This window comes from Falco peregrinus, chromosome 7 (genome assembly GCF_023634155.1).
Source record: "Falco peregrinus isolate bFalPer1 chromosome 7, bFalPer1.pri, whole genome shotgun sequence".
Lineage (NCBI taxonomy): Eukaryota > Metazoa > Chordata > Aves > Falconiformes > Falconidae > Falco > Falco peregrinus.
In genome coordinates this window covers 86314147-86386235 of record NC_073727.1, presented here as the reverse complement: position 1 = coordinate 86386235, position 72089 = coordinate 86314147, and the positions used below count along the sequence as shown (strand labels likewise).

Sequence of the window (72089 nt, the reverse complement as noted above, 5' to 3'; positions counted from 1 at the left end):
GTGTGTCTTTCTCTCAGGTGATGAGAAGAAAACCCACTAGGATTATGCATTCACTGGACAGGCTCCAGAGCCTGCAGTTCTTTTTTCATTTTTATTTTGCTTATAGGCCACCTTTACTTTTCACCACCTTAAGGAGGGTATTTAGAATAGGTCACACAATAGCAAATACCTTGATCTCCTATGGACTCAATCAGAAAGGGCAGAGCATAACTGGGTGGGTAGGTGGGGGGTAATATCTCACAGCACTTCTAGGCTAGAGAGGGAAGCAAGGGAACATGTCTGATTTTTCTTCCTTTTTCACTGTTTTCTGCTTGTTTTATAACAAAAGGAAACGTAAAGTGTGCCAATGCGATATCTCGTATGTAATGCCTGCTGTTTTTCCTCACACCAGTTCCTCGCTGGGGGATGAGCCATTAACAGCAGAGCCCCTCCAGCTGCTATTGTTGATGGCTGTGCAAAAGCAGCTGCCACATGCAGGTTTGTTGCAGCTGGAACATAGATCCTATAACATCTGGGATTGTGTCACTTCCCTCCAGGGCTTCTGCAGACCTTTCGTACTCCGTTTTTTTGATGAAATGGAGAGTGGAGGCTGGAGAGATCCATGTTTGATTTGTGCACTAAGCAAGCACAAGAGGGACTGAGAACGCTCGATGCCAAAACCCAACAGAAATGCAGAATACGCATAAGGAAGATCATGTTTATTCCACTAGTGTTCCTAGTTCAGCATTTGAAGAATTAACTTTCTGTAATGCTTTGTATTGTCATGTTATAGCTTGAGAAATCGGCTTATTTTCAGGCAGCATAAGAAAAAAAAAGATGCCAAAGTTCAGCTTCCCTTGGGGCTCTCAGTTTTGATGGGCCAATGGATTAGCCCAAACCCTTTCCCACTTCCATAGGTGCATGGGATCAGATTGCAGCTTGCAGCACATCTTAACAGAGTGCAGTGAGGCTGGTCATCCCTGAATGCAACAGGACACCAATACAGCAGCAGAAAGAACAAATAGCCAGAACATAGGCCATGTTAGCTGAGCAGGTACGGGTTCAGACTCCTATTCTGTGACAACCTTTCTGTGGGCAAGTCTATTAGTTTCTCCATGCCTCATTTACATCTTCATAAATGCAAAATGAAACTGGTTTCCTGTCTCACAGGACCACTATGAGAGGTAAATTATATTAAATATTGTAGCCTACTCTGGTACTGTGATACCAGAGGCTATTTAAGCACCAAAGAGAAAAGGAGGGAAACTTTATGCACAGTTTCCCTTTGTGGCAGAAGACGAGCAGATGGTGATGTCAGCCTTCAAAAGACCAACGTGACACTGCAAAAAAACATATGTGCTTTCCCCCAAAATACACAGAGCTCTCAAGAAGTGGGAATCCACTGAGGGCCCAACTGGAACAAACAAATCACTGGGACATCACTACCCAACTGCTTGCCGCTTGCATATATTGTGGAAATACATTTCCAGGCAGTGTGGGTGATGGTGCTGTGTGACTCCCTGTGGCAGGGGAGGCAGTTGACTCTTTACTCATTAAACCACACAGGATACTGCATCCAGTTTTGAGCTCCCTGAGACACGGGAAAGGCATTGGTAAATGGGAAAAAATTCAGCAGAGGGTCAGCAAGATGCCTGGGGGCACTTGCCCCATGAGGACGTGCTGAGGGAGCTGGGCTTGTTCACCCTGGAGAAAAGGTGACTTTGGGGGCACCTAACTGCTGCCTGTCACCTGTGAGGAGGCCATCATGGTGCGTCCTGAGGTCCCTCTCCACCCGAATAACTTCACTAGTCAAAATATCTCTGTTAACAGTAGAGAGAAGGAGTGGCACAGTCATCTTCTGTGGAAAGGTATTTCTTTATGTTTAAAGAGGTAGCATATATAGATACAACACCTGGTAAAAGCCCTGCCAGTACACTGTATTCCGTAAATATCTGAGGATATGGAACAAGACCTGTTCGGTGCCTGGGTCATATTTCTCACCGGATGTTATCTCTTAATTTCTTTTACATGGCAGACGAGGTGTTTCCCCTTCATTAACACATTTTAACAGACATCACAGGTGCTACTGAGAAATAGGTTTCCTGCCTTGTTTTATCTTTTCCTGTCTTGAACAATACATAGACTGTCCTACTGAAGACAGAAAAAGGGTTCAGAGTTAAAAATGCCCCTATTTACAGCAGTGCCTCAATACTGCTGATATTACAAAGTTATCATTCATGCAAGCAATGGTACTAAGAAATCAAGATGATGATGCTTCCGCTAATGAAAAGAAAAATACAGGTACCACAGCAAGTCCCCGGCTGCCCCTCCTGTCTCCCCACCAGCTGTGTGCAGATGTTTCTGCTGGGCTGAGGAAGGGGCACAGTGATAGAGGAGCCTGCCTTTTCACATGGGAAAGGGAAAGGGCAGTGTGTGCATCCACCCCGGGGTGACCAGCGCGTACAGACCTGCCTGAGCTCAGTAGGGAGGCAGCAGCGCGTGGCTCCCTACAATGCACTCCCCTCTGCTGCCAGCTCCACTAGCCCCACCAGGGGCATTAGCATCGTTATGGCACACAAAGATACAGCTCTGGCTTCTTTATGGCTCATACAGAATGTTAATTCCAACATTCCTTCCCCACTTCACAGGCACAGTGCCCACCGTATACAACTAACGCCAACTCTGGGTAAATCCCTTATCCTTTGGGGGTTTCTCATGTATCCTCCTGTGTATCTAAGACTTGCCCATGCCACAGACATCTGGGGAGGATTCACCCATGAATCTCCAGGCAGAGACACATAAAGGGGTTTTATTTATCACTTCTTTTCATGTGAAAATGGCTGTGCGGCAGTGCGGACAAAGTCCCAGCTCAGCACTTGAAGGATAGCTGATGCTGTCCTGCATCTGTATCAACTGCAAATGCTTTAGTATCCTGCGGGATAAAAACATACAAGGAGTTTGGTTACAGTGTTCATTGCACAGGCTAGATGTGGCTAAGCAGTATATCATCCTTCCAGAAAACAGCCAGGAGAGTAGCTCTGCGACAGGCTATCTCCATGTTAAGCAGCACTCATTATTATAGCAGCTGCAGCTCAGCCAGTTGCTGCCCGAAGAGCAAAGCATGGCAGATGCCTTCACCATTGTGACCTGTCACTTGAAGATTTATAAGCCATGAGGATGCACACAATTCAGCTCTCCCACTTGGCCAACAAAATAAAATAATACTTGCTATTTGTTGGGAAAGTAGAGGCATAGCTCTGGACTGGTACAGCCATCACGTCTGCTCAGAGAAACAGAGCCCGTCACCCCACTTCTCTGCTGGCACCGCAATGCCAGCAACGCTCTCCTCCCATGAGCAAGTACGTGAGGAGGGTCATGGGCTGCAAGGAGTGCCTGGTGCCTGGCAGCTGAATCACAGCAGTTGGTACAGGGAAGATTGATGGGAGGGCAGAGGGAGGTAAATTCACCAGGAAACATGACTGGATCTCTTCAGGAGGGAGACTTTTGCTATGGAAGAGAAAATTACAGCAAGAACAATGAGTAAAGTGGGTCCTGGATAAACTGTAGCTGCAATAAGGCACACCTCTGAATAAGAAATGGAAAAACAGATCAGGAACAGAGCAGAGCAGGAAGGAATAAAGTTTAGGGAAGATGTGAGGGTTTGCTTAAGGTGGGTAAGAAAAGATGGGACATATAAAGGGGAATGGAGAATTTGGCTAGCAGCAAGCAGGCAAGCAGGAAGACTGTGGTGGGGCGGGGGGCAGTGGGAATAAAGTTAAGAAGACGTAGCAAAATAGAGGGCAGGAAGAAACAGGAGCAAAGATGTTGCTGCATGAAGTTCGCACAGGCTCTTGTGATGATGGTTACCCGGGTGCCTGTGTGCCGTGCTCCCCACCTCCCCCAGGCTGGAAGCACGGTACGGGTGCTTGCGTCGGCCCTGCATGAAGCCAGCACAGCCCCGCAAGACTCACAGGCTGTGCAGCACATCTTCCTTGCCTCAGATTTGTACCTCACCAATAAGGCCTGCTTACAGACTGGTAGCCACATGCTGTAGAGTCCAGGACCCAATACCTGAAAGACAACTATTTATTTAAGGTTCATAAATTAATATCCAGCTCCTGGAGTCATCTGGCTCTTCAGTCTTTGGTAAGCTGCTGCCTCTCTCTTTTCTTTTTTTTTTTTTTTTTTCCCCCCCCAGTGCATGCAAGATAGTGTGTAGCTGTTGATGCGTTTAGTACAGGTTTATCTTGAAGACATCTGCTTCTGCCAAGGGAATAGTATGAACTCCCAGTGACCTGTAGAGCCTGCATTCCTAATTAGCGGAAAAATATTCCATAATCAGGGTATTGCCATTTCAATGGAGCCTAAAGATAGAAAGGTTATGTGCTTGTCTGGGGTCACAAATAATCACTTCTGACTATATAGATTCACTCTGACCTAGAGTTAACCAGGTGCAAAGCTGGTAAGCAGTGGGACCAGATTATGCTGTCTCGCAGAGTACATCTACCCTGAGGGCTTGCCTTATGTTTTTACTCAGATTTTTGCTTCCAACATCTAACAAACATGTACAAACCCTTTAAGCATGACTGGGTAAGTGCTTTGAAACAATGCCCACTTTTACGGCTGCTTTGCTGCAGGCCATCAGCCCTGAGAAGGTGCAACAAGCACAAAGAGCTGAACGTGTGCCCTCCAGCATCCTCACACCACCCCCAGCACCTGCCAGCCCTCCTTGCCACTTGTTTGCCATTTGCCTCCTACCCACCTGCCTTTTTGTATTCTCCGAGGCAGCATTCCGTCCCTGGAGCCACCCAGTCTCCTCCATCCACTGCACCACCTCACCACAGCGAGGGGTCAGAAACTGCTTTCTCCCAGGGTGTCCCACCATGTGGACCCTCTCCACCACAGGGTTTGGGCTGGAGCAGCCCTGCCTGTGGCAAGCACAGGGAGCCATTCCCAGGGCCATTCAAATTACCAACTGTGGTGCAGCGTTTGTTTCGGTTTGGAGTTTGGCGATGTTGGTAGTAGCTTCCCAGAGGAAGGGCTTGGCTACCGATGGCTTAAATACCCTGCGAGTGTCTTCTGTGGTGCAAACATAGCCACAAACGTACTCAGAGGGGTGAGGGGAAGGGCAAAGGTGATATACCACAATACACCAGTGGGATATACCATAGCTGGATGGATAGTATGCATAGGAGAAAAAACAAAGATGGCCATAGACATTAACATTGCAGATCATCCAGGATGCAAGCTGATCTGGAGATGCTAACACTCTGCCTCATCTTCCCTTCTCTCCCAGCCTTCTCCCTGACTGGTAAATCCATCACTACATCTTTACACAGGAGAACATAAAAAACTGTAAACCTCCGTAACTATGTCTTGTTTCTTCCGCCAACTGTGTTGTTTCAGGCACAAATGTAGGTTAGAAAATTTCTCATATGGCTAAGCATAAGTTTGTCGCTGGGAAAAGACACTCCACTGATTTTATGCTATTGCTAGAGGGTGTCTCCCCACCTTCAGAACATGTATTTCACAGCAGGGACTGAGAATAAGATTGAGTTTATGTGACAGATCTATATGGCTTCTTTATAGAGCAGGCACGTAAACCTGAAAGCAGTGCATCATTTGCTCGGTGGTAAGGGTGACCTCCCAGACTGGAAAGCAGTAGCGCAAAAGCCACCAGGAAGAGTCCTCCCAACACTAGAATAGTTTCCAGGAAACTGTGCGTTGTTGCTGTGGAAATGATAATTACAGTTCAGTTAACAAGTGAAAATCAAGTTTCTTCTCCTTCCCAGCGGTCAGGCTCCTTGATGTCACCTGCATGAATTCTGCTGTGGATTAATACACAGGATGACATGATCTCTGATAGGTATGCCTCTGCCCATCCTCCTCCTCTCAGCTACATGCAGTCAAAACTGTGAAATCCTACCAGGAGCCCTTGAGAAATGTTCTTGCTTACTTCCAGAAAATACAAAATCTATTCTGAAACAAACAAAAAAACAGATGACTTTGTTGGTCAAGTAAGTTACATTGTAAAAACTACCATTTGCCACCTCCAGGAAATCCACAGTGACTATTCCTTTGTCCAGGGTTTGTGTCTTTTGGGCATGTTCCCTTACAGAGCACGTCCATTCGTGGACGCTCGCAGTTATCTCTTTTGTTTTATTTGAGCAGGGGAACAGTGTCAATATTCCATGGTTCAGGTTGTCTAAAGGACAGGGAAGCAGTGATGGCAGATTTAGTTCTTTCAGGAGTGGTGCCCAAATAGTCATTATTAGAGCTGACTAATCCAGAAAGTTTTCAGATAATCTTAGCTTAGGCCCTGATCTTCCAAGACAATGCTCATACTTCATTTTTTGCTTGCACAGTCACACTGAATTCAATGGGAGCAGGGCAGCACATTTAAAGCCAAGCCTATCATAAATCACCTTTCTGCATGAGGGCCTCAATCACAGTCTGTTCACAGATATTACATGGAAAAAAAAAAGAGTAAATTTGCTTTGGCCCCACTTAAATTCCTTTTGTGTTCATTTTCTGTGACAGTTGGGGAAACAGACCTTTGGTAACAATAAAAAAAAAAGTATGAGGAAACAGTTTTTAAATCTACATATGTAAGTTCTTGTGAAAACCCAGTTGTATCTTTGCATAAACAAGGATTCAGCCTAGGTATCTGCACAGTGTTCCTGTCAGGAAACAGAAACAATGCACATGATTTATCAGAGCACCAGCAACTACAGCAACTACGTACTGTGGATATTTGCTTTCAGTCCACAGAGTTAAAGATTAGGAAAGGTATCTGTTGAATTCATTTGAATAACAAATAGACCGGGGAATCACAATCTGTTCTCCGCTATTCAATGGATAACAAATAGTAATTCATTGAATATATTAGTCTTTCAATTCTAGTAATTATTAGAGCAGAGTTAGAGATCTGAAAACAGTAATTTCAGGAGCTATACATTATTTCTACGAGCAACTGAGAAGTGATGTTAGTGTATGTACTTCTTGCCTTCTGGCTCAGTCACCGGTAGCTTGTAACAAATCCTCCCCACTCGCCGTTCGGTGCCTGGCTGACGCTGTACTCAGCCAAGCACAGGTACAAGGATTACTAAGATCAAAGCAAGGGATAGCTACATTATTCACATGGTATTAGATTTTTGACCCCTGCTTGTAACTCACAAATTACAGTTACAAAACTTAGTCACCTACAACGTTTGCAAAGGGATTTCAGCAGCAATCGTTCGAAGAGTTGAGCCAATCTGTACGTAAGTACACAGGGAAGGAAATCTTGGACATTTTCATTTTGCATGAAAACATGAATGAAAGGATTTCAAGAGCAACTGGTAGAAAACAGCAACAGCACCTTTGGGAGAGGAGAGACAACACTGGAGATCTGTCAGCATCCAGTATTTCCAGGACCAGTGTTCAATTTTTGCAGAATCTGGTCAGAAATTAAGGCAGGTTTTGCAACCCTCCTATCAGGCAGCTGTTCCCCAGAGTGTCCATCCCTTTGGCAGCCCCTGTGGAGAGGTGCTGGGAACCCTTAGCTGCTGGAGGGGTCCCAGGAGCCCTGGGGTCCTGCAGCCCCACCAAGGGCACCGAGCTCCCGGAGGCTCCCAGCAGGGACCCCGGGGCTGTGGCCTCCCCCATCCGCAGCCTCATAATTTGGCAAACCGGGTGACAATTCTGCGCCTCCGTCTCACAGACAGGATTTAGGAAACAGTTGTTCTTCCCTCAGAAGCCATTTCATCAACTCAAGTCAGAAGCAGCTGGATGCCTACAAAAAAATCTGGAAAACCAGCATTACATGTGGAAAGAAGAGGACAGAGCACTAAGAGGGATGGCGGATTGCCATTTCGTACTCACCCAATTAATACGCTCCTTCCTCCATTTGCTCACTTTGTCTCTCCAGGCTTCATAATCTCTGGTGAACAGATCAAGGGGTGGAGCTGAACTGGCAATTGTCACCTTATAACATTGCTCCTATAAACACATAGTACTAGCACAGGCAGACGGCACCGTCGTGCTGATCATCATCCTCTGAGTCAGCCATTTGCAAACACCTTCTCCAGGCTGTCATCTTGCCACTATGAATTCAAAATCTGAGTCAGAACCCAATTTAAACTGCTATAATTAACAGTCCCGATTTAACCAAACCTAGCAGTTTGTCATGTTGCATTCTCTGCATACATCTGAGCATCTTGCGATCGGGCTCCTTTGTGGTCCTCTGCTCGGCCCTTTGAGCTGCGATGCACCCCATGCCCAAAGAACATCGGCAATTTTAGGCTCCCATTAGGGCAGAGTCCCAACAGCAGCCGAACAACAAAATTCATCCGTGCCAGATTTGCTTCCTTGTTAGATAGCAAAGTACCAAATGTGATGGACTAGATGCTGCTGTGTGCTAATCTATAAATACTGATGAGCAAAAAGGGGGTGAAGCTTTGCGAGTCCTTTGCCAGTGTAACAGAGGCATTGTATAACAGAGCGGCCGGCTGCAAGGAGGGAGCTCCCGGGCAGAACCCCGGCTGGTGAGGGAAAAGCCTGGGTGCTGCACAGGGCAAAAAGTGGGGTGGAAGCACCTTGCTTGCTAGGGAGCCCCAGGAAACGTAAATCAGCTGAGATTCCTGTGCGGAAGATAACCGCATATCAAACAAGCTAAACATGACCAGTCTTTCTCCCTTATCGTTTCTAAATGTTTTTGTTACTAATGAATGCTTCTCTCTGAGGGATGTCTCCAGTCACTGTGGATAGCTTAGGAGTGTCCCTGCATTTAGTTTTAGGGAGTTCCTTGCATTTATTTTTAGGAAATTGCAAACAGGTGACTTACGGACTAACTCATGTTTTTGCAGCCACAGGTAATGGCATGCCAAAACCATGGGTGGAAACATATTTTTGAAAAAAGTGCCTTTTTAAGATTTAGGGAGGATTATTTTTCCTTCATTTTCTTCCCTTTCCTTTCTCTCACCAACGAGTCTGAACAATGACTTTTGGTCTTTCGTGTTTTGCCATTATTTACTTTTACAGTGCTGCCTTGAGGCTGCCACCAAGACCTCGTGTCTCTTGATCCAAGTGCTGAGCAAGTGCAACTGGAGAACCACCCACCACCCAGAAGCGCTTACAGTCTCCATGGATTGGGAGCATGTGAACAGATTAACTCAAATCCATAGGGCAAATCAGCAGGCAGGTTGGGATAAACTCCATGTCTCCAAATCTTATTTAGGTAGCCTATGCCCTAAACTGCACCCATTCTGCCGTCTCAACATTTTGCTGTGATTCCACTCCATCCCACAGCCTCCTATGAACACCCACTGTGTGTATTCTTCTGTCAACACATCCAGCTGAGCCCATTGCAGTGGATTCTTTTTTATGATACTTACACATTGCTCTACTTTCTTACAGAAATACCTACATGTCAAAAACTATGGAAAATTTTTAAGAAGTCACTGAGAAACCCACGACTCCCGTGCTAGCTGTGTCAAAATTCATATTTAAGTGTTAATCAACTTGTAGTCTTCTTATTATGTTCTCTTTATTATTCTACCATCAGTTTTACATATCACTGTGTAAATGATTATTACATTTCTTTGGAGAGAAAGAGTAATATATTTTTGACAATATATTTTTAAATGTCTGCAACTGTACGTTTCCACACACATGTACATGGCACTCTTCAAACCAAACTCTTGTTCTTCACTAGCTATTATAAAATGTGTGCATACACACAATAGACATATAGTATTATATATCTGCATATAAACTTACATCTGCAGAAAAAAACCCATGGAGTTCTCATTTATACTCTCATTGACCAAGATGAGAAATAAAAAAATCTTGCCTCATCATACATCTTTCTACTTCAGTGAATTATTTTTTATTGATGTTGCAAGTCTTAATTTTAAATTCAGTTTTGATGAAAAAAGTAGCTGATCATCTGCCCTGTTATTATACAAAATATATTTCTATCAAGTGGAAGGAAATATAATTTGTAAAATGATCAATTACATAATGATTATAGTGGAGAAATATATTCTCTAACATAATTTGTTAAATGGAGGAATTTAATATGAAATAGTAGATTTCCAAATTTATACAAATAACACCAGATGGTGAGTAGCTAGTTTTAATTAAATTAGGTTTGATAATTATAGCTGTTTAATTTTTAGGTTTGACTCAGATTAGAAAGAATGTATTATTTCCCTGTAAATTTATTTTTAGTTTCCTTCCAAGGTTGCAAATGTTGCATGATTCGCCGCAGTCTGGAGCAGCAGAGAGCTGCGGTCAGCTTTCTGGTGGTTCATTTCAGCCTCCCTCGGTCCTGCTTCGGCAATCCGGAGGATGCAGCGTGCCGTGCTCGGTCTGGGACCCCCCTGACAGGAGTCAGAGGGAGTTTTGCCAATGGAAGTGGGAACAAGTTTCTGCCATGGCACTGAAATATGTTTTCACAGCCCAGTCTGTTGGCTCCAGCACTGCATTTCAGCTGCTTTTGAGCAAAGGACGATGCCTAATGAGAACAATGTCTTTGCAGTTGCGCAAGGCCAGATGACCTGTGCTTGGCCACTTGTGTTTCTGTGCCACGCCTGCAGTGACCTATTTACACGGGCACCCACTTGCACTCGCTGCAGCTTGTGTCCTGTGACATTTTCTCAGGGAGGACGGTGCAAGGGCCAAAGCCTGCCGAGCCGCACGCAGCCAGGGAGCGATGAGCCCCAGTGCCGGTACCCCGCTCCGGCACACCCCTTCTCGTCACTGCTGCTTGCCAGAAGTTCACCTGGTCTGGTTCCAGCTTGGAGCTCACTGAGTCCCAGTGACTCCACTGAGCCATGGAGATATGCTTAATGCTACAAATGTGTCCAAGCCCTTTTTAGACCGTGGACGGAGTCCAAAGCCTATCTTGCAGGACCAACTCCCTGATAATCAATGCTCACATTCCCATGGGAATCATCTGCCTTTGAATCGAGCCAAGTGCCATCGGGACACACATAATTGAGTCCGTTCCCTTTTACAGATTTTGCAGTTTCAGCTACAAGCCCAAATGGATGTTTTCATCAACTTTTTAGGTCACGTCTGCAAAACGTGTGTTGGCTGCGGTGATGTCTGGGACTGCTCAGCTTCTCCCCAGCAACGAGATGTTGCAGGTAAAAATATCCATATGAGAATAACTGTGAGACATTGGCTCCTTCAGGCCTGTCTGATGCTCAGGGGACTGAGCTTGTGGCATACTTCTCAGTTGCTAGAGTTGTTAACCCATCTCCTGGAGCCTGTACACCATAAAAAGAGGTGGGGTGGGGAGCAAAGAGGTTTGATTCATTGGATCATCACAATTTAAAGTCATTTGGAATATTGTAATTATTATTTAATATTATAATTGAACATTATCACTTGGGATTTTACTACTGCAATTAAAAGGTATGTTCAGCATCTGCCTGTAACTCCTGGAAATCATCAGATGCTTGTGGCTTCCAGCAAAGAACATTTTAGACTGCAAGAAGCCAGTCCAAGGGCTTACTTTTCATTTCAGATGACATTATGAAACTTAAAAGATGCCTTAAATCACCTCCCCCACTGCAGCTTTCTTGGAGCCGGCACTTGGGCTGGCACATGGGCAAGGTGGTGCTGTCCTGCCTCCTCTCTCCAACGTCCTTTTTCTTTTATCTCATTTTTTTCTCGGCAGGGTTCTTCTTCCATTATCTGCCTAGTGCAAATCCCGTCTCCTGCTCTGCTTTCTTTTTTTGTGTGTGCTGCAAAGTGGCCTCCCTGAATTTGTATTATATTGATTATGTAAATCAACACTTCTCCTCTAGATTGCTTTTTCTTTGTGAACTGGGAGTATAATTTGCCGTCTTCTACCTGATAATTGTGAGGATAATTTGAGCTGTCTCTTTGTGGAGTCATCAGTGACTGTTTTAATTTCCATACGTGAGCAGCGCTCTTTTTTTTTTAAAAACTTTTTCCCTATTCCTGCTTCCTGAACTATGGGATTGATTCTGCTGTTCATAATAGCATCACCTGAAGTGTATTTTGGAATTTCCACTGCTAGTGAGATTGAAATTTATCTACAATGTGACAGGTTTTTCAACATTTCCAGAAAAGACATAATCTCACAGCTATCAGCCTGACAATAAAATTGTCTATCTGTAATGGAAAATTGAGGACTCAAATATGGTCATTTTTTTGACTGTGAGAATGTTTCAAAATGAAGTAAAACAATACCATTTTGTTGTCCATAGTACATGTCTTTCATCAACTTGAAATGCCAGCTATAGATATCAAAATTAAAATAATGAGAGGTTCATGACACACTGTTCTTTTATTCAGCACCAAATGTAACTCACTTACATAGTGCCATGTAGCACATTTAACAGAAAATGAGATTTAATAAATCTATTCACAAGGTTTCTAAAGGATAAAGGGAAAAAATATAATAGCCTCTTACTGGCAAGTGTCTCAGAAAAGAAGACCATTGCTTTATTATGCTATTTTCAAAAAAGCACTGCAAGCAGTTTCTCGCTCCCTTGTTGATATGATGTTGTTATTGGTTAAGCACTGAAAATACGCTGAAGGTTTTATAAAATACAGGTGGACAGGAACTCTAGGCCAATATGTTTAGGTGTGAGACCCTAAGCCAGGTCCCTTTGCTGTCACTGGTCCTCTGGAGAGAGCTCCCAGAACATCCAGAAGCTACACAGAGCGTAAAGCTAGGATGTCTCTACAGTGCCCTGGGCAGGACTAATGACAACGTGACCATGGCTCTCTCTTCAGCTTTCCACTTCAGATCAGATGTTTCAAGCCTGCCTCCGTAGAAAATCCACATAAGATGTGTTTGTGATTGAACTAGTTTCTTTGGGACCGAGTTTTACTAGGAACTGCACCATTAAAAAAAGAAAAATCTCATCAGCTGCAGTAAAATCTAAAAAACTCTCTCAAATTTCTCACAAACACATTTCTCCACCAAAAAAACCCCCGTATGTTGACTAAGGAGTTTTATTTTTATAAACTCATATTTCCTTCTGCTATTTTAATTAATAAAAGATACATCAAATGCTACATAAACCTTCCTAAATGCAAAATAGTTTGAAAAAAGTATCAGGACGTTCCATACCAAATATGTCCAAAATGGGTGACATCTTGACCCAATCAATATGCTTTTTTTATTTCTGTCTGCAAGAGAAATGTCATTGCAATTAGTACATTTTCATGAAATATTTCCCTTTGGACAAACTGGCATTTTCTAACAGGAAAATATTCTGCTAGATCAATGCTACTGTTAACGCACTACTCACTTGCACCTGCAAATAAACACACACATCTGGGCTCTGTTGAAATCAGTGGCAATTCTGTCAGAGGCTTCAAAGAGTCCAGAATTACAAATTTGTAGGTACGTGTGTATGAATATACGTATCTGTATCATTTATGTGTGTCATCTATCTTTTACATATCTATACCTAGATAATTATAGCTCTTGCTATATACACACCAGGAAAATGACTGGTCTAACAGATGGGAGTCCTGCAGGAAACCCTAAGAAGAGCCAGGGTTGGGGGAGAAGCAAGGCAAAGGCATATGTTTTGCTGTAGCTTGAATTACCAGAGAGATAATCCCTAGGAAGGGGGTACATTTGACCTTCTGCAGCACGGGGAAGGTTAACCTTTAATATTTCTCAATCAACGCATTCTAGGGGAAACTTTCTGTTTCACTGCAGTATTAAAAAAGCATCAAGATACTTGCATTTTTAGCAAGATGGAGATTGTAGAGGATTTTTTTTCAGCACTAGTCATGCAATTTGTCAACACTGTACTAGCTGAACAGTAAGTCAAATTCTTGAAATGTGGCCAGTTTCCCAAATTTAAACAAAGTGGCCCAAAATGTTTATTTTCATTCTTGGTTAGCTGGTTAATGGTTTGAATGTGATATTAAGCATCATTATCAACTAGTGAAAGGTGAAATGATTGAAATGAATAAGAAAAGCTACATTTCAAAATGTATGGGGCAGTATTGCTCCCATGAGAACTCCGTGACAGATTTAGGGTACAGCAAGTCAATTCCTTACCATCATGCCTGTCCTGTTCTTAAATATTCTGACATCCAACTGAACACTAAAGTATAACACTGGAACATACCATGTTACTAATAATTTAGTTGTAGAAACTCATATCCTCAAAGGAAAAATTTCAGAAGTAGGCGAAGTTGTTTGAATGGTAGGACTGAGGGAAAAAGCCTGTGAATGACCATTAAGAACACATTTTCAGTGCATGCATAGTAGCACTAAAAACTACAGATATAAATAAAATAGGCTAAAAAACAGTCTAAGAAATTTTCAATGCATGCACCATAGTACTAAAAAATACAGATATATGTTGTCTGTTAGCAGTGTGCAAGCACATGTGTGTCTCTGTGTGCGTGAGTGCACGTCCGTGCACATATGCATGGAGCCATGAAGCAAGGGCATCTCTTTGATATCTACATAAAAATATTTTTCCCTGCTAGTTCTGCTTCTGAAAAGTCAGTAATATTCTGTCTTAACCCCAGCACAAAAATCCTCTGAGATTCATCTTCTGTTCTGACCTTATTCTGTTAGTCATGTCTAGATACTGTAGCAATCTTTAGGTTAAAGTATATGACACACATTCAAAGAACAGAAGCTTTAGCTTCCAATTTTTCTGCTTTTGTGTATTTATGTCAGAGCTCTAACATTGTTCTTTCAGTGGGGAAAGAGGGAGATTATAGGCTTGTTCTGTGGCCAGGAGTTTCTGTACTTCAAAAAATATAGGTCTTGACAAGCTGTCTCTCCCAGCAAGGAAATTAATATCCCTGTTGTGTTTCTCAGCATAGTAGGTTCTGCATATGCCAAGTATCTATCTGTCCCTCAGCATTCACTGTAAGAAATGTACACATCTGTGTAAATATGTGTGTGCATAAATGTGTACAAATATATATGTGAATTTTTGTAATTATATAATATGATAATTAAAGAGAATACCCCCATACATGGGCTGAAATGATGTTTGTCCTGGTTGCCACGTTCTGCAGATTCATATTGGAAGCCCTTAGATTTACTTCATCAACCTGTCACACAGAGTTGGCAAATGAGGCTTCAAAATGCTGGGTAATTACAAAAGCAGAAGCAGAAAGGTTAAAAAATGTTAATGTGCATCATTGGGGCAGCACAACCTATTGAGCACCAACGGATGAGAACTTATTGTGGGAGTTAGGACAGGCACATACCACGAGTGTAAGAGGAATTAAAGTGCACCAGAGTGCTCTTTTATATCCAGTACTCCTGATAATGTTCTGACATGCTCACAGTAATAACTCTGCATTTGATTTTAATTGTTTAGCTGGCTGGACGGTGATCTCTATCTATCAAGCACTTACGCTATTTAAACTCCCCACCAAGGTATCTGGGAACTCACAGCAGGCATCCACCGATACCTCAGCAGTATGGTTTACAGTCCCTGAAATGTTTACCGTAATTTTATTTTTCTGATTCCCAAGACCATGCTCTGGGATCACAGGCAAGGTGGGGTTTCTGTTTGATCTGTACAGGGAGTCATATGAAAGAGCAAACCTTGCTAATGCACCTGCACTGTCTGGCTAAGGGAACGAGCACGATTTTTCTGTTATAAAAGACTTCACCGCTTGCATTAGAGATGGTAGTGAAGTAGCCTGAGGGACACGCTTGCGTGTCGTGCTAACAATATATGTTAGATCTATGTCAACATCCTCCTCGCTCTCCCAGGTGCCTTAACTACAGCTGAGACACAAAGACTGGTGGTACCTGTTCCAAGGGGAGAAGAGCTGGGACCAAAGGTAAACGCTGGAGACAGCTTTCAGGAATGTAGAACACGAGTTGTGTGGCATGCATTTGCTTGGTCTCAGAGCCAGCGGTAAATCCAGACCCCTGGTAGGGCCTAATTACCTCCCATCTGAACACTAACTCAGAAGCTAAATGCTGTCGGGAGATGGGACTCATTTCCAAGAACACAGGCACAAACACATTTTTATTGGCCGTAGAGAACGGTACTATGTGTGCCAATATAGCATGGATGTCTGACTCAGAACATAAAGTACAGGTGCCAGCAGCAAGAAGATGCTGCTAAGAAATACCAGCTTTCTGCAAAGTATCAGCTGTCTGGGGAGACCAGAACTGGGAACAGAGAGAGCAGCTGATGACTGAAGACATGTTTTCTGTGCCGTCTCATCAGGTCCCCTTGCACTCTTCACCTTGGAGTCAGAGCACAGAGCTGTGGCAGCGGGAGTGATGGAGCTGCCCCTTCTGAGACTGATCAGAAACCTCTGACTCCCTCTTCCTCAGGGAAACTGGCAACTTCAGAGACTCTTCATCCACATGGGAGAGGAGTGAGAGGACAGCGTTAGGTAAATGCAGCTATTCCTCTCCTCCTCACGGGATGCTCCTGGCAGCGGATAAGACCTCATGGCTTGCCCTCATCCCTGAAGTCTGCTCTAAAAGGTAATCTTTGGAGAAAAGAAAATCAACAGCATTACTATATTTTGTACAGTGCCTTGCGCAGTGTATCCCTGATCTGACTGGGCCTTTGGGCACACCAGACCTACAGGTAATAACAACAAACAGTGGCTGTCTCTGAGGATAAGAGTGGGAAATGAAATTGTCTTTGGATAAAAATAATTCCTTTTGATTGTGTATTTTCTGCTGGCTCTTTGCCTTCAGGCAACATATGACAGCTTGAGGAGCACGGGTTTTTTATCCCATAGGCAATGTTTTATTGCTCTCTGCCTTAAAGTCAGTCAATATTTGTAATTATCTGTCCATCCCACAGGTAACTGCAGGACTTGTTGGGAAAAAAAAAAGAATGAAGATGGCAGCACAATTTCTGACAAGAGCTGGAGAATTAAGATGACAAAAAGCAGGCTGGTGGGCTTAAACCTCCTGCACCGATCCGAGAGACTTTCTTGTTTTATACATCCTTCTGGTCCTTTATACTTTAATGCTATTCTTACTATGCAAAACCCATGTAGATGCAAGTGTATGTCTTTCTGTGTGTATGCACTCGCATATGACTATATTTGCTTACTTGCACATGTGTATGAATACATGCAGCATGTGTGGGTGGCAAGAAGCTAAAGGAACACTTTTGAGGTTGACAAGACCAAAATTTGATCCTTCTTCAACTGGCTGGGTTTTTCTAAGTGTGTGTTGAGGCAGCAGGAGAAAGAATCCCCTTTTGGGCTGAAGGATGCAGCAAAACCCAGGCTGCAGGAGGATAAAAATACCTCAGCTCATCAGCTTGGTGCTGAAGAGTTAACTCAGCACATGGGGTTTTCTGCTAGCACCGTTATGCTGCTGGCAAGCCTCGATAGCACTGTTATCCTCTCCTCCCTGGTACCCAGTGTGAGCCAGCAGAAGCTTGCCTGGAGATGAGTCTCTTGCACTCTGCACACAGGATCCTAACAGCCCACGTCCCTTGCCAGCTATCGGTGACAGAGCTGACACAGAGAGGCAAGAGAGGGCACAGCTGGCATGCAAACCCCTGCCATCAGCATGCCTGCATCTGCTGAATCTGTGAGCGGTTCACCCAGCTGGGATTTTAATACGGCTACATCCCTCCTTTTGGAAAGTGGTATTTTTCCCCCTTAATAACAGAGATCTGAAAAAAAAAGAACCAACATCAATTTAAATGTTTTTAGGGTAGCACATGTGCGTGAAATTTTAGGCCTGTTGACCTTGGCAGGGTCCCCGTAAGATATTAGTACAAAATTAGTGGAGTGGCATTTGCTGTTCTGGAAGGCCATCAGCCACGAAGGCGAAGGCAGGCAGAGGGAGAGGCATCCTGCTGATGCAGGGCCCCATCCTGGAGGTCCCGCCTGCGACCCTGCAGCGCTCCGCAGGTTTGGGTGCAGGGCGCCTGGTGGGTGGTGGTGAAAAGGGGGGGTGGATGTGTGGCACAGTCCGTCCTACGCTTCACAGTTCCTCAATTGCAGCTGCCATCAGTGGGAGTTTATGGCACCAGGCACCCTACACCCAAACCTGCGAAGCGCTGTGGGACTCACAGGTGCTGACAGCTCTTGTCACCTCCTGGGAAGCGCTCAGACCCACATAGGACTGGGCCACACACACCGCTCCCACCTGGCACCTCGCCTGTCGGCTACTGACACCGCCTGAGGACTCGAACAGATACTTTTTTATTCCATGGATGGACAGACAGCTCTCGACTTGACCCAGCAGATTCCCTTCCGTTTATCCACGGCCTTCGTATTTTAGTGAAATGCCTTGAACAGCATTTCTTTAAAAGCATAATCATGCTTTTCTGCTGACCCATATTCTTAGCGCAGGTTCAAACCCTGCCAGCAGCTGTTCCAGGTTCAGCTTGTTAAATCCTCCCTGGGTAGCTGGGGAAGCAGAATCAGTTATCCAGGAGGAGAACCAGGTGCTAGGAGCAGGGGAGGGAAATGTAAGGGACAGCCCAGTTCCTGGAAAAGCTAGGGCTGAGCCTCCTGTTCGGTTTCTCTCCTGCTGTGACTCTTGCAAGCCAAAGACACTTGCAGGCATGAACCTGGGTGCTGATTTAAAGGCTGTGTGCTCTGCTAGAGATAAGGTACGGATTTAGGGCTGGAAATGATTTATAAATCTTGATGCTGGATTTTGAGGTGCCTGGTCGTTAGGGTGGATGGAATCCAATGCCAGAGACAAGGTGCTGAGCTCCCTGCACCTCTAAATAAAGCCCAGAGGAGCCAGTGGGCTGAGTATACAGCTCAGTGTAGGTTACCCTATATGAAATGCTGACACTGGCTGTATAACATTAACGGCACCACTTCCTCCGCCTCGTAGGATGCAGATGCATGCACTCTGCAAGAAAGAGCTGATTTCCAATTGATCCTCACAGAGCTGAATGCATTTGGGGTTCCCTTCTTCCTAACGCCTCCCCTTTTGCACAGTATCCTCATGACAAGGACTTGGGATGGTGGAGATCCCTAGCAAAAATCTTTTTTCTCTGAATCTCCACTCGCCCCTCTTAAAGCTGGTCATTCTTCAGAACCAGATAAGAAATTTGTTTGGGTTTGGGTTTGGGTTTTTTTTTTCTGCTAGCATGGGCACATGTGGGTGCCAGCCCTTGCTCCAAAAGGCTCCTTTTTTAGGCAAGACTCAAAAGCAGAGTAATCCCCAGGAAGGTGGGAAAATGTGGATTTGAATGTCTGCAAGCAGGAGAGGAAACTGAACCTGTATTTGCCACAGTTAGGGTCAGCCTTCACCACACTGCTAGGAGGTAAATAATACATCCCTGTTTTCTCTAACCCCACTTTATGCTAAGAATCCATTTTCCAGTCTGGACCACCTGGAAAATAGTTAGCGAATGTCACTGAGCTTGAGCACTTGGTAAGAGCTGAGCTGCTAAGCTGTGATAAGGTAATCAGGTACTTATGGATCCTAGAGAATATAGCTGTCAGAAATATAGCTAAAGATTTCAGGCATCCACAGGAGCAAGCACAGGTTTTTAGGGTCTTACTCCTGTACTGGGTTACCAGAATTTGTCCATGTCCTTGTCCAGACTTGAGCCTTGCTCTATTTGTAGCATAGTAATAGGCTTCCACCACAAATCAGTTTTATTAAGTCTCATCCTTTGTTGAATTAAAATTTGCCTGCAAAGCCACTAGGGTATAATGAATGCTTATAAGCTGGTAAGCCCACACTGTATGGTCCTTCCAAGAGCAAAATATTTTCTTTTCAGTCTGGTAACTCATCTGGAAGTCTATAAATATAGAGGGCAATCCCAATTTCCCCAAACAAGAGATGGGCAAGGGGAGTTTTTTCAGTTCTCTGATGAAAAAAGATGCTTAATTACAGACTGCAGAAAGAACTGAGGCAGCACTGTAGTTGCAAATATGACAAAGAAGATCAGTCTTTCAGAGATGTGGTAACAACAAGCGGACCAGAACGGACCCATTAGCAGCATGAACCCATTACACTTGCCTAAACATTTCTAAAAGAACTGAAAATGGAAGCAGACCAATAGGCATCGAAAAATCCCGTGGAATGACTTTGTTGAGCTGGCCAACTGCTCTGTAGGTCCCAAATCCACGTTTTCATAAACTGAAGAGGAAATAATAGAGCACTGCAAACACCTGTATTAATTGACAATGCTTTGATATTGCAAAGGTAAAGTATGGTGATTTATCCCTCGATTTAAGGAGTCCAGGGAAAGTCCTTTCTGGTTTAGCTCTGTTGAAGAGATATTGCAGAGGGATACATTTTAATCTTTAATGAGAATTCAGACCAGACAGTTAATCTCTGTCTTTAATGATGAAGATGTGGATAATATTGCCAGCTTACTACTATAAATTGTCAGTATTGGATGAAAGCTACTATAGGAGAAAAAATGATGGTATTTTTCTCCCTGGTCAAGTGCTTACAGGAAAATCCTCTGCTGGCTTGCTGGTCACAAATAGAACTTGCACAGGGAAAACCAAAGTTCTGCTGGACCTCAGGAGTCCCAGCACTTAGTCTTAAACTTCAGATTTTGTAGGAGGAAATGCAAAAAGAGAACACTTGCATTTGTGGAAAGAGACAAAGATCATTTAAACCCTGTCTGGGAAAGAGATTAAGTACTTGTTGGGAAGCCAGAACTGCATTAGAACATTCATAGTTTTCTTTTTTCCTTTGTTTGTTTGTTGGGGTTTTTTTGTGCCACACATTCACTCCTAATCCAAATCAATATTTCCCTTCTCAGATACTTTTCTCTCAGGGGTTACTGAACATTGCAACACTTTAAGGAAAGGTGCCTGCTCTGCTCCTGCCCTTCCCCACTTTTTTTAGAGAGGTGCTACAGGGCTCCAGAAGTCCCTTACCCTCCTCATGGAGCAGTCCCCAGGTTCAAGCGCTGCTGAGACCACCACGCACTGAAGTCCTCTGCTGAGATGCTGTGGGCGTTCAGGGTAGGGCTGAGGCCACAGCAGAGCCTGGAAGAGATGCCACATTGCACCCCAGGAGTGCTAAAACACTGCCAAGGAGCTCAGTGCTCCCCAGAGCAGCCAAGGACCCAGAGGGCACAAGCGTAATCCATAACCATATCGGTCCCTTCCTTCCCAGGTCACCCGCCCACCTCCCACACACCCCCTGCTGGGATCTGTGTTCATGCAAAGTGACATTATGCTCAGCCACTTTTTGAATACCTGAATCCCCGAGTCAGACAGACAGACCTGTCTGTAGTTTCCTAAGCTTTGCCATGGATGGTTATAATTGTCAGTTGACAGAAGCCCCCTGTGACAGGCACCAACAGACTTTTGCCAGGGCTTATGTTCTGTACTGAATAACCCACGGGAGCAGCTTGGCTATGGGAAAAAACCCACTAGTCTGCAATATTTTGGATTTCTCAGAGAAGCTTCCAACATGCTGACTGGTACCTAGGTGCAGTTACATGCCCCAACAAGTCAAATGCATGTAATTATAAAGTAACTGCAAGGGTGAATAATGTATCACACATCATCATTCGAACATATGGACTCACAGATTCTACATAATGAGCAGTAGTCTGCGTATTGCTGGGAACTCATACAGCTTGGGGAGTAGGTTATATATTCATCTTTAGCTTATATGTCCCCACAGTGCTGCTGCTGGATGTGAGACTGGTCAGAAATGGACATCTGAAGGAAACCACCAGGTTTAGGTCTATGTGCATCAAGTCCCTGAGCCCATTCTAGAAATGGCAGCACTAAACCCTGGCTCCACAATGTCCCTAACCAAAACCCAGCATAGGTTATGTCTCCTCTAGTGAAACAGGCCCAGGGCAGAGGCACAAGGAGTTGTATGCTCTTCTCGGCTCTGTCAAATGGCTAGTATGGGCTCGGGGTAGGTTTTGGTGTGGACTGAATAGAGCTCTTGCAGACAGTGACTGCCACAGGCTGGAGTGCTCTCACGGCTGGGCTCTGTGAGGGAAAAAGAATTTCATTACTCCTCTTTACGCACCTGGCACTCGACACACGTGGGGCCAAGGCTGGGAGCATCAGCTCAGCCCTGGAGCCCTTCTATCCCTACCCGTGCCTTCCTGCTGAGCCCCCCTGCCCCAGGCCAGGCTGCTCCACCAGCACAACTGAAGGCACTGCTTCACCTCGCTAACATCCCAGTGGCCACAAAATTCCCCTGGAACTGCGGGTTTCTGGGCTCAAACACATGCACCACCAGCTAAATCTGGGTCTGGAGCCCCATCTCAGTACAGAAAAGCAGGGACAGTGAGCAGCAATGTCTTGCATCAGCTGTTTTGCTAGAAGGGGAGTGTTTCTCTGCAGGTTGCGTATGCTGAGGACAAGATGCACACCTCTATGTTACACACAAACAGGGTGGCAGCTGTGACAGCTGTGACCCAACCGTCCGGATCTCCCATGGACTGTGAGTACTACCTGGTTCCTGCCCCAGGGACTGAGGACTAGGACGGCCAAGGTCCGATGCCGTAGCACCTAGGAGCAGCTGGGCTTTCCAACAGATCCAGAGCTTGCTGTTACAAACCGCAACCTCGAATTTCTGCTCTCTGTGGGGGATTCCAACATCTTTCATTCATCGTTGGCGTAAAAAGACCCCAGGTTTAAATTTCCCATACTGCACATTTTTGTGAGGAAATAACTGCCGTCAGCTGAAAGGTTTTGATGTGGAGAGCTTTTCCAATTCTGTAATCTAATTTTTCTATATGAACAAAGCATAATAATTATCTTAATTATAAACAATATCAGGTACGGTAATGCAATAATTCATTAGTATTCTAATTGTTAAGTGTTACTGTAACTGGTATTTGCTTTGGTAATTGGCATTTTAATTGGCAATTGCTGTTCCAAATGGCCATTGGGGTAATTCTTACTAGTGACTGGTAATTACAATGGAAATTGTTAATTGGTACTCTAATTGGTTTGGTAATTCATATTTGGTTTTCTCATTGGTAACAGAGCAAAGTGGTCATTTATAATAGATAATTGGTTTGGTAATTGATTTAGCACTTGGCATTGTAGACACTACAAAATAAGTGATCAAAACACACTCATTTATTGATAATGTTAAATATATAACATTTTGAAATGAAAGCTGGTTTAGGAAAATGACAATCAAATGTTTCCAAACGTTTCCAAACTCTTGCTAAAATGTCTAATTTTAAGACAAATGCCTAATTTTAAGGACTTATTTTAAAAATTTGAATTTGTGGGCATCAACGAGATCTTTTCAATGTTTCAATTTCAGCAAATAGTTACTTTCTATTAAAGCAGTATTCTCCTGGAGAGTTTTTGACTGGCTTAACTGTACCAACCTGTGGCATCCACACCCAAACCTGCTACAGAGCTGGTCTGTCACCCGCCTGCTACCCCTGTGCAATAACAATGAGCTGAAGCATCTCTGCAGGTACACAGGCAGTTTTGTAGCCACTTAGGTCACTCACATCCCCATGGCATCAGCATAGCTGCCCCTAAAGAAAGTCCTCAATGTTAGTGAACCAAGGGTGAGTTTACAGGGACAATGGGTGAGGACTCTCCTCTCCTCTTATGAAGATGACTTGGTATGTGCAGGATCACTTGGTAGGGGATCAGCCCCACGGCTGAGCTGGTCCTGCTGAAACCCAGCCCCAGGAGCACCCACTTGAACACCTCCTGGGCATGGTCCCCGGAGGCTCATTTCCTCGTTATGCAGCTTTGAAGCATCTCCTCCTGAACTATCGTCTGACCATTACATCTCCCTGCGGATGTGGAAGCATTTTCCCCAAGATTGCTCTTCAGCCGGGGTATTTAATGCTGTATGAAGTCAGACAGGGTAAAAGAAGCTGGATCATCAAATAGATTGTTCCTCATTTCCTATATACACGTGATGATTGTTTCCAGTATTGGGGGTCCTTTGCTTGACGTTCTGCAATACAGGGAATTCATAGTGCAATCCACTGGGTGGGAAATCATGTGGCTTTAAAAAAAAAAAAAAGACTTTGGAATGCTGATATGCTAATGACATCCATATAAAGACAGCAAGACTAAGATCTGAAGGGAAGAGTAACTAAAATTGCTCACTACAGCCTTTGATGCAAAAAATACTTGGTTACTTATATAACTGATGGTAGAAATTTTCACAGAGAAATATCTAGAACTGCCAATGCTATTTCTGTCCTATTATGGCCTTTGGAAAACTATTGATTTTCTTTCAGATGTATCAAGTTGAGCATCCAATGTACATTCTTCCTGGCCAAAATGGTTTGCCTGAAGATGTTTGAATATCTGGCTCATTAGACTGTGTGCTTCCATGATCAGCATAGAAATCCAAGACAGAAAAGACCCCTTCAGTCATCCAGCCCAACCCTCAGCACTGCAGAGTTCCTCCCTCTCCCTCCTATACATTTTTGAATGTTTTATCCAGCCTAGTTATAAATGCCTCATAATGGAAAACCGCTCAACACCAGTGACCTCTGTCATTATGAACTGGGACTGGGATTACATCCAGTTACAAGAACGGAGATTTCAATGTGACATGTACAAAAGGGGAACGGAGGAAGCAGCCAAAGGAAAGCTATGAACTGAATACAAAGAGCCTGTGTTTCAAAGTAAAAGATCTACTGCTTCACAAGAGAGTAAATTTTTGAGACTGCATCTATTTCAGATAATAAGAAGGTAATCTGGACCTTTAACAACAAAAAAGATTTTTTTTTTCCATCAACTAAACCTCCTTCAGTCGGTAGCAGGAGTTTTCATGAGAGTTCAGTTGCTAAGACAGACATTTTGAGGGCCTGATCTTCAAACTGTAAAGTTCTGCTTGAAATCTCACCTACCTGAATTCCAAGTGTGATTTCCTTCTGTTTCCTCTACTTCAAATAATAAGGACTGGGAATTATGTTTAAGAGGCTCCTTATAAACTGAAATATGAGGGTGCATTTCTAACATCATTTTTAGGACCACCTTTATCCTTCCTGAAGTATTTTCAAGCTCTATGAGGGTTTCAGCAAAACAATTCAAAATTCTTGTCTCCACTACTGAGTAATTCAAGGTTGATTTGTAAATCCTTACATAATATTTATGAATTTTTCAAATGCTTCTCCTTTCTCCTATTCTTTTCCCAAGTCTTGTTTAATTTAACCAACCAAAAATCCATTTATTTCTGACTTGAAAATTAGTTAATGCAAATAAAACCTGGCTGACATTTGCAAGTCATTTGCAAATGCCCTTATAGCCTGCAATCACCACCCTTTCCTTTCCCGAAACCACATTTACTCATGTCTCTGACTGATTGTGTGTTGGGTATACACATTGAAATACATAAGAAAACACTTACATAAGCAATATAAAAATATATTGCTGCTGCTCAGTATGTGTGCCACATGCTAATTATTATTCATATTTAAGAGTTTTGGCTATGTCTACACTGGAGCCCACAGCAGAGACTCCTTGAAAATTAATGATGAGGATACCTGGAGAAGTTCTTCCTACACAGCAAACACACTAGCTGCGGTCAAAAACACAAAGTAGTCACCCTGTGCACCACTGTGCCTAACAAAGCCCTTATGCTCTGAGTTCTGGCTCCGTGCTTTATTGCTACTGGGTCTGGCGCAAATATTAGAATGGGCAGATCGTACCACACTCCTTTGCAGGGGTGGGCTTGTCCTTCCTTAATCTGCATGCAATATTGAAGGACTCGCTACCTTATTTCTGCCACAAGAAAAAGCAAAAGAGCCATAATTTGTATTGAAAAGTACATTAAAGACCTAGGCTTCTACCTTCCTCCAACTCTTCAGTTCTGAACTAACCTCTCCCCTGGCACCATCAAATGCTCATCTTCTCTCCTTTTGCATATATTTCTGAAGCTAGTTTAAGGTTGAAGCCAGTCCTAAAACTAGTATCAGCCTCTGGCTGGGGACACCTTCCATGCTAGTAGCAGCACTGGTCAAGTGATTGCTAACATTACTAATTTGGCACTTTTCCTTTTTTCTTTCCCCCCCCCCCCCCCCCCTTCCTTTTCCCGAAGAGCAACTGCAGGAAAAATACAAGACATTTTGTTTTGGATCCTGACTTACATGTCTGATAGTTTCAGTACCAGTTAAAAAATCACAAGGTTACATCTCCAAGTCAGCCTTTACTTCTCCTGCAAAGTGGAGTAGCCTTGTGATCCTGGAGAAGATGGTTCAACAGCAACACTGAACTATGGACCAGCAATCTTCAAGTACACTTCCACTGCAGGCAGCGACGCTGCATGAGGATGTCAGACAGATTTAAAAGCATTAACTCAGGTACTGACTGGGACCTGATTTACTGCAGTGGCACAGAGCTCTACCATGTGCTAATTGAAGCTGCTTCTCAACTAACAGCTGTGTCCTTGCCGTAATTGCTATGATTCTTATCTGTTGTTTTCCAGAGTCCCACTATGAGAGGCCAAACTGAAATCAACTCTAGATTAAGACACCTGCATTGTGGTATGTACAAGCAGGTGTTAGGTGTTAACCATAGCTGTCCAAGCCCTCAAGGTGAGTCAGCACAGAGGCAGTCAGTGCACTCAGTGGAATTTGCAGGGTAATTCGATTAGCTCCAACTTCAGTAGTGGGTCACCTGAGTCACTCACCATGGTCTCTTGACTGTATTGACTGGATCTTCACGGACTACCATGGAAGCTCAGACACCCCACCATGCAGACACCTACAAGGACTCATGTGTCTTAATATGGAGGTGGCCATCACTTCCAGTGTCTGATTATGGAGTACATCCTACTGATGAGCAAGTTTGCTGCTGTGATGACCCTAAAGGACGGATGTAGGCTTCAGCCTGTACTGAGGGGCCAGAACACAGTGACTTCCCATTCTGGTGCATAGCAGTGTCTCAGTACACAAATAAGGGTGCTCCACTCTTCTCCTTTCCTTCCTCCTCAGATCCCCAGTTCTTTACCAACCTCACCTCTGCAAATGGTCACACAGTTCCAGGCTGTACTACAGAAAAAATTACTCCCCTGTTCCTGCCCTTATCATGTTGTGTCCTGTCCCCCACCTCCGAATATCTAAAATTTCCCCTTCCTTCCGGATGAGGTCAGGAAAATTTTCCTTCATGCCCTTCGTGTGCAACACCCTAGCCCTAAATACAAGAGATGGTAGGCAAATGAGAGTACAACATCGACTGGGAAGTGAGTAGGGGTGAGAAAGGACATGAGTAACTAAAAACAATGATGTAGCAGCTCCAATTAGATTCGTCTTTGCCTGTGAGGCTTGGGGAGGGGGATCAGTTATTGGTGGCTTGGTTTCTTTCTTTCCTCTCTTCAATGTGAGATGTTGGTGGCTAGGCAGCTGGTGTGCTGTGACAGCTGCTTGTCACGCCGTTAATAATCGTCTCATTGATACCTTGTGCTGCCTCTGGCTGTTTGTTGTATCCACCTGTTGCCTTTGGTCTGAGCTCCTAAACCCCGTGTTACAAGGGCTGCTGCTTTCCAGTGTGCTCTCTCCAGCGCTGCCGCAGGCCCCCGTGTGCTGTCACAAGGTGAGCAATAAATGATGAGACACCCATTTATTTTAGGAACAGTGCTGCAAGTGTTTGTGAAAAGGTTTAAGCTAAGTAAAGTTGGATTTCTAGTGGAAAGATTTGTCACTGTTTTATTATGGCCATTTGGCTCATTACTAATGTATTATCTCACCATCTCTGACTGCACTAATGTCAATGGAAAGAAAAAACAGAAAGGAGAAAAAAAAAAACATTTATGATGTTAAGTATTTTTTTTTACGTTCCTGTGTCCATATATTCCAAATATCGGGCTCTGGAACATTTGGAGTCTTCAGATCTGTGGCGACTTTCATCTGTTAAACACTGCCAGATCAATGGACAGATTGATTGTACTTGGGACAGCAATCACATTATAAAATGTTGTGTTTCATAAAAATAATAATTCCCTTTTTTTCCTCTCACTTCAGCCAAGCTTTCCAGAGCATACTACCCAAGATTATCCAAGAAAAGTAGTTAATTTATGAAGTATTTGTTATCTGCAAGAGAGACTGACTCCAGCGGTCTTGCTGCCTTCATTGCATTCTCCAATTTACAAAGAGAGGTGGCAAATGGAGGTGTGGGTTTTCTTTATAAGAAGCTTCACAGTAACTTTACATGGAGTTTAAATGAAACAATGAGAAAATTAATATTCAGAAAATACTGAAGACTCAATAGAAAAGCTCTAATTTGTCTCAGACAGTAAGAATCTGAACCTTTCCATGGAGGGTCTGCTCGTGCCAGTGTGCACACATTGTTTATCAGAACATCACATTCCTGAAAAATTTGACTTTGACTATGGTTCTTCCTGAGTAAGAGGCCTACAGAATTGAAATCTAAAGTAATAAGTAATACAGAAGCACAGAAACTCGAGATTAGAAGGGATCTCTGCAGGTCATCCGGTCCAGGCCCATTCAGAGCAGAAGACACAGAAGGTAGCTCTGGGCTTTCCCTAGCCAGCTTTCATGTACCTCCAAGGACAGAGTCTCTGCACACTCTCTGGGCAGCCTGCTCCACAGTTTCACCACCTTCACTGCGAAAAATTAAAAAATCCTAGTATTTAATGTGAATTTCCCTTTCTGCAGCTTGCCCATTTTTAACCATTTGTTAAAAAAGACTGCAAAGAGCCATTTGTTAAAAGACTGCAAAGTCTCTTATGAACTACAGAAGGATTATCATCCACCTGCTAGCCTGAAGAACCTGGGCACAGAAACATTATAGGAACAAGAATTCAAGCAAAATTTTAGGCTGATTTCCCAAGGAAAAGAGGTTCACAAGATCACATATTCAATGTCTTTGTGTCTGTCTGTTCCCCAAGAATACTCTCTGAACTTGATAGATTGTTTCAACCAAGTATGATGGAAGTAGTCTCAGATGTTACATTCCTACAAGTTTGATGAAAACCAGTGCGTGGGTATGAGATAGACCATTGTCAGCATCCTCATCGACAAAAAGCTGCAATTCAAACTCAATTGTTAATAGATACCTGAGGATCCACATTGCACAAAGGCATTCTGAATGCCCCAGCTAAAAGAGAAGATGTGATCAGACAGCTAGTGTTGTATTAGTCATCAGAGAATCCAACCACAGGATACAAATCCATAGGGAACTAGGCTTCATTAGTTCTGCTGCTCATGAAATGCTTATGGTTTTTTACCTTTACTCATATGCTTCAGCTAAGCGGTCATAAATCTCTAGGAGCAAAAAAGCTCCTTCATATAATCTCCCTTTATGTATCATCCTTCTCTTACATGAGAAAGAAAATGGCTAAGAATAGCTGGTCAGATGATTTACTATTACAATTTTCTGAGGGTATATGGGATTTCTGGATGTCACTCAGCTGCCCTTAACGATAGCGAGGACACAATTGTTTCCATAGTAATACCCATTCCAAAGGGGTGAAGGTGTGTGTGTTGGGGGGGGAGTACAAAGCAAGTGGGAGGCACAGTTACACAGACTTGCATAAAGGACAAAAATCAGGCACAACAGAATTTGTTTCTGTGATCCTTGCTATAGAAATTCCTCTTTTAAGGTCATCACGTTGCACTGAATCCACCAGAAAACTGAATTGGGCAAGTGTGCAGGCTAAGACTCTTTCACGTTTTAGACAGTGTAAATACATGGGAAAGCTTTATGTCTTTTGTCACTCCTGTGTCTTGAATAACTTTACCACAACTGCACCACTCTTAACGAGAGAAGACATCCCTAGTTTGTGGTGACAGAATAGTACACCTTGCCATAATATTTCATTTCCTACTCAGTACAACAGACATGTGTGGTCCGGCAGGCTATCTTCCTAATAACCTGATGGTCTATAATAGATGGCCTCTCTGTGTTGCTCTTAAAAAGAGTTAACCAAATACAATTTCCTGACAAATAGGCTAAATGCATCTTACACCTTTTCATCTAAAAATACCCTCTGAACAGAGAAATTCTGCTGCTGCAGCATCTGTCAGGGCTTTTCTGCCGCATTCTAGTATTCTTGGTCACCCTAAAGAAAACAAGCATTGCAGAAACAAAGGAAAGCCAACACTGAAGTAAACAAAGCACTTCTGCCTCTTTCTTCTATGGTGTAATAGAAAATGCTCATCACATGGTCTCCCAGCTGCAGCAGCAGAAGTACCCAAGAAGGTTTTAATAAAAATAGCTTTTATAAATGACTGAGGAAGGGGGGAAATTGAAGAATTTGTCGGTGACTCCATTTGTCCAAGATGGCTCCTGGTGCTGGTGCTAAAAGCTCTGCTATTGACTCAGCCGGTTATATGACCCTTTGAGCCGGAGCCAGTACAAATGAGCAGAAGATAAGCTCAGGCCACAGAAATAGGAAAAAAGCATTGGAATGTAGATAATAAAATAATCTAGTCCATCTTCTAGTCCTTAAATGATCCTGCTGGCTTTTTATATTCTGCAATATGAGTTGTGAATCTAAATATTCAGTAGCTATGAGAAAAGCACATTTTATTTCTGAATCTGCTCTCCAGGTTGGAGTTCAGAAGTCAGCTTTCCCTCACCAACCGCAAAGAATGCTTCCAAGACAGTGCTCTCTCAGGGTGACATCATGTTGTTGATTTTCCTTGAGATAAAACATATCTTCTGGCCCTTAATTTTTTTAGAGTTTTCTTCGTAAAGTGAATTGGTTCCAGAAGCCACAAGCCCATTCCCAACCGCAAAACGATGCAAGCAAATCTCTTATCAACTGGGCTTCAAGATGGGGCTGTGCCAAAACACAATCGCCGGAGGGATTCCTCTGAAGAACCCCTGTGCCACCAGCTGTCTCTCCCATTCTCTTCCTCAAGTTAACGCTGCAAGGTGAGCTGCATGGGCTGATCCCAGGCTAATCTGTGTCCAGGACCTCACTGCCATTAATGTGGATTTACTTTCCAGTGGATTCAGGGATGGTGTGGGGCTGCAAAGTTATCAGCTGTCGGCATCCAGTTCTGCCTTGCCTTAGTAAAGAAAATGTTGAGTGGCCTTGAGTTTCGTGATCTGGCTTTGTTGTTTAAACCTGTAGTTGTAAAATACAGACACACCCCTCGCATCTGCTTTACAGAGCTGAAAATGCTAGGTGACCTCTCTGTCACACAGGTGCCACAAGATTTAAGGTGAATATCCTGAAATAACAAAACCTGAGCTGACAGTGCTTCCATGACCAAAGTGTTTTATTAAATGAAAACAAGCACTCAAGTGTACATTTTATGCCAAGTAGTATATGAAGCTATAATGAATAATTTGTGGGGCAGGGAGGGATAGATAGCATTAGCAACCTTTTGACCATATGAACAAACGTAGCCACAAAAATTGTAGCAACAGTAAGAAAGGCACACAAAAGCTGGTAGAGGCAAAAGACGTAGCCATACCGTCTCCTGAGGACCAGACTGATCGAGCCTGAGGGCTGGCACAAAAGAAGAGGGGAAAGTTTACGTTTCTTTCTCCTTTGGAGTCGCTGTAGATTTCTGCTGGAAGTGGGTTCTCCAGACTCACTACGCTTCCCCATGCTGGGCAAACTGATTGGAAAAGCCAGCCTGGGGAGGGAGCGGAGGTGGAGGGGAGCCTTAAGCATACACACTCCGGGCTACCCAGGAGAACAGCTGCACCAGTGCACTGCACTGAGTGTGCTACGACTGGGAAAAGACGCTCTGCGGTCCTCTGCAACCTGTGGGGAGAGATGAAGAAAGTAGATTATGAGCTACCAATTACCTTTTCCTTCTGCAGCAGTGACAAAGTAGTGTGCATTCTGGGACAGCACTTACGCACTGCTGCTTTCAGTGTGTTTTATCATAGCTGGGGTTTATAGTTATTACAATAGCAGTTGAGCTCTTTCCCTCACCCTCCAGTAATGGCCTCATTTTATTAAGTGCTGTACAAACACATACACAGAAACAGTGCCTCCTCCACACAGCTACATCTCCGAAAGAACTTGAGCTAGAAAATGTGTAGTTCTCATCCAAACTCGTAATTGTTTTTCTTTTCTGGAATTGCACGTGTAAGCCATGCAGACTGATATATACTGTCCCTATTTAAAAACTGACATGATGGCTTGTTTTCATATCTAGCAGAACAAGGAAAATGCGAACAAAAGTCAAGAGAGAAAACAAATCTGTATATTTCCATGAAAGAAGCAATCTATTTTAGAGTCATCTTAGGCTGTGTTTTTAGTTGGGTTTTGTTTGTTTATTTGTTGGTTTCTTTTGCCATACTGATGAATGATATCGATTTGTGTTGCACAGAAGTTGCAGATACAATCCTATGCCTGTTTCCCTTAAACGTAACATTCAGAGCACCCAACATCACTTGGAGACTTTCCTGACTTGGATGCCTCTGTACACTAGCAAAGGTAGAGAGCATCAGGAAAAAGCTTTGTCATCTTGCTTTTCTCAGTTCCTTTCCTTCACCACACAGTTGTTTTGTTTATTTATTTATTTTAGGAACTCACTTTTTTTTTACATACTTCGCTATGCGATGCATATTTATAATGAAAAGATGATCTGTGTTCTCATTACTGCTCTATTGCTCGATGATGAAAAAACTTGTTAACAAAGGAAAATGCCTTTCAGTCAGCTCATAATGTTCTCTGCTGTTCAACTGGGACTGTAAAGACTACGGTTTAATGAAAGAAGGTGAGAAGGTGAAAAAAAAACTAATGAGGGTGTTTCTCTGCATTGGAAGATCACTTAGGACCAGTAGCGTTTTCCTTTGTGTTCGAAAAATACAAAAACCAAGGTTCAAAAGCAGCATCGCCAAGGTCACAGAGGTCCCTCCTCTCTCACACAGTACACTCACTCTCCTGCCCGACAACCTCCTTCTTCCACCTGGACCAGCATATTGTAATTTTCAGATGGTGGAGAGAAAAGAAACTCATGTGCCTCAGCCAGCTTTTAGCTCTGAAGGAACATGCAAAAATGCCATAGCAGGTGCTTGGAGCTGCATCCACCCCTAACAGAGCAGCTCACAAACCCTTACCTACGGCTGCAGCCACAGATTCAAACTCTGCAGAAAAAGAGATTCCAAAATCATGATCTTTAAGCTGATGAGATTATTGTCATTTGCTCTGGAGACCTGTGATGAAGAATGAGTCAATACCGAGCCACACTGAGCAGAGCACACGGTGCCGAATGGTTCAAAGCACAGAGCCAATTAGAGTCGCTGAAGCCAGAAGGTGCTGCGCCGAACGGGAGCACCGTGTCGTGGCTTCACACCGAACACAGCAGCTTCTTTCCAGCATGCCACAGCCAAGACTTAAGGATCAGAGGGAGACTGAAAAAGGAAGGAGGAGGGGACAGTGGACTTCAGCCCAAAGGAACATTTCTAAGAGTCCTTCCCCAGGCATCAGCGAATGTGTGACAGTCAAGAGATGTCAGATAAGCAATTCCCCCTCTCTGAATCTGGGAAAGCCTTTGTTTTAAACCAGAGGTTTCTCCATAGCAGGTGCTCATCTGTCTCCTGGCTCTTCTTTTCTGTCATCTTTGTCAGGAGTTGGTGGAGGGAACGTGATACAGCACAGTATCACTGCCATCAGAGCAAAAGAAAAAACCTTGTTAGTACCCTGCAGTGCCACCCACAACAGAATAGGCAAAACATTACAAAAAATCAATAGAGCAGAAGATTAAGCTCAAATGCATTCTGTCTGGTATGCCTACTGACACCCATCAGGAGTAAACTGAGGGGTTTTTTTAAAAACATATGCATTCTTAACTGTGTTATGTGTGTCTCTCCTTAATTCATTGAGTTCATAACCTAAACTACATAGAACAGTGGCTAAATTGGTTCATCATTGCTCAGCTCCAATTTAAAAGGACAAAGCAAGAAGCTGAAGACAGTATTATTTGGGGAACTGGATAGCTTCAGGGGACAGTTAATGATGGGATAGAGGACTTGAATGCCTGCATCACTGGTTTTAATTTGGTTCAGGGGCAGCAGTGACACAAAGTCATTACTGTATGAGAGCTGTTTGTTTTCCTGTGTGAGATGACTTGGTGGTCCTTGGTCGGTTCCTAGCTGGTGGCCATCTGCATTACAAAAGCCGGCAGCCTGTCTCCTGCTTTCAGCAGCTGGCAGAGTCAAAAAGCCATGGTCAGGCTTGGGGAAGGAGCAGGACTACCATGCCACCTGAACAACAAAAAGGTTAAAGCATGCTGCGGGGACAGCCCGAAACAAGGACACTGCCATGCCTCACCAGTGACATAAACAGTGGCTGCCTGCTGGCAGCTCAACCCTTTCACAGGAGACCAATGTTTGACTAAATATGGAGCTGGATAATTAGCAAAGCCCCCAGGTAACCCACCCAACTTGCATGGGTTCTGTCATTCCCTGGGTTGGGTTTTTTTTCATTTGCTGGATGGCAGCAAAGCTACTCCTGGACAATAACCTTCCTGATTGGGTTTTTATTGTTTTTATTTGCAATGTGTTAGTGCCTGCAGGTCTCAGACAGGATTATGACTTTGTTGTGACAGGTGCCCACAAACTGCTAGTAAGAGATGGTCCTTGCCTTCATGGCCTTACAGTTTAAATAGAAAAACCTGAGAGTGATGAAAGAAAGGAGATACTATTATCCTCATTTTACAGCTGGGAAGCACCAGCACAGAAAGACAAGCAGCAGGATGTCCTGAGGTGCTGAGCTCATGGAGCTCTTGCTGAACTCTGTGAAAGTTGTGGGTATTCAACACTACTGAAAAAAGGGGGCCAAGATCATGTAGCAACAGAGGAGCAGAATCAAGACTTAGTGGGTCCCAACCTGACCTTGCTTGTTTGATAGCTTGAAAAATCATAAAAATCATGTTGCCTTGAGTACTTGTCTGTGTTGCAGCAGCACCTGAACCTGTCAGGTCCTCAGGCTCTGTGGTTCAGAAAGAAAAGGCGAGCAGAGGAAATGGTCAACGTTTAAGGTCTTATTTTTCAATCTTTTGATTTCCCTGTCCAAAGGAATTTCTGTCATGGCCCTCAAGATACGGAAGGGCAGAACTGTATTTATGGTGAAGACCCTCTTCAACTTTTTACACAGATTTTATGCCTATGAATTGGTGGGACAGCTTGTGCGCACCTACAGTGCTCGCTGCTATCCTAGCAGCAAAGTCTCCTGAACTGGACAGATAAAGATGAGCCTTTGGGACAAGCAGCCAATCTTCTATATTAGGAACTGGGCATGATACCAAATCTCGTCTGTCATTTGAAAATGATTTAAGAAACTTCCACGCAAACCTTGTGAAAACCTATTTGCCTGTGGGCAGGACACAGGATGAGGGTGTTAGAAGCCAGCATACTTCTAAGTACCTCTTGGGAGATCATTTATGTCTTGTTTGATGAGGTAGCATCAGGAAATGCTCTTGAAAAGAAGAGATGAAGAAATCTTGAAAGCAGCCATGGAACTCCAGGGTCTGTAAAACCAGAAACCAAGCGATCTTTATGAGATAACTGAAGTGTCTAACATGATTGTTGTGCAGATTTTTGCTAAGTAAATCACCAAACTCACCCATTAGACACCTCTGATCAACATAAACAGATAACTAAAATGCTTCATGGATGGAAGACAACATTCGTAAAGTGGCAGACAGTTTATTTTTCATAAAAATATGAAATACAGGTATTTGAAAAAAAATTATTGAGAGGGCAAGAATTGGTGGAATTTGTGATTTAGAAAGAGCATAGGATCAGCTGGATTATTTCATCTGTTACCCTCTTTCCTCTTCTTCCTGAGATAAGAACTGAAGGAAATTCCAGTTGCAATATGTCGTGGTTTAACCCCACCCAGCAACTAAGCACCACACAGCTGCTCGCTCACTCCCACTCTCAGAGGGATGGTGGAGAGAATTGGGAAAGAAAAAGTAAAAATTTGTGGGTTGGGATAGAGACAATTCAATAGGACAGAAAATGAAGGCAAAATATTAATAATAATAATAATAGCAACAATAATAATTATAATAGAATTAGAATATACAAAACAACTGATGCACAATGCAATCGCTCACGACTGACTGATGCCCAGCCAGTTCCTGAGCAGTGGTCACCAGCAGACATTTCCTCTACTTTATATACTGAGCATGACATTATATGGTATGGAATACCCCTTTGGCCAGTTGAGGTCAACTATCCCGGCTCTGCTCCCTTCCGACTACTTGTGCACTCCCAGCCTACTCACTGGCGGGGTGGTGTGAAAAGCTGAAAAGTCCTTGACTTAGTGTAAACACTGCTTAGCAACAACTTAAACATCAGTGTGTTAACGCTATTCTCCTCCTAAATCCAGAACACAGCACTGTACCAGCTACTAGGAAGAAAATTAACTCTATCCCAGGCGAAACCAGGACACAATAGTACAGGAGGTGGCCAGCATATACGTGACTGATGTGCTGCTTTGAAATAACGTTAACTAGGAGCAATCAAAAGTGAGAACTTAGTCCTCAAGGGTCTATGTCCACCCCCATTTTTTCCTTCAGACCCCATCTTTGTTATCGAATGGTTTTCTGTTGACTCGCAGCACAGCCTAAAGTGCAAGTAAAGACAGGAATGCAAGTAGCCCTCCACTTTTTTGAGTATTTTGTAACCATGCACTTTAAGGTGGCGGCCATCAATGTGTTCAGGAATTCAATCATGTAGTTGAGAGCCCAACAAAATTCAGATATTTTACATTCCCTAGGTGTTTGGGGTTTAAAATTTTGCTCCAAATCATAACAGTAGAATTCTTTACGTCAAGAAAGTTGTGGAGAACATTAATTTCCTATCAACGAAAATATGCAATTCAGCTTTTCAAATTTTGTATTATTTTGTAATATATAATATAAAAGGAAATATTTTGAAACCAAGACTCATTTTGAAGGAAGAAATTGAAACATTTAGCTTGGAAATGTCAAAACGAGATGTTCCCACACTGTTGGAACATCCCTCTACCACTTACTCTTTTTTAAATGACATTTTCAGTGCAACCGACACAAGTTTGATTTTGACAGGGTTGCGTTTTCCAGTGGAAAGCTGTTCTTTCAGAGGTTTTCCAACTAGCTCTGCTAGGAACAGGTGTCACAAGATCGCAACAACCTTCCCTTTGCCAGACTGCTAAATTAAAAGCAAGATCCTGGAAAAGTGGCTGGGGTGTGCAAGGCATGAGGGACCACAGGACACCCCACCGCTGAAGAAGGTGCAGAACCTGGCGCTTGAATCACCTCTGGCTACCCGTACGTCTCGTCTGCTGTGGAACTGCTGCGCTTGTGGGCTGAACTGGCAGTAGCAACTGTGGGGGATTTTAGGGGGAAAAAAAAAAACCCTCGGTGTGTGGGCATGGCTACATGCTCAGCACTGCAATTTCCCTCTATCATCCGAGTTTAGAAGTGACAGAAAGAAGGATTACCCCAAGGCTGGAGTAACTCCCAGTTCGGGATGGGGATCTTTAGCAAGCCATGGATGTGGAGGTGGGATGAGCAGTTAACATATGCCCTTAAATTCTCTCTGTGGGCTGATTTTAGTCCAGCGATGTCCACTGGATGTGACTTGCCTTTGCCAAGGGGATGTGTCCCTCCACAAATGTGGAAGAGAACCTGGTAGGTTCACATTAAAAGCAAAAGTACCCAACTCCTTCAAAGAACTAACAAAAAGGCTTAGCCCTCTGAGGACGAGAAGTCAACACTTTCTGAAATGCACAGCCAAAGAGACATCTGTTCCGATTTACTGCAGTGTTAAATAAAGTTCTTTTTACACACCACCACTTCTGAATGACCAAACAGACTGACTAACATCAGAAACTCGAGCTGGGCACAAATGAGTTAGCCCCACTTTTCTCACAGGAATGCCGTTTGAAATGATCTCCTTTCTTGTTAATTTGACCATTGCCATTGGAAAGAGCCAGCATTGGAAAAAAATTGGCAGTAATTACGATCTTGCAGACTCATCGTGGGACTAGACGCAAGGCAAACGCTGGACTGTGAGAATGGGCTGTGCTCCTTGGCAGATGCACTCCCCCCGGGTGGCACCCTGAGGTTTCTGGGTGCCTCGGGCCTTGGGGGCCCAGCTCCAGAAACCGTCAAGAGGAAGGCTCGCTGCCAGACGGCAGGCACGTCTCGGGTTGGGCACCCCAAAACTGAGAGCCACCCAGAATCTTCAACCCTCGCTTTTGAAGAGTTGAGTGCTTTTTCCCTGAGGAATGAGGAATACGGCATATTCCTCCTCCGTGGGTGGGTGTGGTAGATGGACCAGTTAATGTCTTTAGACGCTATGTTAAATGATAAATATTTATTATGCTTCTGTATTAATACGTGTGAAGGCAAATACATATTTATGACACTGCAGAGGCAGAAGCACGTGGAGCAAAGCCAGCTGGATATCACATCTTTAGGAAGTGGCTGTTGAATAAAGCCCAGCTTTCCGGTTTTGCCCATTGCCTGTCCGCCTTCGGAGGCACGTCGTGCCTCAGAGACGGGGAGTTGCCCGGCGCTTCCGAGGGCTGCCATGATGGCAGTCGTGTAAGCCCCGCAACACCCCGGGCAGGGCTCAGGGCACTGAGGAAAAGGGAAACAGACGACGGCAACACGCCGGCGCTCCACAGGCGCCGCTGGCGGGGGCTGGGCCCCGGCCCCGAGGGCCGCCCTGCGAGCTTGGCCGCGGCCCGAGGCCCAGCGGCCGCCAGCCGGCCGGGGCCCCGCGGGTGCGCCAAGCCCGAGGCCCGGGGGCCGAGCGCCGGGCCTGCCCCGCTCTCCCCCGCGCCGCGCCGCGCCGCGCCGGCGGGCCGCCCGCTCAGCCCGGCAGGGCGGCGAGGGCGGGAGGCCGGGCCGAGCCCGCGGCGGGGCAGCGCTGCCCACCCGGCGGGGAGGCGCCGTCCGCCCCCGCGGGCCGGAGGAGGCGCTGCCGTCCGCGTTGGCTGGAGGCCGCGCGCGCCGCCTCCCCCGGCCCCGCTCCCCCCACGCCCGGCGGGGCGCCGGCACGACGGGGCTAATTGCGATCAATCACGCGCGGCCCCGGCGCGGGGCCAGCGGCGGGCGGGCGGCCCGGGGCGCGGGGCACGGGGCCCGCACGGGGCCGTCGGGGCCCGCTCGCCGTCGCCGCCCGCCCCGCGGTGTCACCCGCTGTCCCCGTGTCCCTCCCCCGGGGCGAAGCTTGGCCGCCGCCGCCGCCCGTCTCCCCCGGCGCTGCCCGCGCGTGCGGGGCGCCTCCGCCGCTGCCAGGGCCGGGACAAAAGGCACACTGACACGTGATGGGAGCCGGGCTTCATAAATGGGACCGGAGAGGGGCGGAAGGCGGGGGGGGGACGCGGCGGCGGCGTGTGCCGGAGGCGCGCCGGGTGCCCGGCGGCTCCCGCGCTGCCTCCCCACGCCGAGGCGGCGGGCGGAGGCGGCGGAGGAGGGCCGGGGGCGGCGGCCGGGGGGGGCGGGCGGCACATGGAGAGGCGGCGGCAGGGCGGCGGAGCCCGGCGCGCCGCCTGAACCGGGCGAGTAAGGGCGGCGGTGGTCGGAGAGGAGGCGCCGGGGGGAGGGAAGGGAAGAAGGGGAGGCAGCCGGGGGGAGAAGTCTCCCACCTCCTCCTTCCCCTCACCGGCACCGCCTCCTCGGCGCTCCCCAGTGCCGGGGTGCCCGGGCGGGGCGGCGCTCCCGCTCCCTGCCGGGGGTCGGCGCGGCCGGAGCAGGCGGGGGACGGCGGCCGGTGCCGTGCGGAGGGTAAGGACGGCGCGGGGCGGGCGGAGGTGGCGGGTGCCCCTGCGGCCGGGGGCCAGGTAGCCGTCGTCCCCCTCAAAGTTTGTTGGCGGCGGGGGCGGGGGTGGGGGGAGATCCGGGGGGTGACACCCGGGGGGGTGACACCGGCTGCCCCGACGGCGGGGAGGCGGCAGCATCCCTTCCCGGGGTCCGGCGCCCCGCGCTGCGGAGGGGGCCGGGGGAGCGCGGCTCTCGCCCCTGCCCCGGGCACGGCCCGGCGCCGCCGCCTCGGGCGGCCGGGGGGAGCCGGAGGGTGCGGCGGGGCCAGCGGGGAACAGCCGGTAGCCCGAGGTGCCCGTCTCGCCCTCGCAGCCCCGGCCGGCGGACGGGGGCAGCCCGGCCGGAGGGGAGCCCGGCGGCGGGCGAGGTGCGGGCGGCCGGCGGCGGTGTGGTTAACACGCGTCTATTCTTCTGTGCGCGGAGCCGGCGGCCTCCCGGGCTCCCACCGGACCTTGTCTGACATCGGAGGTCCGTCCTCCCGTCCTAAGCCAGCGGTGATTTACCGCGGGTGGCATCCAGCCCGGGTTGCCGCGGCTCTTCTCCTCCCCGAACTCTGCCGCGGAGGCTGGCACCGAAATTAAAGGCGGATCGTGATTTTGTGCGCAGTGATGTGCCGTTAAAAGATGTCACTTAGGCATCCAGCATCTTCAGAATATCCCAGGAGGGGTTTTGGTTGGTTGGGTTGTTTTTGTCTGAAATTGGGAGGTCTGGGGGGAAAAGAGCCAAAAAAGAGTGAGCTTTTTAAACTTCACGCGGTGTTTGTCATGTGAAATCTTCAGCTGTTGAGAAAGAATTCTGAGTAACCAGATGGGCTTATTTTAAATGGGCATCTTTTTGTCTCAAAGACGTCTGCAAATCTCCATTGAGAACACCCCTGGATGAGGTATGTACCAAGCCTTTGGTGGCAGAGAGCTCATTACTGTGATTGCAGTTTGATTAAGTAAAATGGTGTCAGAAGATGAAGCCCGTAGTTTTCCTTCTTTCTCTAAAATTATCATCAGTGTTATTTTCTGTATGGCAGCAAATGATCATATTAACAGTTTGGGCATCTGTTTTCTTCTTTCAGAAGATAAAGGGACATGCATAGTGTAGAGCCAGATAGCAAAATACTCCTTGAGTATCTACAAGTTCTTTTTTTATTAAAAAAAAACAAACCAACAAAACAACATAGCGTGGCTTTTTTAATCTGTTAAAGGTGTAGTAATGTTGTTGGGGTTTTTTTTTCCCCTTAGATGTATCATCTTCTTTTCATTGTTATTGTTCACCTTTTCTTAAAGGAATACAGCATTCTCTGCTGGGGGTGGCATTGCTGTTCACATGTACCAAGATCATGCAAAGGATGAGACTGATACTTAATACCATATTTAATAACAAAATGTGCAACATTGCAAAAATTGCTTGGGTGTGCTTAATTCTTTTCAAATTACGCCGCATATAAACTGCCAGCATGGGTTTTACCTTCTCAAGAAAGGAAAAAACCCTGTGACTGTAGTAGGAATATTTATTATGCAGGCAGAGTTTATTAAATCAGCCGTAAAAGAAACGAACGTAACATCTTTGAACAGTTTAGAAGATGAATGTGTAATTCCTGATTTGCTTGAGGTTAAAATTAGTTTTGTAGCTACCAGGAACAGCTTTGCTTTATTATCTGTTGGTCTTTGGAATGAGAGGCAGAACCATTTGAATTAAAAACACTTAAAGCAGAATTGATAAAAAGCAGTAATTGTTTGACTGAACCAGCAGGCATCTTTTGCCAAAGGGGGGGGGAGCAGGGGGGGTGTAAGTTGACTAGGTAAAGAAATCTACTATTTGCTGTGAATTTGCCTCATCGACCATTCGATAACGCCGACACCCACAGTAATCAAATCAAAATACCTATAAAACTCAGGGCGAAGGTGAAAGCAGGTTATAGTATCAGGAGGATGAGCTGGTGGGCGCCTTTGATCCTGGCTGTTGTTCTTCAGTGAATTATGTTAGCTGAGTTGCATAAAGGACCCCATTAAGGGCTTTCATGCTCTGCTGAAGGAATGGCAGGTCTTAGCCAATGCAAGCCTTTCTTTCCCTTTCTCTGTTCACAGGTTTCTGATTGGGCAACAGAAGTTTAGAAATTAAATTAACTTTTTTTTAAAAAAAAAAAAAGTAATTTCTGACTTGCAGCCTTTAATGTAGCCATTCCGAAATGCTTGCAGACCATCACCCTGCTGGGAATTTTGGTGCTGAAAGTGTTACACACTAGAGAGGGAGTGCTGGGATGGCTTTCATTTCTACAGAGTAGAGGCAGGTGAGCAGATTAAGAGGCAAGGGAGAACCCAAACCCATATATTCATTTAGTCGCCCAAGATTGTTACGAACACGTTGCCATTCGTGGTTCTGCAGGTCTCATGTATTGTCTAGTTTCTCTACTAGTTTCATCCTCTAGTTTCTTTACCTAGTTTCTCTGCTTCTGCACGTTTTAAGAGAAATTACCGTAACTTCTGTGATGGAAACTTTGTGACCTCTAGTTATGCAGTGGGCTACCTGCGCATCCACAGAATTAATTTTTTCTCAATGATTGCTCCTCATTTCTTTGCAGATGTCTATATTGGCTTTATCTGAGTCTCCTCCTGAAATAGTAAATGATTTTAGGTATGTTTCACAGCCATTTCCCAATTAGTTCAGGCTATGTAAATTCACTAAAATGATGAATGTTTTACAAAACCACTCATCAACCATTTAAGTGAGAATTTGGAGGTTTTTTCTCTCCTCTAGGAAAAAATTCACACAGTCTGATGCTGATTTAAAATATGTACTGCGGGCGACCCTAGCATTGGGATTTGGCCAAGTTCAAAGCAGCTGTGCAGATGGACAGAGAAGACAGAAGGCAGAGGGAAATAGACCCTTTTAATCATAACAAGGCTGCTCTTGTTTTCCTATCTATAGTGGAAATGCATGCCAGCCCCTCATACTTAAAAGCAAGCTTGCAAATGTGCCAGAATAGACAGCAACAGCATTTCTTACTAATGCAAAGTTAAAAATGTGACAACCTGTCTTCTCAGTACTGCTCTTTACGTCTCCATTTCTAGGCTGACACTGTACTGCTGCAAAAAGTGCACATGCGATCGCTGTCGGTGGGATAAGCATTTTCCCCCCAGAACTCGGGCTCTTTGAAAGTGCTTGGCTTTGTTAATGATGGCTGAAACCAGCCACGACCTGTCCTTTTGAAATGGTTTTAATGACTTATAAATCAATTTCTCGTTAGAAAGAACTTTTTTTTTTTCTTTTTCCCGAAGGTGCCATTGTTGCCCATAAAAAATGATTGGGTTTGCAACATAAGGTTGGAGTACATTTTATTCTGCAGTTTGTGCCTCATGCAGGGGCATTATTATGATGCACACACGCACACCCCAAGCTCGCTCCTGCCTCTCTTCAGTAGGAACATCCTTTCTTGATGAAGCTACCCACATCCAAATTACAGATAAAATAGGTATTTCACTACTGTGTGTGTTCGTATAATGTCACTCCTTATACTTTGGCTAACGGTTGGTAAAACTGGGTGGTTTAATACGTTTCAGTTGTCTGGTTTGCATAGATCGAGGCTAGATGGCATTAAATAATACCTCATCGTGTGTTAACCCCTTTTATGGTAGTTGTATGTTCTTAAGAAACGTGTGTTTACTCAGCATGAAGTACTGAGCAGGAGCAGTTCCGCAGGGAATGCTGTCAGTTCCCTTTGAGCCCTCACTGGAGTAATTTTCATCTGTCTGCATTTTAGGAAACCGTTCAGAGTTTGTGCTTGGGGACTTGGGGGGCTCCTACCTTCCCATTGCGGTGAATACGTGAAACGTGCTCTCAGAAATCAATGGGTTTAGTTGGTTCTGTCTCTGTTCTAAACAATGCAGTGCTTTGTTTAGAATCCAGGATTTGCGTGTGCCTGGAAAATTAGGTGGCATAAGTTTGGAGTGTGTATATAGGTACCTATGTGTACATTACCTGCAAAGTAACTTTTGCAGGATCTCAGTGATAGATGTACTCATTTTAGAATCTTGCTTTTCCCCAGGAAGGCTATGTGTAAGGGAATTCAAAAAGAGATTCAGCAGTTACCTTGCCTATATTTTTTTGTACCTACACTTCCAGATTGTCTGCTTGTTCTCCGACACCATAAGTTTGAGTTTACACATGACGAACACTACTGCAGCGGTTGTGAGACTTTAATTGTTCCTCCAGGCATATGTATGTGTTTGTGTATGTCTATCTGTAAGTTTATGCATAGATATAGATATATATAGATATATATATATACACTCAAACACACACAAATAAAAAGTCGTAACTCATCCCTCTGTATCTTTTAACTATTTCTCCAGATCTGGTGTAATATTGGTTGGAGCCTCTCTGCTATTTGTTGTTCTGGCTACTTGGATATCAGATTCTCCTGTAATTCTTCTCTTCTCTCCCTCTCTCCCCTTTTTTAAAAAAGAAAAGCATCTGCATATATCGAAGACATGCACCATTGCCAAGCAATCTGGTATAGTGGCTTAATATGCTGGCAAATAATTTCACAAGTTGTTTGTGTGTGTGAAGGCAGTATATTTGAATATCATTATATTCTGAATGTAGCTATGAAGAGACTTATCTGAGCTTATTTAAATTTTATGAAAGGCCGGACAGCTCCAGAAATGAAAGAATGTTTTACATTTTTTAATTGGAGTGAGTATTTTTGTCCTTTGCTATCTCTGATGGCGTGGGACATCACATTTGCCAAAAGCCTTTCTGTCCTAGCTTCTGAGCACTGCCGATACTTGGTGGCCTAATAACAATTTTCCGGAAAAGTAGACTCTGGAGGATGGAGGCAGAAGGGATGTTGCTTTGCAATGTGTTGCTGACCTTCCGTGCGCTTTCTGTCGTTACCTGTAAACCCCATTCCCTCTTTTGGTGTGTTTATCCACTGCATGGGTCACTCAGTGGCTCCATTTGAGCATTCTCTTCCTTTCCACCTCTGAGGTCCATCCTGTACTTAATTTTCCTTAAGCAGTTTGATTTTTACTAGTGCCCCTGGTCAGATTTACTTAACTGATCTCTCCTGCGTGTCCCCAGCTCGGTCCCATGTGCCAGTGCACACAGTGCTGTCCTTTTCTGTGACCTTACTAAGGATGCCTTCTCAGAGCCCTTTGTGTCTTCCTTTGCCGTTTGAATACAGATCAGAAAAGGACTTTCAAAAGAGCAAGTCAGTGCCTGCAGAGCAGTGGGTCTGTTCTTTCTTTACGGTGAGATCTGAAAATCCCGCTAGCTGTATCCTTCAGCTTATGGAGGCGTCTCTGAAGTTCGTGTAGCTCAGAAAAGGAGGGAGGTTTTCTCTCGTGAGTTTTCTCCTTCACCTGATCTGCTTTCCCCAAGCCAATCACAAAGGCAGTTATTCTCTTGCCCTAAAATCAGCATCCCTGTCTCCCAGTGGCTCCTTCCGCTTGGGTCTTCCCATCTTACCTTTCCCCGGCTTGCTCCCGTCTCAACTGGAGACGTGCTGTTCCCTCCATGAGGACAGTAGTTACCTCTCCTCCCAGCGCCCTTCACACCGATCCTTAACTCGCATTACCTTTGCTCTCAGCATCTCCTTGCTGTCTCACAGTCTTTGATTAAAACTTCTTATGGCCACAGCGTGTTGTGGAGGGAGGAGGCGGCAGACGTGTACTCTGTGTAGTTCGTGAGAGCTCTCCCTGGAGCCTGGTGGTTTTGCTACCCTTGTGTCACTTATTCCTTACTCTTTTAATAAAGTTCACTAGTATTTTCTGCTGCAACAGATTCTTGACCTTTTTGTTCTGCTCTGGTCATTACATGGAAGCTGTTTTCTTGGAGTGGTTTTTTTTTTTCTTCATAATAAATGTGTTTTTCCTGTGTTTTCATCCTCCAGATGTTGCACTCTTCTGGGGACCTTTAGCATGTAGAATCCAGTGGAGCCTGGGTTTTTCACGTCCTGCTCTGCGCTTTCCTATGACTTGTTTCCCTTCAACTACGTTGTGTGCTAAGCTGCTGTCTTCTGGGTATTTCCAGGAGACTGAGTGTTCAGCTTCCATCTCTTTTGCACCTGGCTGGGCTGCTCTGTCTCTGTTTGACATTTATGTCAATTCTGCTCAGCAGTAATAGGCGCCTGCACCTTTTGGCATCAGAGAATGGCTAGAAAAGAGGCTGGAAATGAAGCAATTTCTATTGGAATATTGAAATCCAAGATAAACCCCTTTTGTGAAAAAGTTTGAGAGTTCAAAATTGGCCAGCTTAATGAGTTCTCTTTCCATTTTCTTTAATATGTAAATACCATAGCACTGAATCAAATTTTTTGTATTACCTGTTTCATTCTACTTTATTGGGAAATGAGTTTCTAAACTGGAGCTGGTTTTTAAGGAAATGCCAGGTCACTCTTGCTTCACTCTTTCGCTTTCATCTGAGCCTTTCATGCTTCAGCTAGCCTCTTCATCCTCTCTCAAAACTCTGTCTTCAGCTGAAATTAAGATATGTAAAGTAAAGTGTGAAAGATCTTAAAATCCCACATTGTTTTAAAGTAGCCACCTCTGCCTCCCCTCCTTTCTCCAGAAGCTGGACAGACCGGGTAGCTGTAAGTTTTCCATTAACGTGACCCTGACGTTCCCCTTGCTGGTTTGTGACTTCGGTGACTCATCTTGTCTCCGATTTGGTAGGGAATGTGTGTGTAGGGGGCTGAATTCACAGGCTGAGGGGTTTCAAGTGAACTCGGGAGCTTTGGGGGTTTTTCACAGGCGGGTGGGGCAGCACTTCCCACTCTTCCCGCTGCGGCTGGGTGGGATGTGGGAGACACATCCTTGGTTTGCTTAATTCAGAGAAAAGGCTTGAGGCTAAGCCTCTCATCTTATCAGGCATGCACCCTGCCTGCTGGAGTGTCAGTTAGTGCCTTTATTTCTGCATATTTAACTCTTGGTCCAACATGGAACAACTCAAGCAGTTTAGGGACGGGCAGCAGAACAGAGAGGCTGCCGGCACGCTCCCCTGGCTCACCGGAGAGCAAAGTTCAGGTCCTTCACCTGCACCAAATGGAGCAGGACTTCGGCCTCGCTTTTGAACCTCTGTGATCTTAGACACACATGTATGCTCTGGCTGTTTGGGAAGTAAGGCATAGCCTCTTTTTCTCTGTCTGCAAGTCATCTGCGCTGAAACTGGTACACACATCCCACCAACAAAACTTTGCAGGGAGGAAAGAACGTTATTTCTTCTAAAAATGTTGTTGGTCACTGATTAACACTCTGTTTTTCCCTTTGTTTTGTTTTTGTCATTCAGATTGTCAGCTGCTGGATGCAGGGGGGTGTCATGTAGGGGCAAGTTTGCCCCCAGATTAGAACAATCCAGCCCCTACCCTGCTCGTGTGCAAACGGTATGTTAATTAACATAAATAACCATGTAGCTGTGATTTCTTGCTAATTAAGTTTCAACTTTACAAAGATACCATGATGTTACATAAGAACAAAATTTGGTTCGCTAGTTGCATGCCCTAGTTTACCCCATAGCTGATAGTGCCTTGCTGTAACTAGAAGATGGCATCCCTCATTTGCTCCTCTTCTAGCGTCTGTGCTCCTTTCTGATCCTTCGCACTGAGAAAATTCCCACTGAAACGAATGCAAGTTTTCCTGAATTAGGAGTGACAGCACATTTGCCATTTATAGCCTAGGAGTAGCACAGTGTTGGAGATGGAGTAGTAAAACAGTAAATAGGATAGAGGTAACATTGCTTTCACATTCTTGTCAACATATGTTTTTTCCTTGCTCGGTGTGGAGCCTGAGAGTGCCATTTCTCAGACTGCGCATTTCTTTCTCCAGGGCTTAGAAACCTTGCTCTGTCCTCGTAGCAGTATTGTTTGTTGCCATATGGGATAAGGTAATTATTAGCCATATAAATTTTCATTTTATAGGACAGTTCTAATTCCTGGAGGCCAACAGTTACTATGGTAGATCTAATTTCTCTCACACTTTTTCAGCTGACTGCAGATGAGTATAAATTACTGCTGTTTCTCCTGTGGTAGTACTTTGTGGACCCAGCTTGGTAGGAGTCCCAATGTACTGGCCACTGTGCAAACTTACCAGAAGATAAAGCCCTTCTTTGAAGGACTTTGCAAACCTGGTAATGTGTAAGCAAGGAGAATGCATTTACATATTCTGGTGCGTTCAAAAACTGTTTCAGTTATACCTACTCGCCCTACTTGTTTTTAATTAGCTGGAGTATCATAGAGGAAATGTATAGACATGGAGATGAAAGTGTTCTCTAAAATAGAAGCTAGAAAGGTTTGGTTGTGGATTTCCCTTTCTTGTTTTGATCCCTTTTCTTGCCACGTCAACATTTTTGCAGTTATCAGTAGCATCATTGTATTGCTCATAATTCCTTTCTGCGGAAGAATGCAGATATTCACTGTTTCTATTCAGGCTATTAAAATTGCTCTATCAGTCATCCTGGTTTGAAAATTATAATAAATTCAGCCCTTTTTTTAGACAATGATAAAAACTTTCCAGCCATCCTTCTCCCCTAGAACAGCAGGAGAAGCTAGGTAATAGCATTTTAATGAAGTCACATTCTTGCTCCCCGAGTGAACAGGTCCTTTGGACCAACAAGAGGTCCAGGGAGGGTGTAATCCTCCCTGTTGTCCAAGATGAGTTATCAGCCTTTTACATATTACATCTTTCACCTGAGAGGTCTTTACATTCTGATAGCATCCAAGTTTCTTTTAAGGCTATACCTAACCACGTGGTGGAGGGCACTAATAAGACTTGCCCCCTCAGTGCTTAACTAACGCTTTTGCTTTGAGGGCAAAGCCTTACAAAGTTGTGTCTTCAACCTTCAGCTGATACTTAACTTCATACGTTTGAACCCTGGTAGAGCAGGCTGGAAGATGGGCTGGAGAAGTTAAATCCAGGTCTGTGCAGAGAGCGAAGTGGGGTGTTTGTAAACACCGCCCCATCTAGGGGCAGCACAGCTGGCCTGGCAGCGCCCATCCACAGCTGCTGGTTGATGGGAGAGAAGTCTGAAATGGTGTTCAGCCGTGGGATTTCTGGGTTCGGTCTTCCAGATAAAACAGGCTTGAATTTTTTTTTTTTTTTCTATTGTTTAATCCTTATGTTTAATCATAATTCATTACTTACTGTTAATTGCTGCATGCAGTCGTGGAAGCACATCAGGAATTTTGAGTGCTGGCATCAGCGCAGGCTCTTCCTCATCTTTAATCAATGTTCCAGTTCTTTTTAAAGCAGTTTTAAAATGAGTGAGGTAGTAGAGCTCATTTAAGGCAGGGATGAAGCTGAGAGCTTTGGAGACTCAAAGGCTCTGTTGGAAAAGTGAATTCTGGCCGGGCAGGGAGGCTCTTCCTTGCTGCCGCCCTGCCCGTGAGGGGACCTTGCTGTGGCACATGGCCGTCACCCCAGCCCCGTCCAGAGAGGAGAGGTCTGTGCAGGGGACATGTCCCCTAGGGAGGCGGTGAGAAGCCACAGAGGCTCCCAGGGTGTTTTGCATAGAGGTGGTCACGGGTCCCAAGCAGTACGGGTTTGGGTTGCATTGAAGCCAGCTGCGAAGAGCAGCGTGGCCAGATGGCATGGGCTGTCCTGTTCTTGTGGGCAGTGCCTGCTCGCCACTCCAGGTTCGGACAGAAGAGCTCAGAGCCAAAATCTGTGTGGCACTGGCACATGTGCCTGAGCAAAGGAAAAGACCAAGAACCAGACCACTGCGTCTTGACGTTGGCTTTTCAGTCTCTGTCAAGTCGTACGACACCTCGGACTGTGACGTGGACTCTCCTGATAACCGCAGTGCCAAAGGTCCGGTCTTGTTTTCACTAGACAGCCATGGAAAACCTCACTGATCGCTTCAGTGAATTTCAGTATTGTAGCTTGTACCGGGACAAGCTAGTATGTAAATTAAAATAAACGAAATTCCAGTAAAGTGCAATTCCAGATCAGGCGAATGTCTGTTTTACTGCAACTTTAATAAAAATCAACTGCTACTTGAATAGGTGCATGCACACATACTGCTAGAAATTTCCAATTATGATATTCCCAGCAGCAAACAAAACCAAAATTAATGTCAGCTGCATCCCCCAAAGTCTAAACTACACCACTAATGAACTCCCAAGTACTCTCAAAGAAAACTCTCTTTGCAGAGACAATAAGGTGGAAATTACTGTAATAATCTCAATGTAAAAATACAGAGGGAAAAAAACCATTGAAATTCAGAGTAAGACTTGCCTCTCCTGATCCCATTAACCGTGTTGTTAGCATAGCATATGCATGCATAGTGATATTGTCACATAACTCGCTGCCACCTTCGAAAGAGCACGCAGGAATTCGTGTTCTTTCGTTTGTGTTTCAGACAAAGGTAGGGGTTGTGTGGCGGCTTGCACCTTATTCTGAGGAAGTCTGTACTTAACATGACTCCAGCAGGGACCAGCTACCTCGCAACAATTTGTTTGTCTGTCTAGCAGAAGTGCGCAGTTGCATACAGTTTTTGAAGCTTTACTCAAACATGATCTTCTCGACATGGGGCTGTGGCTTTACTCATTAAAATGGTTGTCTTGTCTTCTGTCAGAAATAAGCTGGAATAGCAGAGAATACCACAGCCATCTTCACATGTTTAGAGAGCTACTTGATTTATTTAATATTTTTTGGGTAGTTTTCAAATTAATAACACATTCTTCACTCCTGGCTTTAAACTGGTTTTATAATGCCAAGTTTAAAGTTGCCAGACTTCACCCAAAGCAGATTTGTCAGTTGTCAGCAGGGTCATTTTTGCAACATGTAACATCTGCAAGTTCTACTAGAAACAGCTGTAAAGTACCTTCTGGAAGAAAAGTACCTTACATATTAGATTATTGCTGTTCATTTGTAATGTGTGCATCAGCGGCATTTACCTCCCTCGCTGCTCACACCATCAAAATTAAATTCTTTAATATTGTCTGTCTGTCTAATGATTATGTTGTTACTTGCTGAGCAAATGATGTCTGCAAAAGCAGATGCAGTCAGTGTGTATTGTGTGTTAGACCGTCCCAGTAAGGGTTGTTTGTACTCATCCTTGTTTGCAGCACTGGAGTTGCAGTGTCTTCGGAGGTCTAGGTACATATATTCCCTTTAACACTCGAGGTGCGGGCCTGCTGACTCAAATGCAAAACTTTAGACTATGGGAAAATTCTTGTGTAAGTGCATATATATATATATATGAGTATAAATATCTCATCAGCCAAATGATCTCTGCTTCTTTTGGAAATGCTCATGATTTCTTCTGGTTTGAAGTATTGGTATTGTTGTAGAGAGGAATCCTTTTCTTCTTTCTTTTAGTTTTCATGGGAAAACCGAGCTGTGGTACCTACCGTGCGAGTCTCCTCTTCAGGAGTTGAGGTGATCAGTACTCTGGGTTTTGGCAGATAATCTCTTGTGGCTTTTCTGGCCGTTTATTGTCGGTTGTGTAAAGTGAACAGGTTAAGTCAGTACAAGCATATGTATGGCATCTGGGATTTCTTGAGTGTCACAAACAATTTCATCCATTCTAAAAGCGTGAGGAAGCTTGATTTTGCTCCTGTTGCTGATGAAATCGTCGAGGTGTCCCGTAGCAGATGTGGAATAGCTGTAGCACACCGAAGCAATGATTCTGGCTCTTATTTACATTCAGACCACTCTCAGTCACTCTGCTGGTGGAAGGGGCCCCTAAAGCAGATGTTCAATGCACGTTCAAGGCATGTTTTATGGGCAAAGTCATATAAAGGAGCACAGCATAAGAAGAGCTGTAAGACAGACCTGTCTTACATGTTGATGCATGTAAGATGCTCAGATGCTGATGAGGGTGCCCTCCCAAGGGTACCCAGGCCAGGAGTTGCACCCTGCAATTATTCACCATCCGTGAGCAAAGGCTGGGCTAACGGGAGTCGGAGGCCACTGGCTACCTGGGGACCTTCTGCTGCGGTCCCCGTTTCTGAAGGGACAGAATTTGTTTGAGGGTGTCCCCAGTGGGACGAGTTACATTTCTGTGCCTCTCACAGGAGCAGTGGCTCCTGGTCCCTTTTGCCTGGGGTTTAAGCCATTTGTACTCTGACCCAAACTTGATGCTGTGTTTTTCTAGGCGAACATGGACTGCCCTGATGGAGGTTTGTGATGCACTCACTCACTCGGTGATGCAGGTCACTTTTCCCAAAGCTGTGGACAGGGCTGGGTGACAGCCCACCTCCCCCATGTAGCCCAAACATCCCAGTTCCCTTAGTTCGCCTAACAGAAGGAAGGGCTAGAGTTATGAAGCTATATTTGTAGATTAAATACCTTGCTAATAAATTTGCAATAACAAATTCAGGATGTTAGTAGGCCTCAGATTGCTGTAACAGGGTAATGATGGGTATACAGGCATACTGGGTGAAACTTCAGAGTGCACGGCTCTTTCCCTGTTCCCTCTCTGTTGTCAGGCTTTCAAAACCCTTGCTGCCTTTTGAAAGAAAGGCAGTGAAGGTGATGATTCAATTTAATGCTTCTCCTGCAGTGGCACTTGGTATTATCTAAATGAAGCAAGCCCAAGGAATATTGGTCTGCAAGGTACTTTGCAATCAGGAGCCAAGTTCAGGTCTAGCAAAAAATATGTTTCTGGTGGAGCAGGTTGGAAGGTTTTGATGAGAAATGAAAATTACTTTCCTGTGGAATACTCAGTTCCCTGTGCCTCCATTTTTCACGTCACTTCTTAGCGCAATTCAGTTTTAGTGAAATCCAGATGATTTCTTTCTAAGTGCTTGACTCACCCTGATTCCTGCAGGTGGCAAAGGCTAGACCTGCACTGAATGCAAGAGAAGGGTCAATGTTGGGGACAGTTTGGCTGTTTGTGGAGTTTGTTTCCCTGTTTATCTTAATGACGTCTGATCTTTTCCCCTTCTAGGGTTTCCTCCGATGCATTTTTTCCTCCCCCAAGTCTCTCTGAAACCAACCAGACTGGGGTTATGAAGTCAATCCTAGATGGCCTCGCAGATACAACTTTCCGAACAATCACGACAGATCTCCTTTACGTGGGCTCCAACGATATCCAGTACGAAGACATGAAAGGCGACATGGCATCCAAGCTGGGATACTACCCCCAGAAGTTCCCTCTGTCTTCCTTCAGGGGTGATCCTTTCCAAGAAAAAATGACTGCAGGAGATGATCCCCTGTTGAGCATTATTCCCTCGGATCAGGTCAACATCACAGAGTTTTACAACAAGTCCCTGTCCACGTTTAAGGATAATGAGGAGAACATACAGTGTGGGGAGAACTTCATGGATATGGAGTGCTTTATGATCCTGAACCCCAGCCAGCAGCTGGCCATCGCCGTGCTGTCACTCACCCTGGGCACCTTCACAGTGCTAGAGAACCTCCTTGTCCTGTGTGTCATCCTCCACTCCCGAAGCCTCCGGTGTAGACCCTCCTACCATTTCATCGGCAGCCTGGCTGTGGCCGACCTCCTGGGCAGCGTGATTTTTGTCTACAGTTTTGTGGATTTCCATGTTTTCCACCGGAAGGACAGCCCCAACGTCTTCTTGTTCAAACTGGGTGGAGTTACAGCCTCCTTCACCGCCTCTGTAGGTAGCCTTTTCCTCACGGCAATAGACCGGTACATATCTATACACAGGCCGCTAGCTTACAAAAGGATTGTTACCCGACCAAAGGCTGTTGTAGCGTTTTGTGTGATGTGGACCATCGCTATTGTAATAGCCGTTCTGCCTCTGCTCGGCTGGAACTGCAAAAAGCTCAATTCTGTTTGTTCGGACATATTCCCTCTCATCGACGAGACGTACCTGATGTTCTGGATCGGGGTCACCAGCGTCCTCTTGCTGTTCATTGTCTATGCCTACATGTACATACTGTGGAAGGCTCACAGCCACGCTGTTCGCATGATTCAGCGGGGCACGCAGAAAAGCATAATCATTCAGTCTACAGAGGACGGTAAGGTACAGATCACTAGGCCTGATCAAACTCGTATGGACATCAGGTTAGCCAAAACCTTGGTCCTTATCCTAGTCGTTTTAATCATATGCTGGGGCCCTCTCCTTGCCATCATGGTGTACGATGTCTTTGGGAAAATGAACAAGCTCATCAAGACTGTCTTTGCCTTCTGTAGCATGCTCTGTTTGCTGAATTCAACAGTGAATCCCATCATCTACGCTCTGAGGAGCAAGGACTTGCGACATGCCTTCCGCAGCATGTTCCCCACCTGCGAAGGAACCGCGCAGCCCCTCGATAACAGCATGGAGTCTGACTGCCAGCACAAACACGCCAACAACGCAGGCAACGTGCACAGGGCTGCCGAGAGCTGCATTAAGAGCACAGTTAAGATTGCCAAAGTTACCATGTCTGTCTCCACAGACACAACTGCTGAAGCATTGTAAGTCAGAGACTTCTCCGCATTGTGAGAAAAGGAGTTAGTTTAAAAAAAAAAAAACAAAAATCCACAACAGAGAAAACCAAACCCGTGGCTTAACGTGTTTGTACCCTCCTGTAATATTTTTTTGGTTTGTCATTGTAAGCTGAGTGATGATTGTGTTAAGAGCATTACCATCAGCCAGTTCTTCAGGTTTTACAATTAGGGATTCAAGCTAAATTTTCAATTTTTTTTTTCTCAAAAAGTGTTTACTGAATAATAGTAAATTTCCTGAAAGAACACAGAGAAAATAAATACCAGGTTAGCAATGGTTCCTTTTGGGGGTGTGAAAAAAAATTGTGAAACCTAATTGAAAACTAACGCATCCTAAACCAGTACCATCAAATAAGAAAAAAAGAAACTTGTAATCATGCTGTTCATTTCAATGTGAAGTGTATTTCATGTCTGTAAGTAATAGGAGTTTTTTGATTTTTTCCAAAAGCGGCAGTGCTGAGTTTTAGAGGTTTTGTAAAATGTGTCGTGTCCTGTGAATTGTATGCTGTTTTATTATGTGTTATTGATATTTGTCTGATTAAACAAAGTGATAAGGTAGACTTCCGTGGAAATAATGTGAAACGTGATATGTAAACCCCATTGAAAACACTTACTGTATTTGAAGAATTCCTATGAGCTATTTTGGAAATTTTACACTTTTAGTGGTCTTCTGTGGACTTAGGGGAGAGGCTTTGTGTTCTTCTACTAAAATTATTTCCCCACTACCTTTTACTTTGACATGCATACGAGAGTAACAGCAACAAAGGAATAAGAGGAGGAATGTAAGAGAGGAATGCACTGGTTCAGACTTTTAAATACCACTGCGTTTATACGGAAGGACACTTGTGGTTGTAAAGACTATCGCCCCGCTCTTGGGCTTTGTGTGAATATGAACACTGAAAAGCGAAGGTCCCGGATATTGGCTCCTTTAATGGGCATCTGGTTTTAAGCCACGTGCTGGTGCTGGACCACTGAAGACAGCATGTGTCAGACTCAATGTGCGATGTTATCACTGTGCCGTCGATGTATACTTGAAGTGTGTCGCATTCCCGTATCCCAGGTTTAAGCAGATCCAGAGCCTGAGATGCCAGACTCCTGTCTTCACTAAAAGAGGAGGAAATATTGTCAGACATTTTCTTAACTGTGTGAGCGTGTATATAAATAAATATCTATGTGTGTGTACATGTGTGCGTGTGCGTGTGTGTGTGTAAGTATACTAATCGGTGTGAGTCATGGTAGCATAACTAAGATAGGACACTATGACCAAATGTAAACTGTATTTCTTGTTGCACGCTTTGCACACAAATTCTGTTTCTAAAATTGAGTTCTTCCAACTGATTACTGATGAAAGTACCATATTAAGAACATCCCAACCCACTCTGAGAGGGGTATCCACATGCTAGAGAAAGCAACCTTTCAGTTGTACTTGAGAATAAATGGAAACAAGCGGCAGAGCATGGCATGAGCCCGCACTGACAACTGAAGCGGCTGTCGGTGGTGTTCCTGAAAGCTGAGAAAGCCAGAAATAAATTATAATTTGTTTTATGGCCATTAGCATTCAAATCTGATTGCTTGAAATCAGGTGAGGATACAGATGACAAGGTTTGACACTATCGGCTTCAAGGAAGAAGTTACTGAAGGGAAGCGGTGACTCTGTTCCGTGGTGGGATTGCTTCTGCAGCCTGGGACTTTGCCAAGGAGCATGTTACCGCATGGTCTTTGAGGCTTGGATATTCCGTAATTCCATTCTGAATCAGAAGGTCTGGGGTCCTCTTCTCCGCTGCCTTGCTTTTTTTGGACCAATTCCTCACTCTTATTCTGGCTGATTTCTGCCAAAATAGCTGCAAAGCTGGCTTAGCCCGTTCGCTGCCTGACTATTGCTGCAAGAGGGGCGACTCCCTCCGTGGCACCGGGCGAGTGGAGCCAAATCCATGCTGCCCATCCTGGGGGTTACGTAGGGAGCAAGAGGGGGACGGCAGCCCTGGGTCTCCGGCCGCCTTGGTGTCCCCATGGCGTTCCTGGTATCTCCGTGCAGGCCAGAGCAGCCGGTGGCACGGGCAGCCCAGCCGATGACAGCCAGCAGCTCTGCGGGGCCGTAAGTGCCTCCGAAGTTGAGGCTTGGTGCGGGGTGGCCCATTTTAAAGATCACATCAGGTGAGGTGCTGAGCAGCAGCTGGAAGACATGGGCTTACTTTCCTCCTCCACCCAGCTCCCCTGCAGCTTACCTGGCTGGTGGGACAGGGCACCACGCTCCCGAGGGGGCTGCGGCGGTCGGCCAAAACCAGCAGATTGCAGAGGATTCCCGGAGGATGTGCAAGTCCTCCTTCTGAAAGATCTTTCTTATATCTAGGTCTAGTCCACCCTAAAGCTAAAGCGGTCCTCTTGGAGGAGGGGAGGAAAGCCCATTTGAAATGTAAAGGTATTTTAAGAGCCATTTTTGAAACTGTCTTCTTGTGTTTAAATGCAAACTTTGTGGACTTTCGTTGTGCATTCAAGTTCTAAATTTTACGTGATAAATCATGGGACAATGGGGCTGTCTTGGCACTTAACTTGGTGCTTACTGATATAATAAGAAATAGCATCCTGTGAAATGTTACCGTCTGTCGTCAGTATCTTCATTTGCATAATGAGTTATTCTAAAGCTCTGGGAACTGTGTTGGTTCAGCTAGAACCATTTATTAAAGAGGTGGCAACAATTTCCCTACACGTTGCGCGCTAAGTATAACTACCCTTTCATTAGAAAAAACTCCTGCCATTCCAAGATAAGCTGTACTTAAACTTCAGCGTTAGGTATTCCTAATTTGCAGTTGCCTGCCTTCACTTAGCGATAACACAGACAAACAATACCGTGTTCTGCCGTCATCATCAACTGACCAACAATAGTTGCAGTTACGTGTATGTACCAACTCCCAAGTGTCGCACATCTACTGAGAAGATCATCTGTGTCACATGCGTGCAGAGTTAGATTCTCAACAGTCTAATTGTATATTTGTGTAATATAATCTCGATGCTGTGCAATCACTATCCACATCTTCTTGCACTGGCCTTTCGATGAAAATTTTAGTGTGTCTATTGTGAGATAGACAGCGTGTTTTACCTGCTGTTATTGGGCTGAATGTATGTAAATAAGTGAAAAATTTAAAAAAAAACGTCATCTGTACAAGCAGTGGCCTAAAAAGTCTGTAATTGTAGACTAGGACGATTGTTGAAGTTGCTGTGACATCTCAAATACTACCTTTGAATAAACTGTTTACAGGGTCTCTTGGGATGCTGTTTCATAGTGAAAGGAAAATCTTTCCTTGTGATAATATGAGGTAAAGAAATTGGATTACCTGAGCTTTTTATTTCCAGTGTTTCGAAGTGGAGAACATAACTCTTTATTGTCTGTAAATCTAACATGATTACTTCCTCTTAGAAGAATATTGTATCATTAGATGTTTGTTTGAGCTGGTAACATCCTTGCAACTGCTGCAATATTTTTCATTAGCAACCTGTATAATAGTTTGTACACAAGTACTGTTCAGATTGTCATGAAAAGTAGCTTTGACCATTTACATACCAGTAGCAGAATAGTATTTCTGTAAGATTTCCAGTGTATTCCTACCATATCATATTTTATTTCTGTAATGTAATTAAACTGTTATTTATTCAAGGAGAAAAAGTATTCCTCTACTTTTTTGTTTTCCAAATTTTGAGATAACTGAGGAAGCCACGTGGTGCTGCTGCCTCATCCCACAATCTGGTGCTCTACGTTTTGTTTATAAGTTTGTCTGTCAGATTCTGAAACAACTGCTTAAACAACTTGACAACAGGTTGTCAAGCTTTGTGGGTTTTAATTGTACGTTGATATGTTTGAAGGAGGAGGTAGATTATGTATTTTATATTTGTGTATTCAGTACTATGGAGACGAGAGAAATGACATAGTTAAAACTGAATCTCCTGTTTCATTATGTAGGCAATTTCCCCTTTCCTCTGTATTAGCCAAAATGCAATAAATCTCTTTTGCCTTCCTCAGATGCATATGTTTGCACAGAGATGTCACGTTAAGACAAACCCGTATACTTCAGAAAAGCGAAACACAAAAGAGCAGAAGAAAGGAATGCAAACTAAACCAGCACTGCCAAAAGCAACGATGACCTAAATTAGTTATTGATGGTTGTAAACGTAATCGAAGACTTGAGAGAAACAAAAAGTCTAGTTTTGGTCAGTGCCAGTGGGGGCAGGGTTATGGGGTTCGGTGGGGGGATGGCTGGTCCAGCAGGGCTGCATGAAAGCTGTGCAGGGAGAGCCAGCTCAGCCACGCCACTGCCTACGGGCACAAAAAAGTGCTCCCACTGCTGCTCATCCACAATTGAAAGGAAGCCTACTGAATGCTGTAGAAAGGTCCTTGCCCCTTTCAAAGGACTGGTTTTCCATATGACTTAATGTCAGATTCATGTTACTTGGGCAATTTTCCTTCTCTGCATTTGTGGTTTGAAAGCATGGGAGGTCTTTAGGGATGAAGTGAGCGTCTCCTGGGGCTTTGGATCGTGGTTGTGCCACAATATTTGTATTTTTAAAAATTAGGTCACGGACGAATTGAGAAAGTCTTGGCAAAACAAAAGCAACTGGAAGTGAAAAATTAACTCATAATCTTTAACTGCGTACTACATTTAAATGACAGAGTCTGAATATTTTTGCTGAAAGCTGTCACTACCAAAGCAGCCAGGAGATGTTTCCCACTGTATGATTGCATGCTCACTAGAAAATAAGGGCTATACTGCCACAGACCAGCAGTTCCTCTTGACAGTAACACCTGACTGCATTTGTAAGTCTGTTCTAAACAACACAAGAGGAAATAACGACAACTTCCCAAGCGCCTGTTTTCCCATGCTATACCAGCTCAGGAAGCATGTGGCCAAATAGACTGTCATCATTTCAGACTTTCACGTTAACATCCATTACAGTTTCTGCTCTTTGACAGTTCTTTTAAGAAGTCACAATATCATCGTGCATGCACATCATCAATAAAACATATGTATTTTGTCTTCAGTGAAAGTCCAGCTTTGGCTTGATTTAAAAATGAAAGCATAATATCTGGGAACAGACTGTAAAAGAAGAAAAAAAAAATTTTTGCCTGTGTTTGAGAAGGCATAGGGTCAGGGGCTTATTTGACAGTTTAGAATCCATGTCTTCCTCCATTCTGCCTTTGTCCACTGGTCTTTTTAGGTAATGGACATAAAGAATTTTCTTTAAATAGCAGCATAACGTATGAAGCACATGATAGCCTTCAACAGGGCTCCTTAATATGAACAGTCATCTAATACTAATCTTTAAAATTCAGTTAGGAGAAAAAGTGATAATAAACCCAGGGTAATCTAAATCACTAGGTTTGACACGCCCTGGTATTGCTTTCCAATAAATCATCTTTGGTATTCAGAGCAGCACTCAGTTTAATGTTAAAGCATATTAAGGTATGGAGTCCTGTCTCAATAAAGTCACTAAAAATCTTTTATTGACTTCAGCAGATATGATATCTTATCCCAGATTTTCAAACTGTAAGTCTGCATTTGGAAAGTGCGATTTTATATTCCATTATATTTGCATTTGCAGGCATTAAAACAAAGATGAGACAGAATAAGTCATACCCTCTGTATCCGTTAGGGGTTTTTTACCTCCAAGATAACCTATTTTGAATTCTGGTGGGTCAATGCAGAATCATAAAGTCTGGCAGGAGTTCAATGGACTTTACATGAGAGTGAAGCAATTTATTTATCCATATGTGTGCAGATGGGGTAGAGAACATAATGAACAAAACTGCTCTCAGTAATGCTGACAGAGTCGCTTCCTGACTGCTTGTGGCGATGCGATTCCAATGCTGCTTTCTTTCCTTCTCTCCATATATATGCATATATGTATGTGCATGGTGAAAACGGGCCACACACATATTCAAAGTCTTTCCCCAAAATAAAGGTAGTAGTCATAATAACAGCAACAAGAACAACAATAATAATGTGAAATAACTTCACAGCCACCAATTTAACAAAGGGGAAACTTCTGCCATTCATAGCTGTGTCTGGATGGATCAAGCCCTACCATTGCTATCTGAACCATTTCTTCTTTTTCCCCATGGATCTCATTGAAAGTCCCTCCAGGGCTCAGCGCCACAGGGACACACCACTTTCCACCAAGCTGAAGTGAGGGAGAAGGGAAAGGACCTGGAAACTCCCCGGTTCTTGTTTGCGGCAGGCTGTTCCTGGAGCTGCTGTGTGTGTAGTGCTGTGAGGGTCTCTGGGGACTCCCCCATGGTGTCCCTGTCTTCCAGGGCAGGGCTTGGTGGTTGTTATAACCTGGCTGAGAGCAGAAACCTCATCAAGAGGGGTGAAGAATAATCATCTCTGGTTGCAACTCTGAAAAGAAAGGGTTTAAGATGTGGCAGGGGCATGATGCAGGATCTGCTATGCGTCATTTCTTAGCTACGGAACAAGGATTAGGGGTATCATTTTAATACAGGAATGTGGGGAATTATACAGGCTATGGATCCATCAGGTAAACACTCCTCCCAAACTTCCACAAGGGTAATAATAAATGCTGTAAGGCCTTTCAGCAGCAGCCGGGGTGGAGTGTGGGGTGGGGGGGAATCATTGTCTCTGCAATGCTTAACTCACAGCCTAATTCAAAGTAATTTTTCAGTTACACACCTACCTGCCACCAATGCATTCTGAGTAGGCAAAACTAATAACAGGCAATGCTCAGTAAATCCAAGATTTAAAGCTTTAGCTAGAATGTTAATGTCTAAATTGAGTAATACTATCAGTCATGAGAATTACAGTTATCTGCCTCCTTATCTTTTCCTATTTATTTGAGGGCTTTTATTTATTCTTATTATAGCACTAGCAGAACCTGGCAGCACAGCTCTGGCAGAGGGAGGGATGGTCTCTCCGCATGCGGCCGGTGGTGGTGCCGAGTTGCCTGCAGCAGCGAGGCCAGGGCACCCAGGTGCTGCAAAACACTGGTTTGGGCAAGGAGACAAAGAGAGAGGATTTGGCACTTCATAGCAAGCCTGGTAGGAAATCAGAAAAGAGCGAAGCCTTCCAGGGTGCAGCTCCTTCCCCAGGCACATCCTACATCCCCGTATGGCTTGGGAGGTGCTGGCTGGACACTGCCGCAGGGGGAGGAAAGTTTCAGGTTCAAACCCCCCACTCCCACTTTGGCAGCTGATGATGGGCTCCTTGGCGGGGAGGTGGCCAAAATTGTTGCAGCCGAGGGTTAGTGCTGATGGCGAGGCATTTGCAAAGGGAGCTGGCTTCCTCCTGCCTGTGCTTCATCAGACACGAGCATGAATTGTGCATAGCTTGAGTATCTGCTTTTTACCCCAAATTGTTCTTTAAGAAAAGCTTCCACTTTCAGCTTGGTGTTCTTCACTCGGGATCCTGGAGCTAACCAAGATGTGGCTATGTGCAGACGATAAAAAACTCCATGTTTACAGTCCTTATAGACAGATTACAGGAAGAGTAGCCTAACAGCAAAGTGTCAAAAAAGACCACATTATGCACCTACAAATTGGGCATTTAGCCCAGTTTTCTATACAAGTGATACATGCAGGTAAACTATTTAACTTCATTTTCCCGTGGGAAAGCTGAGGATCTGGTTTAGCTTAGTTAAAAGACTGAGTTGTCTCACTCAATGGCAATGCAAGCAGCGGTTGCATCTGGAGCTGGAAAGGACCACTCCTACAGGGACCAGCAGCTGACCTCCTAAACACATACTTAAGCTGAGACCTTTGGGGTTCTTTCATTCAGGACATTCAGGCCTGATTTGAAGTGAGCGTCCATCATTTCGTTCCTTTTTAATCCGGTTCAAAATACTGCTGGGCCCTGCAGATGCTTCATTTCATTATTGCAGACATGGGGAAGCTACTGGCTATCATAAGGAAGGACAGAGGGGGCCTTCAAACTCAGTGCCGCTCTATTCTTAACACTTCTGCTCTTTGCCCTTTCTTACTGATTACACAAGGTTTTTAAATAGTTGTTTGGGATCTAATCTTAGCTGCTGTGTCAGCTGGCCCCTGCTGAGGCTTAAATCCTTCTGCTGACTATGAAAGTGTAGACTGAAGTCTCAAAAAGGAAGAGGGCACTTGCCTTCTAGAGAGCAGTGTGGAGGTGTGAGTGAATAGGAGTGTTTCTTGTGAGAAAGTGAACAATGGCAAAGCATAAGAACATGGGCTGATGTACATTTTCTGTGGCCCCTTGCCCTCTGGCAGTTTGCTCCTTCTCCTCTCTATGCTGCCTCCTCCATAGTGCCAACACAAGCGCTTGCATGGCTGCCTGGTGAGTCAGATCCAGCTGAAGTGATCCAGCTATAAAATAACATCATCTTTTTTTTTCTTTTGTTTTGGGCATGTTATGACTGACAGATCGTTTCCAGACTTCATGACCTGGGTTTCAGAGCTAGGAACTGGTGCAGGATTTGTCACACAGGTAGCTCAACAGCTCCATCAAACCAGGTTCCTGCTGTGCCAAGCATGTAATGGGCCCTTCAGGGTCTTGTTGTTCATTATCGGAAGAGTCTAAAAGTGACCTGCACTTCCACACAGAAGCACTGAAGAAAACTTGAGTTTCTGAGCCCACCGAGGTACCAAAACTGCAGGGGCTGTGTCTGTGTCCTTCAAAGGCAAAGTCCTCACCAGAGCTAAGAAAATTCTCCCCATTCTGAGTGCCAGTGACTTTGCTCACACGAATACACTTCCCCCCCCCCCCCCCCAACAACAACAACAACAAAAGTAACAACTAAGTTGAAAAATTCCCTTTGTCTTTTTCTTCTCTTGAAAGATACCTATGCTCCTGTTGAGTCTTTGGAAATACCCATGCTCAGGTGGATGGGCAGAACATGCAAGTCATCCCTCCGGCTACGAGCCACGTGGCCGACTCACCGTGGGATCACTTTGCTCTGGGCATGCCACGGTGAGCGCCTCTCTGCACCAGTACACAATGTCCCAGGGCAGGCAGGGCGAGCTTGGTGCTGCAGCGGCACTCGTATCGCAGTGCGAGCATCCCTTGGCACAGGTGCCCATCACCTCTGGGGCAGACTCCTCTCACTGCCTGCTTCATGATGCCACTCTCTGTACTGCTGTATCTGTGTTGTTAATACTGGGAATCAAAGTGGTAGATTACTGGGAATTGAAGGAGTTTGTTTCTCATCACTGCAGAGAGACACGGAGATGCTTTGCAGAAGGAGCTGCTGACCAGTTGGTGGTCAATCACGTAAGCAGACTACATCTCAGGTGCACCTGCAGCACTCAGGCAGGACAACCACTACAGCCTCTTCAGCACCAGGAGCACTTGGTGCCTCTTTGCTCCTCAAATTTTATTTGAATACCAATGACAACATGGGACTTGGGAAATGTTCGTTCTTAGAAAAAACAAGTCAAACTTTGATTTTACAGGCCTGTATTGTTAAAAAGAAAGAAACTGCCTGGTTCTGTATCAAAAAAATCAATCTCCTCTAGAGGCTGGGTTGGTAAATAAATCAGGAGGAGAAGCTGCTGTAAATTAGAAGAGCTCTACCACATTCACAAGCAGAGCGATAGAGGCCAGTCATACATCAGTCAGTCACACTGCTGAGTTGTGGATGTGTTTACTCCACAAAAGTAATTGCAACCATATCCTTTCACAGGAGGGCAAGGTACCCTGCATTTTCCCTGGGGTGCAAAGATGTGCATGGGAAGCTGGTAGTCGTCATCCCTGACAGTCTATGCTGCACTTCTCCTCACACTAACATAACGTGTGTACCTCGTGTATCCTTAAGCCATCCTAACCTAAACTGGGGGAATCAAATGAGCCAGACGTTACCAGAATTGTGCAAGCTCTCTGCCCAAAGAGGGGTAGACTCATAATATTCTTCTTTGCAAGTCACTGAGTTAATCGCCTGTTTTTACATATATTGCTATAATACCTGGCAACTCATAATAATAGGGGCTTAAGGTATTGGCAACAGCACACACAAAAAAAATAATAAACAGCCTTTATCAAACCATTCCTATGAGGGGAAAAAACAGTATTGCATATGTCAAAGGCCTCATTATTAGAGTGGTATTTAGTCTGCAGCTAAAAGGCCACACAAGCCTCTACTTCTGACTGCTAACTCAGGTCTCCTCAAGAGACTTGACTGGGATTTAAAGGGTAAGTATTGTGGAACAGTCTGCAGAGGAGAGAGCAGACCCCTTAATGCTGTCTTTTCAGGACATTATTCTTTCCATTTGTATAGAGACAATTGCTCCATCTAACCTGCCTGTCCTGTACCCTAGGCAACCTGAGAAATTAAAACTAAGTGCCTAATCCATCAAACAAATGGTTTGCCCTGGATCCATCAAAAGTAAATAAATAGCTATGCCCCCTTCCCTGAAAAATAAAATGTTTCAATATCAAAGAAAGCTTCTTCCCTGCCTCATCTTTCCCTCTTCACGTGCCCAAAGGGAGGACCTTACAGCATGGCCACAAGGTCTGCAGAAGACCAAGATCTAAGGACTATTCATTAGCACAGATATTTCCTCTCTAAAACATCCATGAGCTCAGGGATCCAGGGCAGACTTGGGACTGACACAACAAACCACGCGTCAACACCTCTGGTGGGGCTCCAAGATAAAAACCAAAACTTGAGACTGATGGCTTGGCAGGCAGGGGCAGGTCTTGCAGAGCACTCAGCATCGCCTCTTCCCTGCTGTCTTCAGCAGCCTGCAGTCTTTTCTGGTGCTCCTCACAGTGTCTAACTTTGCTTTGAAAGTCTGAACGTATTTACTGCCTTTGATTTCCTGGCTGGGGGTGCATGCTTGGAGCCTGCTGATGAAGCTGAAAGAGCAAAGTCAAAGCACGTTCTCAATGCTGGCTGGCACAAGTGGAAGGAAACTCCCTGGCACCAGTTGCCATTCTTGCATGCATGCTAGAAGACAATGCCGTGAAACACTGCACAGCAAGGACAGGCACAGGGCTGGGGCTGTGCATCCCTGCACAGGCAACTCTGCCTGATGCCTTCCCTGTCCTGTACTGCCACGAGCAGATCTGAATCCCACCATATGCCAACTTCAGGCACCCTAAGCCTCATTAAATCAGCATGGAAAGCAGCAGCTAATAACTAAAGGCACTTAAAATCTTTAGCAACCATCATTAGCACCTTCTTCCTGCGCCACAAAGGTTTATATGCACTTAAATGGGAGCTCTGGGGTGGCAACCTGGTCCTGGTCCGAATAGATGGGCAAAGGATGGCTGCCTCAGTCATCTACCCTTCACCTGAAACTCCAGCCACATCTAACCTCTCACAGCAGCAGCTCTGGATTCGGCAGCAGGCATGACGATGGGGATCACCAGCTGGCCAGGATTTAACTGAACACAGATGGGAGTGAGGCAGCCTGAGCCTGATGCAAAGTGCTTCCAGTCCTTGCTTCTCCTTGGGGTCTGCAAGCCGCAAAAGCAACAGTGCTTCCCAGCTCTGTCATAAAACTTCCTTAAAGCTATTTGTTGGGGGTTTTTTTGAAGTGAAGCTTTCATTATCTAGAAGAGACATTCAGAGACACTCACAGCTACTTATCGCTAATAAAAATAAACATTAGGACTGGACAGGCTGGGTACCTCACTGCACTTGTTCAATAGCTGCTTCTTACTTGGCTGAGTACCAGATGGGAATGACCACCCAAGAGCTCCTTCTCTGGAAGTACCACCATTTGCAGAGAAGTTGCCAGGTTTTGGGAGAGCAAAACACAACACAAAGAACCAAAAAGATTCTATGTGGCTGGTCCCCAATGGACCATGCCCAGGAAGCCCGTCTGCCACACCGCGGTGTGTCTGCTTATCACCCCACGCTTTGTACCCTGTTACAGGAGGTTTGTTTCAGAAGGAGGGCAGCGGGGACTAGGGGAGTCCCCTGATGCACACATGGCCCCCTGAGAGATATGCTGCCAGGTGCATATGCCAGGTGCATATGATGGTTTTTCAGCCATCTTGGCCAAGGGAACAGCATGGCCCTTCTCGCCAACCTCACAATGAGCTGAGAGGGCAGGAGGGAGGATAGACATCTGAATAAAGGCTCTGTTACTGTCCTGAGCCCTCGTCCTGGGAAGGACAAGACATAGTTTTCAGTCTGTGCTGAACTGAGAAGGCCCATCACCTCCCAGGACTGGACTCAAGCATTGTGTTTATGTGTGACCATGCCTTGAGGGCACCTGGACTGTATCCTAAATGGATGGAGGAGAAGGCGGCAGGGCTTCCTCCCGCAGATCACAACCAGACATATGAATGTCATTTCTTTTGAGGGAAAATTGGAAAAGGTGCTGAAAAAGCCATAGAACTGATTTAATGGCTTGAGAATCCATTTTTCCGTGAGAGACCCAGCTCATAACATTTGGGTTTTTATCAAATAGAAGACTGAAAGATGATCCTCTTGTAGCATGTGAAGTATTTCCATGGGAGGAAATACCAGCTGCTAAAAGGCTCTTTAACCAGCAGAAAAATGCATAACAAGAGCCAGTGGCTGGAAGCTGAAGCCAGGCAAATTAAAATGGGAAATAACGCATATATTTTTAAGAGTGGGGGTAATTAACCACTGGAACAAATCCTCAAGGGAGGCCGTGGATTCTTATCTCTGGAGAGTTTCAAATCATGGCTGGATGGATGCCTTTCTGGAAGATGTGCTTTAGCCAAAGAAGCTATTAGGTTCAATACATGGGTAATTGTGTGATATGTAATGGCTTGTGATATACAGGAAGTAAGAACAGATGATCTAATGTTTCTTTCTGGCCTTAAACCTAAGAAGCTATTCATCTAGATGGGAGCCCTGTGCCTATAGCTGAGAATTTGATCCAAGGCTCCCACTGCAACATTCATAAACCTGTGAAAAATGAGTGCATAAACACACCAAAGAGAATAGAATCAAACAGTGAATGGGGAACTCAGGATGAAGAAACACACCCATAAAATAATCTATTTCTATTTTTTCATGAATTATGCTGGAATACAATGAGCACCTATAGAAACCAGGACTGTGAGGCAGTAATTTAGACTGGAGAAATTCAAATGAAATGGGAAGACACAAGACTATGTTTGGAGACTGTCAGGTTTCTGCGATAAAATTGCATTAGTAATTAATAATCTCCCAGAAAAGAGAAAGAGAGAGATCATCTGCTACCATGTGTCTATTAGCAGATAAATCCAAAGTGAAAGATATCCCCTCTGGGACTACTTGATGGATTATATTAAATTTAATGGTAATGGAAGGAATACTGTAATTGGAAGATGCTGGAGGGAAAAGATATGGTGGGAGCAAGAGAAGGAGGTACATTGCTGATATGGAAGACCCTGTGGTATAGGAATGGGCTCAGTTCCTGCCAAACTGCACCAAAAGAGCAGAAGGTGCTCCATTCCTTATAGCCAAGGACAGAAAATGTAGAGGACGATCTTAGCTAACATGGAAACCAGTCTATATTATCCCCAAGGGAGGTACGTTTGGCAACTACAGTGTGGAAAATAAATATTAGAAATGCCAGAATTTTTTGAATCTGTGAGTACATTTCAGAGGAATAAAATGACAAGTTCAATTAGGTTCCTTGAAGCAGAGGAGAGAAACTGATTAATCAGGCATGGAAGTTCCTAAGTAACCAAAACAACTGTGTGGGCTTTCTCCTCTTGACTCATGTTACAGGAGGAGGGTGTATCTATTTGAAAATGGAATATATTTCCACATGCTCTATAAAGGAATGTCCAAACATATCTAGATAGCAAATGGTCTCCGTTACATAGGTCTCTCCAGAGCCTGTCGTATGTTGTGCAAAGCTCTGGAATACGTACAGGAGTTTTAGGGTGTTTTCTTTGAAGGTAAAGTGGCTTTTTAAAGAATATGTGGAGTCAGTGGTAACATCACAAAGGGGCAACATAAGCTTCACAGGTAAACTTGTATTGAGCAGAAAGATTACTATACCAAAAGGCAGCTTAGATTTAAAAAAACAAAAAAAACAAAAAAACCCCAAAAAAACCCAACAAACCAGCAACACATTTATAATGCCTGGAGTCCAAAGGCTTCTTGGAAAAATAGCCGTGTCTGTCAGGAAAGAGCAATGTGGAGAACCATATCCCTGCAAATTGCCAGCAGAATATCAAGAGTTACCGTCCTCGGCCAGTAAAACATCAAATTATTATTACATCTGAGCTGGCTCTTTCCCAGAGCATTGGATACCTTCTCTCCCAGCCTCGGAAAGCTGCCTTCTGCAGATGGGCTTTTTCAGAGGTGTCATACACCTCACCGCTCAGGGGAAGAGACAAACAAAAGCCAATGCATGTGACACAGAACTGAACCATGTAAATAATATCATGCGAGAGGATGAATCCTGATTGTAAAGCTACAGGATGTCTGCAGAGAAATTCACCTTTCCAGTAGTGCTCCATTTACTCGCTTTGGCTGAAGGCTGAGGGAGGGAGAAGGGACCCCCTACTAATTTAGAAACCTTCATGTTTTCAAAGGGATTTGGGGGTCGCTTTTTATGTCATTTTTGGTCACAGCTGATTGAATTTGATCACGACAGCGAGTAGGAGGGTGACCAAGGTAGGGCTGTACTCTTTGGCCGTGAGCACAGCAGAGCACAAAGCCACTGACGTGGCTGCCACGCTCTTCTTGGTTTGGGTTTTTCTCCACCACCCAGCAGCCAGCCCTCCTCTGCACCGCGCTCCCTGATGCTCCTGCACCTGGGTGCCCCTGCCCACCGCTGGAGCCGGTGGGTGCCAGGCTTCCTGGTGCCACAACACATTTGTGGGTGTTAGCATCATGAGCAACTCAAGCAGCATCGCTAATCTGTGTGGCATTGCCTCTCCTCGACAGCACCAGCCGCTCCAACCCGGGGATCACTAGTTTATTTTTACGGAATATTTTGTGCATCTGGACTTGTAGCTGCTTCCCACAGGAGACTGTCTTGGAGTAGGAAATATTCCAAATAACGTATGAGCTGCTACGGACATCCACAGCAGAGAAGTGAGAGCTAATAGACGAAGCATAAAGCTGGGCGCCGAACCCTTGCAGCGCTTAACCCTGACTCTGCTGGTGACTTGCTGCAAGAACAGGGATGAGCTATTTATCTAATGCCCCTCTCTCCCGCCTCCAGCAGTTATTATGAGGGTGAATTATTTAATGTGTGTGCACAGGTTTGATGTTGTATGCACCATTTCATACGCACATAAGTGCTAAGGATTATTGGGTGGCTCTGTCATCGCTAGAACACTAAACATGCATTTCTGGGCTTAATTAGGTGTGTAAAAATGACTGCACACAGCCACACTGGAAAATGTGAGTCCTGATGTATAAATAATTGTAAGGACATGGCAAAATGGATCTCAGCAAGAGAAAGCCCATCTGGATTTAGCCTTGGCCAAAGCCTGCTAAAGTGCCTCTAATGGCCTCTAAGCTCTTAAGGCACCCAGAGAGGATTCCCACCTCAGTCCTTTCCTGGTCTGCCCGGTGAGAGTTTGAGCAGAACAGGGCTATTACTTCATTAAAAAAAAATCAAACAAAACCCTGGACAGAAGTCATGAAAGCTTTGCTGTAAGCTCAGATCTTGGGCACAGGCTTATCAGAAGTTTTGCAGAGGCTTCTGTGTACCCTGGAAGGGAAGGTGGTGGGCCATGAATCTCCTGGCCTCTGTGTGTGTCAAGCCACCCTGAAGAACGTTTCATGGCTTGCCTGTCCTCCTCACTGCTCTGCTTTGGGAGCGGTATGTCGCATCCAAACACATGCTAGCCACTAGCCTTCAGTTGCCCTGGAGAAATGCTCCACTTGCGGAGCCAACAAATTGACACCGGCGAAATATTTTATGCAAGTCACACAATCACAGAATGGTTTGGGCTGGAAAGGACCTTAAAGATCATCTAGTCCACCCCCTTCTGCCATGGGCAGGGACATAAGTCAGCAAGTCGCAGCAAGCCATGATTTGCATTTGTGCAATTTACTTCTGTTTGGGGGCCGGCTAATCTCCACCAGTGCAAATAGCAGCTTCGCCTGTATGCACTTGTGGACAATGCTGACAAAGCCCCATCAGCGGCTGTCACCAGTGGATATAATATAGCAAAATCCCCTAACCAAACAAGACCTTAATTTCTCATTGAGTTTTGGGTTCCCTGAAATCTCAACTTGAAAGAGGTTTCATCCCTTGCTCAAGGGGTAGAATCCTCTGGTGAGAAAAAGTAAAGAAAGGTTCATAGTGCACAGACTTTCTGCAAATAAATGCCTTAGTATCTCACCAATGGGATCAACGTGATGCAACTGCAACAGCATCTCAGCCTCATCTCTGTTGCAGACCTTGGGAAAAGTAAGTTCAGCTTTTTCTGATGATCCTGTGTCATCATAGGAATGTTTTCAGAGTACATTCTTCATATGTTAATAGTTTTGCGCAGTATTAAACTGGATCTAATTATGCTCAGTTTGCTAGGAACAGCAAATCATATTCACAATTGTGTTTTCATTTTAAAAATCATTCTATATAAAGATTCCATTAAGATGTTAATTGCTACCGGAATTATATGCACATAAATAATAAACAAGAATACCCACCTATTATTAGAAAATAATTTCCACATATACCAAGCCATTTACTTTAACGTGCTTTAGATTTTAAGTGGCAAGTAGTGTGCCTGGCTAGAATTAGCAAAAGATCCTCTGTTATGAAAATGTGGCTTTATGTCCTCTGCAGAGTGCCACTTGCCAGCCCACACTAAAAGAATATAGGTGATGCCCTTTCAGCATCGATAAAAAGAATGGCTCACATAAAAATTCTAATGATGGGAAACATTGCGCAAGTTTAAATCACTGAAGGAGACAGCACAAAAAAAGAACAGACTATGAGACAAATGTGTGAGGGCAGCAGACACTTTTCTACCTGCGGACCCTGTATTTTAACCAAGCAAGGGCAAACTCCAAACCTTCAAAGAGGCCTGGATGACGTGATCATGTCCCTTGCCAGAAACTCCCTGAATTTGCTGGTCTGTCTTTGTGGAGGATCCAGTATGAGATGGGAAGTGAGCTCCCCAGCCCATGGGTGACGGCCACCCCCGGAGAGCAAGGGCAGCGAGGACACAACTGTGGCCAAAATCCTGATAGGGGTCCTCCCTCTGCTGAAGTGGCAGCAGCTGGAAATGACACCAGTGAGCTCAGTCACATCACAGGAAAGTATCTGTGCTTGTGCCTGTTGGTCTCAAGGTGTCATGATGACAAGATGGGGTTTATTTTTGGCCTCTAGAAAGAGGATTTCTTGCTCTTGCAGAGCATATTGGACACTGAGATCAAACACGCCCTACGTAAGGTCTGTTGACATGCCCATTGGGCAACAGTCATCTTCGGTGACACACAGAGAAGAATGAAAAGGAAAATACAAAAAGTCTAGCAGTATCAACAAATTCTCCTTTCTGTGCCCTTCCTCTAGCATCACAGGCTGAGTCCACATGAGGGAACAGAGAGATTTCGCTCGGGAGAAAACTGGAAAGGAACAAGAGGAATGTAAATGCAGTGTGAATCAGAAAACACACTCAGAATTATAAAAAGTCTCTACTTCAAGAGGAGACACAATAGAAGCCTGAAAGCCTGAGCAATAGGAACTAGGAAATAGAAAAAGGAAATTAAATTTTTAAAACTCTGTATGTTTAGATGGTGTTGTCTTCAAGACAACAAACAGCAAGGGGGCAGGAAATTCCAAATTAAATCCAACACTTTCCTTATTTCCTGATTTTCTCTTGTTAAGTATAAAAAGCACAGCCAGGTTCAAGTTAACATTGTATTTCCTGCCATGTGATTCTATTGCATAACTTTCATTGCTATGTATATGTGGACTGGCCCACCCTGAAAAAAAAAACCCAAGATACAGTATCTTGACATGCAAAGAGAGCCCAGAATTTCAGAGCCATAGTTCACAAAAGATGCAACAAGCCCAACTGCTGGTCCCAAAAGGTTTTTTGTAAATCCAAGGTGAATATATCATGGATGGAGTTCATGTCTGATGGCAGATTCTGTTGTTATTAGGTGACATCTATTGATCAGTGTGAGCTATCTGACAAGTGTTTACCCTACCAGAATTTAAATCGTGTAGCTCTTTGGCACTGCTCTGACACAGTTGCCATCTTC

General features: G+C 44.7%; 1 protein-coding gene across 9 annotated transcripts; it reads left to right on the top strand.

Annotated features, from left to right (window-relative positions):
* Positions 1-39365: 39365 nt before the first annotated feature.
* CNR1 (cannabinoid receptor 1) lies at positions 39366-55148 on the top strand. 9 transcript variants are annotated; one of them, XM_055810739.1, is made up of 5 exons: positions 39724-40461; positions 46857-46950; positions 47393-47450; positions 50885-50944; positions 52458-55148. In XM_055810739.1, the coding sequence occupies exon 5, from the start codon at positions 52519-52521 to the stop codon at positions 53938-53940; it is 1422 nt and encodes a 473-aa protein (XP_055666714.1). In that variant the 5' UTR covers positions 39724-40461; positions 46857-46950; positions 47393-47450; positions 50885-50944; positions 52458-52518; the 3' UTR covers positions 53941-55148. The 9 variants fall into 9 exon arrangements, with proteins under 9 accessions (XP_055666716.1, XP_055666712.1, XP_055666711.1 ...); XM_055810738.1 differs by lacking the exon at positions 47393-47450; XM_055810740.1 differs by lacking the exon at positions 50885-50944.
* Positions 55149-72089: the final 16941 nt, after the last annotated feature.